The 72,089-nt window shown below is 29.1% G+C and overlaps 2 protein-coding genes across 5 annotated transcripts; both read right to left on the bottom strand.

The window, feature by feature from the left end:
• Positions 1–25,758: 25,758 nt before the first annotated feature.
• On the bottom strand, positions 25,759–58,168 carry LOC145961331 (aminopeptidase N-like). Of its 4 annotated transcripts, none has more exons than XM_083081414.1 (13): positions 58,006–58,168; positions 57,390–57,876; positions 51,853–52,302; positions 42,840–43,020; positions 40,859–40,997; positions 37,917–37,998; positions 37,083–37,435; positions 35,066–35,346; positions 34,076–34,266; positions 33,535–33,870; positions 33,379–33,448; positions 32,188–32,292; positions 25,759–25,858 (listed from the first exon to the last, which is right to left on the bottom strand). In XM_083081414.1, the coding sequence occupies exons 2-13, from the start codon at positions 57,854–57,856 to the stop codon at positions 25,820–25,822; spliced, it is 2,694 nt and encodes an 897-aa protein (XP_082937540.1). In that variant the 5' UTR covers positions 57,857–57,876; positions 58,006–58,168; the 3' UTR covers positions 25,759–25,819. The 4 variants fall into 4 exon arrangements, with proteins under 4 accessions (XP_082937540.1, XP_082937538.1, XP_082937541.1 ...); XM_083081412.1 differs by lacking the exon at positions 25,759–25,858 and adding an exon at positions 28,933–29,211; XM_083081413.1 differs by lacking the exon at positions 25,759–25,858 and adding an exon at positions 31,777–32,118.
• A 6,923-nt stretch (positions 58,169–65,091) lies between these two features.
• On the bottom strand, positions 65,092–71,262 carry LOC145961736 (aminopeptidase N-like). The gene is made up of 7 exons (XM_083082192.1): positions 71,025–71,262; positions 69,820–70,100; positions 68,152–68,342; positions 67,608–67,946; positions 67,452–67,521; positions 67,158–67,262; positions 65,092–65,241 (listed from the first exon to the last, which is right to left on the bottom strand). The coding sequence occupies exons 1-7, from the start codon at positions 71,260–71,262 to the stop codon at positions 65,110–65,112; spliced, it is 1,356 nt and encodes a 451-aa protein (XP_082938318.1). The 3' UTR covers positions 65,092–65,109.
• Positions 71,263–72,089: the final 827 nt, after the last annotated feature.

Raw genomic sequence — 72,089 nt, 5'->3', positions numbered from 1 at the left:
CTCTCTGACAGTCGTTGTTTATAACAATATCTTGACAACGCGCGCGAAAACGATCTTCTTCGAAAAAATTCAACAGGTGACGAATACATTCAGCGGGACGGGACGCGGGGACGCAACAATATAATAATGAATGTGATAATTTATTTATATTAATGACTTACATCATATCTTATTGATCCATCCACTTCCAAAACCTCCTTTTTTCTTTTGCTTCCTTCGCTCTTTTCTCATGGCACTTTAATCCTCGTTGCACTTACACTTATTCACGAAAAGTTCCTCGTTGCACTTGCAATTGTGTTTAGAGAAAGAATTTGATAATATATGAAACGTCTCACATCACTACTTCACTGCTCAAGAGCCACTGAGCGAATGATCATAAGTCAGAAACATTACAGCGGTACTGTTTATATCGCCAAGGTTGACTATGTAAAGAAAGAATTTGATAATAATGTGGAACGTCTCTCACGTCACTACTCAAGGTCAATGTGCGAATGATAATAAAGCCATATTAACATATTAACAATAGCGCGATACTGTTTATCAAAGTCGAGCACGGTGTTATTGATAATTCTCTCATTACCGAAATATTTTCTGTAATATAAAATATTTGCGTGAGGAATATTAAATTATATAAGTATTTTAATTTATTGATTAAGATTAATTGATTATTTATTAAACTATTCATCATGAAGTCTTTCGTTCTGCTAATTATTTGCATTTATAATTCGATTGTTTTACTTCGTGTTCTCTCACAATTCAAATTATATTTAGATTGTCAAGTAGAATGATAAAGTAACACGGATAGAATATACAATATTTGTGACTCTAAGCATTAAAATAATAATTATTGTCCGTAAAGATTGCAAACATCGATGTGATTATTTAATATGTTGGATATGTTGAAATTGTATATTGTTTAATTAACCAGGATTGAGAAAATTTAAAGCATTGGTCGAAATATATTTAATTCTAATATTGTTAAAGAAATATTATAATGAACATCGATGATCAAAAGATCATAATATATTTAATTCTCTTGTCCCCTTTCATGTATCCCTTGTTTCAATTTTTATTCGCAGTAATGAATGATTACGATTCGATAAATATTTATTGTTGCGATACAGTTTCATGTCATTTATTAAAAGTTAATTAATTTTTAATTATTAATATTTATAGCAAATTATGTTTTGATACTAATTGTAATCGTGTTTAGTACAAAAATTACAATATATAAAGCGTTTTTCATTATTACTTTATTACTCGAGAGTCATCGTGCGAATGATGACAAAGCCGTAACGTATAGTGTGCTACTGTTTATATTTTATATTGCCAAAGTCGAACACCGTGTTATCGACAATTCGTTGAAATATTTTATATATTACAAAATATGCACTAACGCGGAATATTAAATTATAAAAGTGTTTTAATTTATTAATTAAATTAATTATTTATTAAGTATTTATCACGGAGCCTTTATGCTAATTATTTACGTGTATAATTCAATTGTTTTATCGCACGTTCTTTCATAATCCAAATATATTTTGATTATCAAAGGAACACGCATGAAATACGTTTTATTTTAAGTATCATTAAAAAAATAATTATTGTCCGTAAAGCTCGCAACGAAATAATTATTTATTATCTTAGATTTCTATCACTTCGATTTTTGATTAAATTGTACACATCGCTAAATCACTATGCATTTTAAGCTCTATTGTTGCGACACAATTTTACGTATTATTTAGCATATATATAATTAAGTAATAATCATATCAAATTATTTCTTAATATCTTCTTCAAATCAATCGCGTTTAAAAAAGGAATTTGATGAAGCTTTTCGCATCACTATTTTGTTCAAATTCATTTCGCGAATGATAATATAACTAAAACATGTAAATATTAATGCGTTATATGTATGTTGCAAAGATCGGACGCGGTATTATTATTAATTTATTGCAAAAATATTTTATATATAGCATACATATACGCGCGAAATATTAAATTAATTTAGAGAAGTATTATAAATTATTGATTAATTTACTATACGATTGATGTATCACGAATCTTTATATTAATCTGGACTTTGCGATTTGACTGTCAGACTGAAAACAATAACGAAATAAGCATTTAGTCAAGTTAATATTTTTTTTATATAATATTTACATATATGTTATGATTATTATATAAATAAGACATCTAAATAATTTTCTTTTTTTCAGAAAAAGAAAGAGAGAAAGAGGAAAATGACTCGCAGTAATATTAATTACAATTTCGAGAACTTCCTCTGATTATTTGTTATAAATATAAACGCCAAGCACAAATTAAGCATGCAAACAAACAATATTTTTACAGATCCCTTTTATATAAAGCAAAGTGTCCAAAATAAATGATTTTCAGAAACTAATTATTACGCTCTATTTATATTTTTATTTGTCCGTTAAACAGATATTTAATATCATCAATTGCACAATTATCGAAAAAATTGTTCTTGAATATAACTTTTAAAAAGTGTAATGAATAAAAAATCTAATTCTTATATATAAAATATCTAAATAAATATATTATAAAAAATATTTTATAACGTATCTATTAAATGTTAATATTATTATAATTAAATATTAATACATTATAATGTATCTATTAAATGTTAATATATCCATAGTTTTCATGTATCTCGTATAAAAATATTTTATTTTATTTTATAATTTTAAATATTTGAAATTAAAATGTGGAATGTATGTTATATATATATTATATGTGCCTTATATATTATATATACGTTATATTGCATGATAATTTAGAATGAATCACTATCTAGACAATGAAAAAAAAACAAACAATGTTTATTGTATGTGAAAATAATATATAAATATAATAAATAATAAAATTACTTATCGCATATGTGTGTGTGTTCCGTACGTTGTCCAATGGTTTTCCAGATTTTTTTTTCTCCCTTGTATTGTATATTCTTCACTGTTTCTTGGTGACACTCATCCGCGTAAATACGATTAATTACAATTAGTAGAATACGATTAATTACCATAGTCTAATACGTGGGACATTTTGCATGCTATTCTCGATCGCGGAATAATCATATGAAATTCGCACTTTATTATATCATAAGAGCAACATTTATACGAGATTAAAATTAATAATGTAGCAGTAATAAGCAGAGCGAGTAGCACTAGTACTGTTTATGTATGTATATATAGTATATATGCATAAAATACAAATCTCGTAAGATCAAAAATTAAAGTAATGAAAAATCGTGATATAACTATTGTTTAATTAATAATTAATTTATACTTGCTTTTTAGAAAAATTTAATCAAAAGATACTTGTTAATTATAATAATTATAACGAATTATGTTGCAATATTGGTCACGATCGGGTTGGAAAAAGAATTTGATAATATACGAAGCGTTTCGCAAATTACTACTTTATTATTCGAGTGTTACCGTGCGAATGATGACAAAGCCGTGACATGTATAGCGCGCTTGCTATACGTCGCCAAGGCCAAACATGATATTATTGATAATTCTCTGCCGAAATATTTTACGTACTAAATATACACGCGGAATTTTGAATTATAGAGGTATATTTTATGTTAAATTAATTATTAAATGATTGGTGTATCACGGAACCTTTGTTATGCTAATGATTTGAATTTATTCGATTGTTTTACCGCGCTTTTCCGAAGTCAAATTTTATAATATTTAGTTTTGCATTTGAAAAGACTGACTTAGAGCGAATTAAATAAATAAATAAATGATGTTGAGAAAAAGAAAAAGAAGACACATAAATAAATAAATAAATAATAGCGTGAAAAGAGAGAACATACTAATATTTTTATATAATAAATTATTATTAATTAAATTATTTATATTTTTATTTATATTATTTATATTATCAGAGGGACATATATGTTACCCTCTGAGAACATTCGTGGACATTGGTTTTGTAGTTCATGTCCATGTTTTTAATGTCCACAGAGGGAGTATCGCTTCCAGGGATCACCTAAAAGCGGGCCATGACATCTCTCAGTCTTCTCTCTGGTCTAAATGTCTATATGAGGTCCATATCCTCTACTGCCTCTATAGATAACTAGTAGATATATAACATCCACATATCTATATCCACTAAGTAGCTACCAGAAATATCCACTCGATGTACACATATTATCCACATATCTACATTCACATACAAAAAATACGGAATACGGGCCACTAAATTTTAGCACAATTTTTTAACATCTTTCAATAACAATAAATCAGCAAAAAATCATCGTATTAAGATGAAACCAAACTCAAATTAAAGCTTGAACATTTCTTTTAAAAAGCAAAAACACAAATTTGAGTTACAAAAAATATTTTACAAAAAATATTTTAAAATGACGGACGTTGAAGATAGACTTTAAGAAATGAGAAACAAATTTCTTTTTAACTGGTACAAAAATTTTACAAAAATTTTTGTTTTCTGGTATAAAAATGTATGGGTTTTTAAACTCATTTATTTCATGATAAATTTATATTTTAATCAATTTTCTGCAATCTTTTTTAATAAAGTTATATCGTTTTGAGGAAAGATTTGAATCTGACTGTCTATCTCTATGAAGCATCTTGGATTAATCGAGTTACACTTTAATTTCTTTTTTGAAAAAGTTTTCTATGATAATTTGTTTCTGAATTGCCGATTTTACAAGGACAGTTTCATTTTGTAATATTTTCTTCAAAACGGTGTAACTTTATCAAAAAAGGTAAAAAATTTATTAAAATATGGATTTGTTAAGAAATAAATAAGCTTGAAAACATTTTTGCACCAGTGAGCCAATTTTCCTGAGCAATGCAGCAGTTTAAAAAAATAATTTGTTTTCTATTTCTCAAAGTCTATCTTCAGCATTTGTCATTTTGTAAAACATTTTTTGTAACTCAAATTTGTTTTTTTTTAATTTTTAAGAGGACTGTTTAATTTCAACTTTATTTCATATCAATACGGTGATTTTTTGCTGATTTGTTGCCATTAAAAGATGTTAAAATATTTTGTTAAAATTTAGTAGTCCGTTTTTTTGAGTGTGAGTGTATATCCACCAAGTAGCTACCAAAGATATTCAATGGATATTCATATATTTCCACGAGTTTCACGCATTGCCGCTAGGTAGCGAAAAGGAAAACGCCTAACCCGAAAATGGGATCCATCTAAGACAGTATATAAGGCCGCGAGAGATGTCATGGCCCGCTTTTAGGTGATCCCTGGAAGCGATACTCCCTCTGTGGATATTAAAAACGTGAACATGAACTACAAAGCCAATGTCCACGAATGTTCTCAGAGGGTAACATATATGTCTCTCTGATATTATAAATAATATAAATAAAAATATAAATAATTTAATTAATAATAATTTATTATATTATAAAAATATTAGTATGTTATTTATTATATTATAAAAATATTAGTATGTTCTCTCTTTCCACGCTATTATTTATTTATGTGTGTTCTTTTTCTTCTCAACATCATTTATTTATTTTTTATTTATTTATTTATTTATTTATTTAGCTCGCTCTAAGTCAGTCTTCTAAAATGCAAAACTAAATATTATAGAATTTGACTTTGAAAATAAAATAATCGAATAAATTCAAATAATTAGCATAAGGAAAGGTTCCGTGATAAGTTATTTAATAAATAATCAATTTTAATTAATTAATGAAAATACTTCTGTAATTTAATATTCCGCGTTAGCGTATATTTTATAATATATAAAATATTTCGGCAACGAATTATCGATAATACGGTGTTCGACTTTGGCAATACAAAAAATAAACAGTAGCGCGCTATGTTAAAGCTTTAATATTAGAATTAACTATATTTCGACCAATGTTTTAATTTTCTCAATCTTTGTTATTAAACAATATACAATTTAATCGAAAATCGATTAAATGATAGAAATCCAAAATATTAAATAATTACTTCGATCGTTGCGATTTTTACGGACAATAATTATTATTATAATATTTAGAGTCACAAATATATTTCATCCGTGTTACTTTGTCGTTCTACTTGACAATCTAAATGTAATTTGGGTTGTGAGAGAACACGAAGTAAATCAATCGAATTATAGATGCAAATAATTAGCATAATGAAAGGATAAATTGTTTAATAAATAATCAATTTTAATCAATAAATTAAAATACTTCATTAATTTAATATTCCGCGTTAATGTACATTTTATAATATATAAAATATTTCGGCAACGAATTATCGATAACACGGTGTTCGACTTTGGCAATACAAAATATAAACAATAGCGCGCTATGTTACGGCTTTGTCATCATTCGCACGGTGACTCTCGAGTAATAAGGTGGTGGTGAGAAACGCTTCGTATATTGTAATTCTTTTACTAAACACGATTAGTATCGAAACATAATTTGCTATAAATATTAATAAATATTAATTAATTAAAAATTAATTAACGACGTGAAACTGTAACACAATGATAAATCTTTATCGAATCGAAATAATTAATTACTGCAAATAAAAATTGGAACAGGGGATACATAAAAAAGGGGATAAGAGAATTAATTATTTTATAATCTTTCGCTCAATGATGCCTATAATATTTCTTTAACAATATTAGAATTAACTATATTTCGACGAAAGCTTTAAATTTTCTCAATTCTTATTAATTAAATAATGTACAATTTAATCGAGAATCAATTAAATTATTGGAATCCAAAATAATCACTTTGATCGTTGCGATTTTTACGGACAAAAAAAATAATAATTATTTTATTATATAGTCACAAATATATTTCATCCGTGTTACTTTATCGTTCTACTTGACAATCTAAATGTAATTTGGGTTGTGAGAGAACACGAAGTAAATCAATCGAATTATAGATGCAAATAATTAGCATAATGAAAGGATAAATTGTCTAATAAATAATCAATTTTAATCAATAAATTAAAATACTTCATTAATTTAATACTCCGCGTTAATATGTACATTTTATAATATATAAAATATTTTGGCAAAGAATTATTGATAACACGGTGTTCGACTTTGGCAATATAAAATATAAACAGTAGCGCGCTATGTTTTGGCTTTGTCATCATTCGCACGGTGACTCTCGAGTAATAAGGTAGTGGTGAGAAACGTTTCGTATTGTATTGTAATTTTTTTACTAAACACGATTACGATTAGTATCGAAACATAATTTGCTTTAAATATTAATATAAATTAATTAATTAAAAATTAATTCACGACATGAAACTGTATCGCAACTATAAATCTTTATCGAATCGCAATCATTTATTACCGTGATTAAAAATTGAAACAAAATAATTAATATAACACATTAGAGAAAATGTTAGACAATAACATATGAAATTATATAAATGAGATACAGATAGCATTGTAATATCTGTATCTCATTTATATAATTTCATATGTTATTGTCTAACATTTTCTCTAATGTGTTATATTAATTATTTTGTTTCAATTTTTAATCACGGTAATAAATGATTGCGATTCGATAAAGATTTATAGTTGCGATACAGTTTCATGTCGTGAATTAATTTTTAATTAATTAATTTATATTAATATTTAAAGCAAATTATGTTTCGATACTAATGTCGATTGTGAAACGATTTATATAATTTCATATGTTATTATCTAATATTTTCTAACGAGTACTATAGTGATACGCCGTTAAATTTCTTTTCTAGATACGATCGCGATTAATATCGGAAAATTATTTATTATAACAATATAATTAATTAACTTTTATAAATAACACATAATTAATATCTATATATATACCGCGACGAAAATTCTCGAATCGCATATTTCGTAATTTATTCATTTAATTAATTATAATAAGAATCATATATATAGTAACAGAAATCTAAAATAATAAATTATTATTTCGATATGAAATCGATTTTTACGAGCAGAAATTATTTCTTTAATATTTACAGATATTTATAGAGTCGAACATAATATGTCTGCGACGTTTTATTGTTTTATTTTTCAATCATTGAAATATAATTCGGATTATAAGGACGCACAGTAAAATAATTGAATCGTGGATCTAAACAATTAATATAATGTAAGGCTCCATGATACATCATACAATCTTTTAATAAATAATCATATAATTAAAAAATCTATATAATCTAAAGTACTTCTATATACTTTAATATATTCCATATGTATATGTATATATATATATACATATGTGTGTGTGTGTGTGTGTGTGTGTTAAAGTACGTAAAATATTTCGATGACGAACAAGACAATAACACCGACCTTGGCGGCGTAAACAATAGCGCGCTAATGTTTATATGCCATAGTCTTGAAAAATGTTTCGATAAAAAAATAATAATAACACGGTCTTTCGGACTAATTTTCTCGGCTCTATTATTATTCGCGCGACGACACTCAAAGAGTAAAGTAGTAGTACAAGGCGCTCCGTTAAATCCTTTTCTAGACGCGATCGCGATCAATATCGACAAATTATTTGCTGTATCAAAATACGTAAAATATAATATAATATAATATAATATAATATAATATAATATAAAATATATGTATTGTTTACGCCAAGGTCGGTATTATTGTCTGTTCGTCATCGAAATATTTTACGTACTTTAACATATTTATATTATATTATATTATAATATAAAATATAATATAATATAATACAATATATTTCGATATGACGAACGGACAATAACACGGTGTTCGGCCTTGACGATGTAAACAATAGCGCGCTAGTCATACGGTCTTGGTATCATTCACACGGCAACACTCGAGCAGTAAAGATCGTAGTGCGAAATACGTCGTATATTCTTAAATTAATTATTAATTAAACAATTATTGTATCATGACTTTCAATTTTATTAATTTTAAACTTTCGATTCTATAATTCGTATTAATATACATGTATTGCATATATATATCAATAATGAAAACAACATTTGTAATGAATTAGTATTTAATTTGATTTCATAAAAACGTCGAGCGAATCGTACTTCTCTATCCCTTATACAATATATTAAAGTGCGTCTCTCGTAATTATTCCGTGATCGGGAGTGCCGTGCAAAGTGTCTCGCAATCGTTTCTACATATGACTAAATATAATTAATTGTTTGTTCGCGAGTGAACATGAGTGCTGTGAAGGTGCAAGCAAAGGATGAAGAAAGGAGAAGGATATCTGGAAAAGTATCGGACAGCCAGAGAACAGTGAGAGAGCCTGAAGCAGCCAGAGAGATATGCGGTGAGTAATTTATAAAAATTATTTATTATTTATATTGTTGCGTCCCCGCGTCTCGTTCCTGCGGATGTATACGCTATCCGTTATTCTGTCGGGAAGTACGTCGATGGAAGAAGATCGTCTCTGCGCGCGTTGTTAAGAGGTTGTTTAACATCAACGATGGTCAGCTGAATCTGAGCCCAGCTGTCAAGCTGAGCGGTCGCGCGTTAAAATCTGTGTTTCGTTTTACGAATTATCGTTCTTGTATGTTTCTCGTGGTTCTATGTTTCGTGGTTCTTGTGTTTCAAAGAACCGTATTATTATTTTCGAGTGCGCGAGTGCGAGCGTGTGCCGATCAATTGTGTCGCGCGCGTTCGATACATATCGTTCCGCGGACGCAACAATATATATTAATTTGAAAACAGACATATTGCTTATTATTTTTTCATTTTCTCAATGGTATATATAATTCGCTCTAAAACTCACGTAATATAATGCATGTATAAAATATTCCAGGTTTTATTTTAACACATTTAAAGTATCTATAATAAAGCATTTATAATATTTTTGTTATTAATTAATATTTTTATATATAAATATTTTAATATTTTAGAAAATATTTTTAAAATAATATAATTATTTAAATATTTCATATGTGAAAATTAACATACTCTCTTTATATAATTATATTTTTCAAAAATTTATAATAAAGAAACATTTTTTTGCTAGTTTTACATTTAAAGTATTAATATCAGAGATAAATCTCTCTTAAAAGATAAAAAAATTGATTGCGCGTAATAATTAGTTTTACAAAATAAATTATTTTGAGTTTTATAAAGAATAGATCTATAAGAATATTAATTGATTATATTTGAAATTGATTTTTGACATATTGATTTAAAAATAGAAGTGTGTGACAAGAATTAAAATTAATAATAATTTGAATTGTATTTAGATTGTTAAAAAGTTGAATGATAAAACATCGAATAAAATACACTTAATCTTTAAGTATCGTTAAAGAAATAATTATTCTTATAAAAATCACAATAAAATAAATTATCGTTTTATTGCTAAGTGTTAACTGTTAAATGCAACAGAAAAATTAATTACTTGATACTTTTTTATTATCATATAAAACGATAATAATTATATTGCGTGTGCGCACGTTGTGTTGCGATTATTATAAAAATTACACGGATTGTAATTAAATATTACTATTACTGTCAATTTATTTATTTGTCATGTATATTCGTGAAATTTAAATCGCGATTTTTTTTCTCATTTAATCATTGGGTAACATCGAAACTTAGTTTATCTTTTCGCGATAATATTTCTTTTAGAAAACCTTACAAAATACATTAAAATTCCGGGTACTCTTTCTTAATTGAAAGACATAATCGAATTTATTAGTGATTCTTTTGATTGCGATAGATTATATCAGCTATATACGCCAATCTAAAAATTTCTAATAAATTTTACATCGTACGCATTTCTGATATTTTCGTGTAATATAATAAAATATTCTATGTATATATTCTATATAACAATTTATTATGTATATCAAGTTATTATGAAAATTATAACAAAACTATGTGTAAAAGTTATTTATAACACTCACAATAGAGAATAAATCTTGAATAAAAGTCTCGATGGAAAATATATCTTGCAATATCTTCATTTCTCGAAAAATTATCTTACTCTCTGAACTTTCCTTTTTCTTTCTTTCCATATATATAATATTATTGTAAGTCCAAGCGTGTGTGTTATAATGCTCTCATGCAACATCAAATTATCCGTATTATTGAAAATATTTGAATAAATTCGAATATATATTTATTTGATGTTGATAGCATCATTAATTTATAAATTATATTATAATTATACTACATACTTTGCTTCGCATATTGTCGAATATTTTTCTAAACACGATTACGATTAGTATCGAAATATGATTTGATATAATTATTAATAATTAAAAATTAATTAACTTATAATAAACGACATGAAACTGTATCGCAACGATAAATCTTTATCGCATCGCAATCATTAATTACTGCGAATAAAAATTGAAACAGGGGATACCATAAAAGGGGATAAAAGAATTAATTTTGTTATGATCTTTCGATTATTAATGCTTATTATAATAATTTCCTTAACGATATCTATTAGAATTAAATAAATTTCAACCAATGCTTTAAATTTTCTTAATCGGCAATAACTCATAGAAGATTTCAATGATGAATTATAACAATAACGTAGTATAAGTCGTCCTTGGCGATATAAACAGTACCGCGGTAATGTTTTTGATTTACGGTCATTCGCACAGTAACCTTGAGCAATAAAGTAGTGACGTTTCATATATTATCAAATTCTTTCTTTACATAGTCGACCCTGGCGATATAAACAGTACCGCGGTAATGTTTCTGACTTACGATCATTCACACAGCAACCTTGAGCAATAAAGTAGTGACGTTTCATATATTATCAAATTCTTTCTTTACATAGTCGACCCTGGCGATATAAACAGTACCGTGGTAATGTTCTTGACTTATGATCATTCGCTCAGTGGCTCTTGAGCAGTGAAGTAGTGATGTGAGACGTTTCATATATTATCAAATTCTTTCTCTAAACACAATTGCAAGTGCAACGAGGAACTTTTCGTGAATAAGTGTAAGTGCAACGAGGATTAAAGTGCCACGAGAAAAGAGCGAAGGAAGCAAAAGAAAAAAGGAGGTTTTGGAAGTGGATGGATCAATAAGATATGATGTAAGTCATTAATATAAATTAATTATCACATTCATTATTTATTATATTGTTGCGTCCCCGCGTCCCGTCCCGCTGAATGTATTCGTCACCCGTTGAATTCTTTCGAAGAAGATCGTTTTCGCGCGCGTTGTCAAGATATTGTTATAAACAACGATTGTCAGAGAGTCTAAGCCCAGCTGTTAAGTTGTGCGGACGCGCGTCTATTTGTGATCCGTTTTACGATTATTCTGAATTCTTGTATGTTACTCGCGATTTATTAAAATTCTTGTGCACCTTAAATCGCGTTATTATTTACGAGTGCACGAGCGTCAGCGTATGCCGATTGTGTCGCGCGCGTTTGATATATATCGCGTTCGATATATACCGCGTTCTGCGGACGCAACAATATATAAATTATTTATCAATAATATATATTCAAAATATACATATTTTTCGTTTCGTTTTATTTCTTTGATTGTGATTTAATAGTGATTTTAAATTGTAACATATATTAATACATATACTTATAAAAAATATTCCATTTTATTTTAAAATAATTAAAACATTTATAAAATTTTTTATTAATTAATATTTTCAGATACTTTTATGTTTTATAAAACATTTATAAAACATTTATGTTTTATGTTTTATAAAACATTTTAAATTAATATATTTATTTAAATATTTCACATATAAAAAAATAGAAATTTCTTTATTTATCATATTTTTAAAAGTTTATATCTAAGAAATATAAATTATTTTGTAATTACACAGTTCATAATATTAAAATATATCTATTTAAAAGTAAAAATGTAAAAATTAATTGCGCGCAATAATTAATTTTAAAATCAATTATTTTGAACATTGCTTTATGCAATATATTTTCTCTTATCCTTTATATTCTTATTTATCGTTTATATTTGCGAATTTAAATTTATGTACTATATTACAAAATAAATTTCAAATTATGTATTATATTATATATAAAATTATATATAATATAACCCTCCCATGGGGTACACCTTGTCGCGGTGGGAGGGCTTAGTACTTGGATGGTGCCTTGAGGTTTATCTTAAATTTTTCTATTTATGATAAATCTTAAGGTGCCTGAATAGGAAGCTAAGTACCCTTTCGCGTCGTCGGTGCCGTCAACGTGCCGCGGACGGCAAGTGCTTCGTTACCGCGTTTTCGCGTTGTAGTATTCTCGCGTCGTCGCGTTTTCGCGGAACTTTTGGACTTTTCATATAAAATCCCAATTTCATTTATTGTCACGAGTCTCTACGTCCGATGCCAACTAACTGGGATGTTTCGAGTTTGCACACGTTGCTATGCAACGTACACTCTTGCTTCGTGCTTCGTCAAGTGATTCGGCCCGAATTAGTTAGAACTCGATCGATTGCTCGGAATGGTCGTCAATGGGTCCCTTCTCTTTGCTCGTCTACAGCCACACGCACTGCGTGTGTTAACCCTGTCGAGGAGTCGAGTGGATTCCCCTAGGCACGATTTTCGCTCGGTAAAAGGGGTTGCCTCCCCATTTTCTAAATTGCTGAATGTAAGCATTTAAAAAATGTGGGTATCCTCTTCTTTTGCCGTCTACTAGCCTGGTGTAGCATATAGCAACCGCGGGAGGCATAATATGTCCGGGCGGAGCACCTGAAATCGTGCTTAGCGGGTCCAGGTTCGATACGAGATAGGATAATTATGCGCGAAAAAGAGTTGGTGAACTTCATTTTCCTCTATTTCCGTCAATCGTTTCGTCTTCTTTCCGGTTTGGGCTTAGTCCTTGCTCGTTGTATCGTTGCAATCCCGACCTGTTGGCTCGAAGCTGATTGTCGTAAGTGAAATAGGATTTTCGAGGACGAATTTCGTATCGGAAAATATTCATAAATAAATTACGGTTGCGAAATCACCTTGTTTTTCCCGCGTTCTTTTCGCATTCTTAGACGAGATTGTCGTTTTAATAAAAGAGTTACCGTTGTTCCTTCCGTTAAATAAACGTTAATAAAAGTTGCATGGCTCGTACCGCCGAGGAGTCGAAACGATTTTCATCATGGAGAATTGTTTCTCACCGGTTCTTGTTAAATCCATTCGCGACGTCTAGTTCGGTGCCCTGTTAAAAATTGGAAACTTTTATTGTAAGATTGGAACTAATCCCAGGTTTTCCTGGCAATTTCCGAAAGCAATGATTTCGGTAGTAATTCAACGACGATACGCTTCTTTAACGTCGAATTAATTTAAATAATATATATTTAGATGAGAGAAATGTATCTTTTCTTTTCTTCGTTAAAAAATGTTCTTCATTATTAGGATTGGTATTATTATTGTCTATATAATGCCAGAAAGATTTAATAGTAGATTAAATATGGATATAGCGTTGTGTATAAATTTTAATTTTTTAAATAATTTCATAATTTAATTAATTTTTATTAATTTTTATGATAACAATGATTACGAACGAATATATTTTATTAATTATTAATTAATTTGAAAATATTATTTAAAATACATGCACAAATTAACGTATCCAAAATATTTTTATAATTTTTGTTAATATAATATATTATATATAAGCGAAATTATACATGAATGTTACATAAAATGTGCGAATACTTAAAAATTTAGAGACGAATCGAATGGGTACCCCTATATCAGTAAGATATTGATTAAAAGAAAAAAAAATTATTAATTTAAACGTTACAAGAATAAGAATCTAGATAATTAATCTAGAATTAATTATATATTTAAAATTATTTCATTTATTTTATTTTGAACACTATTCGAATTGAAATTTTTTAAATCTTGCTGTTATCGGGTTCGATTCGTCTCGCGCGCGACGGTACCCCAAATTATGTGTTCGCACATTTAACACAAACTCCAATAATGCATGTATTTTATTATTTATAAATATAATCGTTCGTAATCACATTTCAATGACAACGGTTATATCCATTTAATTTTCAATAAAGAAATATATTTCTTAGTAATGGAAGAACATGTTTTCTGACGTGAATATCAATTTCGTGAATTGAAAATAATGACGAGGGATAATTGTCTTTGATTTAATACTGAAATCATTGCTATCGGGAATAGTCCGGAAGATCCAGGATTCGTTCCCTCCTACGATGGAATTCCCGACGTTCAACGGATCACTTAACTTTTCTTCGCAGATTGATCTTGCGAAATCTGATGTAGAAACAAGATGTTAATCGCTCTCCATTTTTAAGATCGCTCCTCTTTTTATCGGATTACCGGTATGTCACTCGCGTATCTGCAATTGAATATTTTGAATATTATCGATTTATTTATCGTCGCGTTTTATCGCGAATTTTAAATCGCGATTTATCTTATAAAAATTCACAGTAATTCGGTCGCTGAATTGCATGTTCACAAACATTACAGACCTCAAATGATTGTTGAAATATTTTCGATTTTCTATATTTACGTGATAATAATTATATCGCGCACGTGTCTATTGAGAGCTTCGATTATTATATTATAAAAATTATACGTATCGCGATCAAATATTCCGCATATTATCGACTTATTTATTCGTCGCGTTTTCTCGTGAATTTTAAATCGCGATTTATCTTATAATTTAATCGTTGACTTATACATTGAAGCTTTGTTTATCTTTCCACGTCTTTGAATATTGTTTTTAATAGTTCGTGCAAAATGCTGGTAGTGCAAATATTTTCTTCTATTATATAATTTAAAAGACGATCGATAACTATATTAATGAAAATCATTCGTTCCGTTATTTTCTATTAAACGTAGTCACAACGCGATTTCTAATTATATTTTAAAGCTTATAGAGCTCATTTCTTATTCAGCTAATCATGCGCGAAATAGGATATGTATTTTATTCTCAATCGTGAAATTCGTATAAAGTCGCGTATATATTAATCGCAAATACATCGGACAGTGAATTTTATATTTATAAACAATACGGATCACAAATGTTTGCTAAAATATCTTCGTCTGTCAACATTTGTGTGACAATAATTATATCGCACGCGTGTCTATTGATTCGATTATTATATTATAAAAGTTATGCGTATCTCGCAATTGTGTGAATATTCGATTATTGTCGATTTATTTATTCGTCGCGTTTTCTCGCGAATTTTAAATCGCAATTTATTTTGTAATTTAATCTTTGATTTACATCAAAGCTTGTTCTATCTTTACACGTTTTAAATATTTCTTTTCATGGTCTGCGCAAAATGCGTCAATAATGCAAATACTTTGTTCTACAATCAAAGAAATGGTCAATAATTTTATTAATGACTCTTTTGATCTTGATTATTTACGTTTATACGTTATTTATATAATACTAATTAAATTCTATTATTCTATGTCGATTATTAATAATAAATATCGCGTAATTAATCATCACTAATCAGTCTTGTCTGGTCTATGTAAAAATTTTTAGTAAATTTTATATTATACGTATATTTTGGACACTTTCGTGTAATAAATTTTATTTTGTATTAAGTTTAAAATTATAGTTTATATTAAATTTGTATTATATTTTGTAATACATATTTCTAATGCATTGTATTTTATATATTCTGCATTAAATTTTGTAATATATATATTTGTAATGTAATTATTTTTATATTACATAATTTAATAATTTGTAATGTGTTTTTTATGTAATTACAAATTAATTATAATTTACGTTGTATATATTATAATTATGTAATATATATTTTTTATATGTATTATATTCTCTGTTTAAAAACTCTATTAAAAAAATAAAAAAAATAAAAAAATTTTTCCTCCCCTGTATCTCCGCCTTAACGAAGGCATTTGCCAGGTGAGGAGGTTTCAGTACTCTTATGAACCTGAGAGCTATGCCGGCGGTAACATACGCCGATATTCATATAGTCTATTCTTATATTTAAAGTCATTTGAACAACGTATGGGCACACATACATACACATATAGGTAAGTAATTTATAAAAATTATTTTTATAAAAATTATTATTTATCATATTTATATATTATTTTCAAAATAATGATTGTTATACTCTAGTGCTACTGGCATTTCGTGCACATAGCACGGAACAAAACCAGAAATTGTGCACATTATATATTACCCTCTGAGAACATTCATGAACATTGGCTTTGTAGTTCATGTCCACGTTTTCAATGTCCATAGAGGGAGTATCGCTTTCAGGGATCACCTAAAAACAGGCCTTGACATCTCTCAGTCTTCTCTCTGTCATGGCTTATCGGTCAAAAAGCGCATTAGCTCGAAGACTGTTATAGCCGTATCTCTTCTTTTGTGAGAGGAGCCCTAGAGCTCCATATATGTATCATAGAAGATAGAATAAATATCCATGCAAAAATAAATATCAATACATAATAATAAATGTATCTATATTAATAATAAATGTATCTAAATAAATATCCACTGAATGTTGTACGAATATCTACAGGATATTGATTTACATATCCTGTAGATATCTATGAAACTTCGAATTGCGGACATTTGGATATCTATAGCATCACTAATGACTGTTTTTCATATATTCATGGATATCCTTAGTGCCCATGAAGGATATCTAGTGGATATCTAATACTAATTATTTTCCGTATGGGGTAGATTTATTAATCTCCGTGGAATGTTACCATCTTACAATTTAAGATTATTATAACCTTATTGGGATGTTGATGTGCTTTGAGGGTATATAATAAATATATATATATATATATATATATATATATATATATATATACACATATGTTCTATAAATATTAATAATATTATAGAGAATTGAAACAGCTGTTTCAACATTTTGGAAATTATTGATCACATACTCGCGTTAGTTTTACTCATTATTTCTTTCACTCATTTCTTTAACACTCTTATTCTATTCTATTTTAAAAAATATTTCGAGATAAAATTATATCGAAAAATATACAGAAACTTTTTTTATTCGGGACTTTCTATATTTAACATAACATGAAATATAGTTTTTAACATTCTAGTAAAATTCTTTACAGATCTAATCGTGTTATCAGAAAAATCTCTTTGATATCGATCTACACGTTAGCTCTCTCGTGTCAACCGATCCAGGGACCACTCGAGTGATCTACAATTGTCAATCAATGACACCTCGCTTCCACTATCAAATCCTGGCTTCGTCCGCGATCTGCAGGTGTGGACATTGGCTACGAATGGAATAGTTGACGCTCTCTACTACCCCACGCTCGCTTTTTTTCTCTCTTTCCCTCGCGAAGGGTGGACACAGTGGCTCGACCCTCGTCGTCGTCCCCACATATTTCAGGGATCAATGCGTCGGTGCAGCAAAACGCCTGCACTACTATCCCCCTTCTCCATATCCCACCATTCCTCTCTATCATCCCCTCCACGCCCGTACCACCAGCAGCAGCGACGGCGGTGACCGTGACAGCAACACCAGCAACAGTAGCAGCAGCTGCGACAACTGTAACACGGCAATACTATCACAATCACGATATCGCCATCAGTACGAGCTTACAAGGCACCCTCCTTCCCATGCTACATCGCGTAGGCTGGTGGTAGTCTGGCCGTATCGGTATAACCGGTCGTATATCGAGAGTATATTCCTCTCTTGTAGCGTAGGGCAAAGCTCGCCACCTTGCAATTTACTCTTATCACTCGGTACTCCGTCCTTTCCACTTCCAGCATTGTCCCTCGGTAGCTCCCACCCCTGACGCGGTAACGCTTCCTCTCGCTGTCACTCCTTCCTGCGTGCACGACCCTCGGAAATTCTGAAAGCGGTTCGCGCCTGTGCAACACGCAGGCGAAGGACCGAAAATCGAGGTGAAAGGAAACTCCGCGGATCCAGCCCTAAGAGTCTCTCCTAGAACTGATGCGTGTCGGCTATGCCCCCTTACGTGTGCGTCCTGCGAGCGCGAAAAATTGATAACTTCGTGCGCGTATGCACGCACATACACATATAAAAGACACACACACACACACACACACACACACACACACACACACACATATATATATATATATATAAAAATTAAAAATTCAGGGCCAATAATACGAGCTAATTACTAAGGTCTAAATAAAATAAATACATATAATAATAAATTCGTTTAATAAAAAACAAAAACGTTTCGACTTTACTTAGTCTTCTTCAGTAAGAAATATAACAAAATCAACGAAGTGCCGCATAGAGACAAAGAAATCATAAGTATAAAAAGAAACAATCGTTAGAGCGCTATAAATAAATAAAAAGAAGCCAATAAGAACCCCTGCAAAAGAGCATGTTCCGGCAGCACAACAAATGAGTGACCCGGAGTGACAATTGGCCTCCTATTCAATCACAACTTCTTCGTTGGGAAGCGAGAAGCTCCTGATTTGAAACTGGCCATAACAGCTGTGTCCGAGTCTATCATTTTCATGCTGTAATTGTATTATTCAAATTCGATAATTGTTACTGAATATTAATTGAGAATAATTAAGAAAAAGAAATTATGAATTAAATTAATAAATATTAATGAATTAATAATCAATAAAATACTACATATTATCCATGATAAATGAAAAACGAATGAAAACGGTCAAAAAAAGTTAAAACTGCTTACATAATTTGTCATAAACATGTCTCTACAAAGCTCAAGATATTCCCACAGGCTTCCCATCACTTCGAAGTCAAGAACACGACTGATAATAAATGTCATAAACACGGTAAACATCAATAATGTGTAGGTGACACAATAACGACAAAGCAACGACTATCCGTTGGACAACTCGTTTAAAACATCATAATATGCGCTATCGAGTAATTCGGTGTCTGTATTATAGTTAATACCATGTTTTTGTTCTTTAATATGTATCATTTCAGAGATAAGTCTCTTCCTGTAGTTAGACTCAATGTCCAATATTTTAACATTTTCCCAATCCATGGTATGTTTTGTATTGAGAATGTGTTCTGAGACCACCGAATGCCTCGCAGATTCTAACGCAATATTCTTTACGTGCTCCCTAAGTCTAGTTCTTAATTGTCTTTTTGTTTGGCCCACATATGAGGCTTCGCAGTCTTTGCAATTAATTCTATAAACAACATTAGATTCAGATGAATGTTCATTCCTGTCTTTTTGGACTTTAATAATTCTATCCAGTCTGTTGAGACAACGATACCCAACTATAAAATCCGACCTTTTAATGTTGGATGCAACTAAATCCGAAATGTTGTTAATGTAAGGAATGACAAAATAATTGTTATTATTCTCATTATCCGTGGTGTTAATTGTCTGAATTAATTTTTTGTTGTAAATCGTTTTTATTCTGCGATTAATTTCATTAAAAATTAGATGTACAGGATAACCGTTGCTCAACAGAATATATACACAAATCTCCACATTTTTCCTGTGAAATACGGGGTGAGAAAGCAGCATTGCTCTATCAACAAGGTTATAGATCGTTCCAATTTTATGGCAATTAGGATGGTTCGAAAAGAAAGATAATAATCTCCCTGAAAAAGTTTTTTTGTGGAACCACATATGTATATATATATATATATATATATATATATATATATATATGTATATATATATATATGTATATATATATATGTATATATATATATATATATATATATATACATGTGTGTGTGTATATATGTGTATATATATATATATATATATATATATATATATATATATATATATATGTATATATATATGTATATGTATATATATATATATATATATATATATATATATATATATATATGTATGTATATATATATATATATATACATACACGCGTGCATGGATTCGTAACGATCGCCAATATTTTTATCGCCTCAGGCGATTTTGCCTTTTCCCTCTGCGTGTCTTCGAAGTTGCGACCCTCTCGTCGCCAATTCCGGAAAGAAGGGTCATCCGCGGCGCACAAGTCGGCAATTCGGATCGTGTTCCTTCACCGGGGTAGTGACGGTTTGATCACGTGGCTGCTATCCCAAGTGACATACTTTTGCTCGTGAGAGAGGAGAAACTCTCATCGATGCTGGAAGAAAAACTGTGTGTGATTTATCTCCGAGGAGGCTAGTACGATTACTCTCGAGTGTGGGCGACGACCTGCGAGCGCAGTGGGAGTTTTGCTAGTGTAACATGTCAGTGTATCGTCATCGGGTGCAATGACCGTATTAATAGCAGGTGTGATCGAAGACTCGCTTTCGTGCGCGGCATTAGTTGGCGCGATCATGAACAAGGTCACTTAGATTGCTATAAATCCCAAGTATGCGAGTGGCTAAGCCTTTAAAGGCCCTTGCACAATGCTAGGCAACAGGCAATAAGAACAGAAATATTATCTATTCTCTGCTCATATTGGCGAATATTTTCTATTCCGCGTTTTTATTGGTAAATAGTTTTTATTTCCTATTCCTATTGCCTGTTGCCTGTGCAAGGGCCTTTACACGGCGCATGACGTGCTATTGATCATCGCACTGGCATCGCTCGCGTGGTTAAAGTCTTAATGTTTCCGTAGTGTTGTGTTGATTTTACTGTTATTAATCCGATATGCATGCATATAACATGGCGAGATAAACAATGTGATTATTAGTTTTCGAACGATTATAACTGATTCCTTTCTACAATGGAATTTATCTAAAATAATTCAAAAAAGGGAAAGAAAAAAACAAATAACAACACTTATACCCGTTATTCATTTTCAATGCAAACACATTTTTCACACCGTTGCAAAAATTCATGTTTTAATCCAATATTTTAGCTGCCGTTTATCCTTCAGATGGAACATTTTAATAAATTAAATGTCAGCTACCTTGACATTTTCATAAATTAGCAGTATAATATTTTTTTGCCTTTCCTGTTTCTATAAAATACGTAATTAAAATCAAAATTTATGGAATGCATAATTGTAAATTTTATATACGTGTCTCGTGTGCTACATATATATATATATATATATATATATATATATATATATATATATATATATATATATATATATATATTATGCCGAAAATAAAACTTTGAAATATATATTAGAATATATTAGAATATATTTCAATTAATGTTACGAAAGTATATCACCTGGCTTTTTGTAGCTCTTAAATTATGAAAAATACTCTTGCAGATTTAAATCTAAATATTTGCTTTTTTTATTATGTCTTTCACAGTGCAAGTAATTATAATTCTTCGGACAATATCAAGTTCGAAGTATCTATCAAATATACGAGTGGCTCAAGACGTGCCTCATGAAAGCAGTTCACTTCGACTGCTCAACTCATTGCCGTTTGATGGACGTCCTGCGCTCTTAATTTAATTTATTATATTATCTGTCACGATTGTGTGCAAAGTTTTCAGGTATAGCGCCTCATGAATCAGTTCACTATAAATTTCGGCTCTACAGAGTAAGCTTTCGTACCGCTGTGTGATGTGCCATTGACCATAGTGTAGACACGTAGCTAGTCGTAAGGCTTGACAGCTTGAGGCTCTTCGATGTAGTTACGTTAATTTTGCGAGCCGCCCCAGTTTTCCGCGTTTTGCTCTTCTAGGCAACGTCGTCAGGAAATTATATGCGGCGGTATGTCGACAAGTGATCTCCTCTTCTTCCACGCCTCTCTCTCTCTCTGTCTTTGTTCTCCAACCGAATGTTTCATGTGTTCCTCAATTCCATCCTGTTAGTCAATATAATATACCACAGAGTACGTTTACTTCAAAAGTGATTACAAATTACTAAGGATTAGCAGGATAAGAGATTAATTTTTTATAATTGCAATTTTCTGCTGCGTATTTAAGTAATATCTTTTGGAGTGTTTTTTTCATATATATATATATATATATATATATATATATATATATATCTTCTTTCTAACTATCTCAAAATACTTTACGAATAATCGTATTTTTATCTTCTACTCTTTAGCATTCCATTTCAACAGATAATTTTTCTGATAATCAATATATTTATTTACATCAATCATATACATGTCATATACACGTGTTTCTACTCATGTATAATATATAATAAATTACACCACTAGTGTAACGTATCATTTAATTTATCCTTCATCTTCTGTTGTTATATGACTTTATAAAAGCTATAGAAAATATTTATCATTCATAATGTACACCGCATTTTAACTATTATATTTAAATATATATTTTTTAAATATTGACACGTAACATATATACACAGATAGATGTGCGTGGGAGCGATCTAACGTATGAAAATAACGCGTCACGCAGATATATATAATTTCGACCGATATGTCATGACGGAAATTATCACTGTCACCCTGAGATCAAATCTACTCCTGTTACGTAATCTCCGCGTCATATACTTACGAGTTTCCAATTTCCGTTGTCGATCCTTACACGCTGTTTCTACTTCGCCTTTACATAATACGTATACCTGACGTTGTTGCGCAAGCCACTGTCGTAGACAAGAACTTCCTATCAGCAAACTACTGTCGCCAAATATCTTACGTTTTTGCTCACGATATCAACCTGTCATTCCTACAAAAACTCGACTCTAAGGACAGGATAGTGAACATCGCTGCCTGCATCGTGCGTTCCTCTCCCTTCCCCGTTCCACCTCACTCGAGGACGGTTTCTCCGCTACTCTTCTCCGTGTTCTCTTTGTCTTAGTTCTATGACTCATCGTCATCTTTGGACCGCAAATCGAACGAGAGCAAATTAAATATCCATAGTCGACCAGCAAGTTCGGAATCTTAATTGCAGTCAATTCTACAGCTGTTTGCTCACAAGTAGGACAATTAACACACGTTTTATCCACGCTACAAAGGTGTTTGTCGCGTGGGATGTTTCTTGCTGGAGATGTGAAATTGTATTAAAGAGAGAGAAAATAGTGCTGCCAGGATAATCCTGGAGTAGAGGTCTTTCACCGAGGTACGAGGTTTCTGCGGCGAACAAAGTACATCATGAATTTTATATTATGTATTAATAAGCATTATTTTAATTAGTATTAATTATTATTTTATTATTTACAACAGATATACTTATTGGATATATTTATTTAATAACGTAGCTAGATCAAAAATTTAATTTCTATAAACTTTATTGAGTTATAATTGCCAGTTTAGCATAATTAGAGGTGATATTAATCCAATTTGAAATTCGCAAAATTAAAGTAAGCTTAAAGAAAACAATTGGCTGTTAAATTATTAAAACATTCATGTTCGCTTCATTATTTTCACAAATGACATGGATGCTCTAAAACGTTCGAAAATTTGGAGAAAAGCCAAAAACAGCAACGTGATTATTTTGTTCACAAATACGATAGACGTGACGAGAACGTGATGTTCCTGCGGAATGAAATTCCGGAGTCCTCAGAGCGTTTTAGTTACGAAACAGAGGATGTTATTGCATAGGAAGAGCAATAATGATGAATGCCTCACGATTTGCATACGCGGCGTTTCACGTTACTCATTTCCGGTTGCGCATTGCAAAACTTTTGACGGTCGAGCTATTGGCCCACTCTATATTTAATCGCATTTAATCACATGTACATTTCGACTACATTAGTAGAATTTTGTTATAAAAATAGCCATCTTTTTTTCTTATATAGGGGAGACCGAAATTAGCATCAAAAATTGGATTTTTTAAAAACATATTTATATTAATCTAGGATATTTAATAAAAATATTTTATTCGAAAGAAAGCAAGAGAGAGAAAGAGAGAGAGAGAGAGAGAGAGAGAGAGAGAGAAAGAGAGAGAAAGAGAAATTTAAATATCTACTGTAAATAAAAATTTTATTAAATTATTATTCGATATGCAACTTAATGATAGTAGGGGAGACCGGGGACAAAAGTAACATTTTTTGTATTATAGGTCACTAATTAATTATCGTTAGAGATATAAAAAAAAAAGATTACGTGTTAAGAAACTCCATTTATTGCTCTATAATTATACCTATGTTTCAATCTCAAATGATTAATATTTAAAGAGTTATTATAGCTTTTCGTAAGTACGTTGATTGTTACTTTTGTCCTGGGGACCGGGGACGAAAATAACATAGTCTGAGGATGAAAGTAACAGTTCTTATTTTCGGGAAAATAAAATAAATATGACTTTTTCCAATTTAAGGCAACTTTTATTATAAATTTGTATTACATTATATTAAAATAAAAAATAAAATAAATATTTATTTTTATCATCTTTAAAAAACTTAAAAGAAATAATCTTCGTTAAGCAAAATAATTATAAGTAATATCATAAAATAATTATACTTAATATCACAGTTTTGTACTTTTTTAAGTCTAAGTAACAGTTTAATTCTAAATAATAGTGTAAAAATTGTATGATAATAATAGTGTGAAAATTGTATGATAACTACTTATACAAAAGAGATCGGTATCTATTTCGAATCACAATTATGGCATACGTAATAAGAATCGCCTTTGGTACAGTTATTATGGGACCAGCCCCCTTACACTCTAAGCATTGAAACATGTTGCTTTCGTCCACAGAGTGTCGTGTTACTTTTGCCCTCAAACACATTTTTTAGAATAAAAGCATTATAACTTAAATATGATGCAAGACTTAGCCAAATCAACTATAAAAACTTATGAATACATTTTAGAAAAATGCACCGGCAAATAATTACGTCAATATATAAATTTTAATTAAACATAGATACAAAAAAACTAAAACAAGAAATATTTAGGTGAAATATTTCTATAATGTAAATACACTAATTTCACTCCTGCATGTGCAACCGACATGATCGTTCTACAACAATTAGCTGAAAAGGAAGAGAATCGAGGCGTACGCGTTTGACTATACTATAGTACAAATTATTCAATATATTGTGTAGTTTAGTAGGAGGCTTGTTACTTCCATGACGCTGTTACTTTTGTCCCCGGTCTCCCCTATATAATAAAAATGATATAATAAATATGATGAAAAAATATAATATAAATATTATAAAATATAATAAAAATAATAAAAAAATATGATAATAAATATATTCGTGAATAATGCTTTCCAAAATTATCCAATATGAATGAAATTTCAATTATGATTTTATATAGTTTGCATTCTCTACATTTAAATTTCATTGTAAAAATAACTATTTTACAGAAGTTATTTAAATGCTATTCAAACGAATAATTAGTTCGAATATATCAGTATGATTCTGAGAATAGGGATATACGCTGAATCATCTACTCGTTTGTATGAGAATTACATAAAAACAACTTAATGGCGCATGTGAAATAAAATTTCATGTAAAAATGAAAAAGAGTTTAAACATAACATATAACAAAAATATAGATAAATAAAGAAAGAAAGAAATAATTGAAAATAAAATTTATCGAAAAAGAAAAAAAAAGAATAAGTAAAATATATAAGCTCAACAACGTGTGTGTATGTGTGTGTGTGAGAGAGAGAGTGAGAGAGAGGGAGGAGGAGAGAGAGAGAGAAAGAGAGAGAATTTAAATATTTTTCCAAAGAATATATTACGTATGATTACAATAAAATTTAGTAAAGTGCACATTATCATATAGCTTTAAGTTAGAAGTTTCAATAAAGCACAGGAAACATTAATGGTTTAAATTTGTTTAATATGCAATGTAGTTTCAATGTAAAAATAATATTGAAGGGTATATCGAATAATATTAAATTTGCGAAAAAAATAAATAAATATGCTCGCATATTTGATTTGTTTAATGTTACAAACGATGTGATTATATACCTGCAAGGAGAAATCTCGTATATTTGAATGGACAACCATACACACATATTTGGAAACAAATACGAGATAACCGTTTTAACGAGAAACCGTCTGGGCTGTCAAGGTTCACCTATCTCAAATGCATCAAATTAAACTTTTGTTTGTTTGGCCTCGTGGTGTCAGTGACTTCTAATATTTCGTGACACCGTTTACTACCTCATAGACAATGTTCATAAACGAGCAATGCCACGCTATCATAAAATAAAATCTTCCAATTCTTTTAGTGACAAAACTACGATTCTATGCTTACAAAGAAATAATTTAGATTAGTAAACAAAAGAATACAAAAATATTAAGCTGTATGTATACTATGTGCACTTTCAATGATTTTGAAAAATAATTAACTTAGAAAATTATTATTTTGATATTTCTAAATATTTATGTATCATTTTCTGAGAGATTCATTACATTAATATACTATTCATTTCTTTGCAAATAACTTTCTTTACATACTTTCTTTGCTAATAACTTTTTAATAAACAACAAGCGCTGGCTAGTATCTTTACAAGAATACTTAGGATAATGATTTTGATGATAAATAAAGGTAAATATTGGCATAAGATAAATCCTCGCAGAAATTATTGACCATGTTGTTAGAAGAATATAGTCTCCAGCAAAAAATTTGCTATCGCTCATTGTTTATTAAAAAGTTATTGATAAAAGATATGACCATGCACACAAAAACTAACATTTTATCTATCTTTTATAAAGCATAAAATCCAAAATAATTGATCGCAAAATTATTATGCACAATCAATTTTTTTATTTGTATTCTAAATAGATATTTAATATTTTAAATTGCATAATTTCTTACACGTATTACTCTACATGATTTCCCAGATCGTTTTAGTACAACAGTACGTGCTAATAATCTGTCACTTAAGTCACGTCATCACTTTTTATCTTTAATTTTGATCTAGGTTCAATACTGCCATATAAATGACACTACTATATGATATATCACATAGAACTAAACTTAAACCTAGAAAAACTAAACAAACACATAATATTTTTCGATGACAAATAATTTAAATATCATGAATTATTTATATTTTATGATGCTTCAAAAAACAGAAACTTATTAAATAAATTTATAATTAACGCCCTTTTTTAAACGAACATCCGTAATTTAAACTCAGATTGAAATCAGATAACATATAGCCACATACACTACTAGTGGTTCACGAATATATATATATATATCACTCTAATAGAAAGCTGTGACTTTTATGACATTAAGTGAATTAAATTTGATAATTTCTATCGTTATAATTAATATTGTCATAAATTATAGAAGAAAGTGCGCGGTTCATGATTATATAATTTATTTTTTACTTAAAAATATCGCTTATATAGTAGGCGCAAATTAATTTGTGTGCATTAGTGCGTGCGTGTGTAAATATTTGCACGAATGCGCGCGAGTGTATATATGTTACGTTTCTTTAAATATGTAAGAAGTATAGAGAAATAGACAGTAGATGTGTATAAGAAAATTGTGCCATGTGATTTATTATAAAAATCAAAGATTATATGAAATTTACAAAGATTATGAGTTTCAAACAATTAATAATATATATTTAAAATATTAATAATACATATTAAATTTATAACAACAATTTATATATATATATATATATATATATATATATATATATATATATATATATGTATATATAAAGTTGTTATTATATATATAAATATTAAAGAATTGTAATATGTTTTATAAATTTTTAATTTTAGATGTTATTTAAATATTAATATGCATTATTATATTTACATATAATATTATACCTATCTATAATATACCTATAATAAAAATTTGATTTAAGTTAATATAATTAATAAATATTAACAAATAAAGTTACAAATATAGAACAAATCAAATACAATTTAAAAAATGAATCAGAATACAATTTAAATTAGATAATACATTTTTAGTACATTTTTAGTACATTAATAATATAATGTTAAATATATTGCAGATACTTTCTCATTTAATATAATTAGAATTATTCATATAATGTAACATAATTTAATTATAATTATTTATATATTATAATTATGAATATAATTTACACTTAATTTAATTATAATATAACATAATTTAATTATAATTATTTATATATTATTATTATGAATATAACTTATACTTTGCTTTACTTCATGTTAATAAGGAAATAAAAACATCAGTGAATTGCAGGCTAAAATGAATCCTTGTAAATGCACGTGCATTTAATTATATATTATTAATGTACATAAGCATAAATAATAAATCGATAACTATAAACATTATAAAAAGCTATTTGTAAGATAGATATATAGATGTTTTCGCGTCATAATTGTTACTTTCAACGGATATTATTGATATTTTACAAAATTCTGAAAGTAATCCTGTTGACATTTGATTTCGAGAAAGCGTGTTAGTATCTTGCTTTGAATATTTGAAATATATTGGTGCATACATGTGTAGCTTTCTACTAATTCGCTTATCTAAAACAGATTATGTCGGTGTTAAATATTAGTGTGAATAGCCAATAATCAATTATCAATAAATATTATATTAAGTATTATCTCGTGTATGTGTATATATAAATATAATTATATTAATATACAGGGCGAGTCTGATAAAACGTCCACGGTGTTTTTCTCGAAAACGGTAAGAGATAGGTAGAAGACATCCATTATGAAAATTGTAGGATAAGTAGGGGCACATACTTTGATGACCTTGAATAACCTTGAATATCCGTTTTTCACATCAAGAATTAAAAAGAAATTTTTTTTTAAATGGAAAGGGGTACTTTGTAGTCACTCTATCGATAGTACTCAATGACTTAATAACTTAATAACTTTTGTATCAGAGTTTTTTTCGAAAATTCAACCGTTGTCAAGGTATCGACAAAATAAGTCAGAATGAAAATTTGGAAAAATCCAAACATGTTAAGTCGGGTGATCGACCTCACTTTGGAATAAATACGAGGCAAGAGCTCAACAGAATGTTTCCAAACAAATGGATAGGTAGAGGTGGTCCTGTACTATTTCCTGCGAGATCACTCGACTTAACATGTTTGGACTTTTACCTCTGGGGAAGAGTGAAGGAGTTAGCCTATTTTCAACGTTCTACCACTCGAAAAAATATGATAGAAAGAATTAAAATAATTTTTCGCGAAATAACCACACAGGAGTTAGAAGAAGTACAAGCAAGCTTTTCGCGAAGACTACAGGCATGTCTGGCCCAACGTGGTGCACATTTTGAACACTTACTACAATAAGTGTACTACAGTAAGTACAGTTAGGAATAATAAAAAAATTTATTCCAAATTTTTATTATGACTTATTTTGTGGATACTTTGATAAAGTTTGAATTTTCGAAAAAAACTCTGATACAAAAGTTATTAAGCTCATTGAGTACTATCGATAGAGTGACTATAAAGTACCCATTTCCATTAAAAAAAATTTTGGAAATCTCTCGAGATGAGCTGCAAGAATATGCAATAAAAAGTAGGCGGTTTCATTAAAAAAATTGAAGGTAACCTTCACGTGATCTTCAAGTAATTATTCAAGGTCAAATTAATAACACCATCTTATGTCCCCCTTGAAACCATACAACTTTTCTCTGAAACATTTTTGCTAAAAATGCTTCGTTGAAGAATTATCGAGGTGCGCATTTTAAAATGTATATATACGTATACAGGGTGTCCCATTTTAAAAAACGCACCTCGATAATTCTTGAACGAAACACTTTGAGCAAAAATGTTTCAGTCATATATACAGGGTGTATCTGAAATGATACACTAAACTTCAGGAGCGTATTCTAGAGATCAAAATAAGATTTTTTTTTCTTATGAACATAAGTCCGCAAATGAACCCCCTCCGAACTAAAATTCGAAGATGTGTGAAATTGACAAAACACCCGCAACGCAACTTTTGTAGATAACAGTAAAATCATTTAAAAACTGGAAAAGTCTTTGAACCTGCCAGCTTGGAAAATTAATGTTTTCATGATACGTTTTTATTTTTTCATTTTAGTGGCTTACTTCATAATTGACTGGGCTATACCAAATTTCAACCTTCTGCCATTTTTTTTTCTGAAATACAGCCGATTTTCTATTTTTTCCCCAAACTTTAAGGGTCTCTAGCTCGGAGGGCGGGTTCATTTGCGGACCTATGTTCATAGGAAAGAAAGTCTTATTTTGACCTCTAAAATACGCTCGTAAAGTTTAGTACATCATTTCAGATACATCCTGTATATAATACATACACAATAATCTTAAATATAATAGGAATAAATAATAATTATACATTATGAAAATTACAACTTTTTTTCTCAGAGTCAAAATTTTAGTTATTCCGAAAAACAACAGGTTTATAAGTTTGTAAACATTTTTAATCAATTAATGCCGATTTTTATATAGATTTCGCATCTTCATAAAAAATTCAGCAATCGAATAAAATGACATAAATTTTAAAAAATTAGTGAATCTCTAAATGTGAAATATAAATATAAATTTTTCGAACTCTTAAGAGAGAGCCAAATGCGGATAATAGTGCCTCAGTTCCAGAAATAATTAATTTTTTTTTTAAATAAATCGTTATACACGGAATACATTTCTTTCCGCGACACTAAATAACTGAGTAAATCTCAATTCAAAATTTCTATTAAAATAAATCATTCCTTATCCCTATAGAAAAGCATAGGCGAAAAAATATCGTGAGAAAATTACAGAAACAAAAATCATTCTTTTATTGTACTATGTGTTCTATCATATTATGTGCATAGTATTGCACTATATTTTACTTAACAATTCTTTTGTCTGCAAGGAATGTTTACAAATAATTTTGTAAGTAATGACAAATAAAAATCTATAGAATTTAGAATTAGTGATTTTAAAATAAAATTAGAAACCTATACAAGTTACGGCTATCACAGAGAAAATATAATAATTGATATATCTAGCAGACTATTGCATTAATTCGTGTTAACCTATCCATCATTATTAAATTTTTGATAAATAAATGACTCGTATAATATTAAGGTATGCGAATCACATTACATAATACTCTCCCAATCATATTGAAAAATATTTAAATTTATTTAACTAAGAGCTAAACATCTAGATTAACTAAGATTTAAATCTAAAGCTTCTAAATTCTCTTTTTAAAATTTATATAAATCGATTTTTATTAAAATCACTAAAGTTTCCAAATAAAGAAATTCTCTTCCTTTTTTGCTTTCACTTGCTCACTCATTCTTTCCCACTCTGTCATTCACTAAAAATTATGTATTTTGGAAATAGTATATTTTCGGAAATTAGAAATAAAAAATGCTTATTTCATAAAAGAAAATAAATGACATTAATTTTTGCTTGTTACTTTGGGATACTGTGACATTAATATATTCTGTATGAAAACAAAAAAATCAATGATTAATAAATGAAATATTAGTATAATGATATTCATAAAATTTACCTTTTCTTTTGTATTTCTTTCTTTCACAAAAAACCATAACTTCTTACATTCATTTAATTCAACTTGCGTTACTTTAAAATATTTATCTATTAGGAAGTCGTTTATCTAAAACAGATTATTTTGATGATATTAAACAGCAATATTTGATGTCGCATCATGGTTAATTATTTTACATATACAGGGTGAGCCATTTTAATTAACGCACGCAATTATTTCGGAAACAAAGCATTTTAGAGAAAAATGTTTCAGAAAAAAGTTTTATGGTTTCGAGGGGGCCATGAGATGGTATCATTGGTTTGACACTGAAGAGTCATTTGAAGGTCACGTGAAGGTCACTTCAATTTTTTTAAATGGAACACCCTATATATTTTTGCACACTCTTGTAGCTTATCTCGAGAGCTTTCCAAAACACTATAATTAAGTACCTTTTCGTTAAGTACTTTTTGAGTTATGAGGCTTGAAATAATTTCTTAATTTTACATAAACCGTAAAATATCTTGTAAAATATTCATTTTTCGATTATCTTACCTTAATACTTTTACGTACAAAATAATGAGAGGAATCAATTGGTCTAAAGAAAACACATAGTTGTTTTGAAGAAAAAATATGTAACTTGCAATTAACAATTCCATATTTTTTCTTAAAAACAACTATGTGTTTTCTTTACACCAATTGATTCCTCTCATTATTTTGTACGTAAAAGTATTAAGGTAAGATAATCGAAAAATGTATATTTTACAAGTTATTTTACGGTTTATGTAAAATTAAGAAATTATTTCAAGCCTCATAACTCAAAAAGTACTTAACGAAAAGGTACTTAATTATAGTGTTTTGGAAAGCTCTCGAGATAAGCTACAAGAATATGCAATGACAAATAGTAGGTTCCATTTAAGAAATTGAAGGTGACCTTCATGTGACCTTCAAATAACTCTTCAAGGTCAAACCAATGATACCATCTTATGGCCCCCTCGAAACCATAAAACTTTTGTCTGAAACATTTTTCTCTAAAATGCTTTGTTTCCGAAATAATTGCGTGCGTTAATTAAAATGGCTCACCCTGTATATATAGGTATATATATATATATATATATATATATATATATATATACACATACATATATATATACATATATATATACATTTTACATATATATATATATATATACATACATAAGCACATGCAATTTTTACCTTTTTGAGTTGTTCCGTAGAATACACATGATTAATAATTACAGTAAATGTTGCATACTCGCTGACTTGTCTATAACAGTAAAATAATAAATTTATTGATACACACATAAATTGTTGAATGATAGATATATATTTACGGAGAGAAAACTGTATTACATAGGTTTTATATTCTCAAGATTGTGTAATATGAAACTGAGTACTGCAGGATTCCTTGTATGCTTGGCGATAGTAAAAAGAAAATAATTAATATAATCTTGATCGGAAAAATCTTTTAAAAACTTAATCGATGTTGTACTATCATTTTTTATTAGACTTAAATAGTCTTTGATAAATTGTGAATCCTCAGGGCAAGACAGATATTTTAAAAATTTAGTTTTAAATTTTTCTTTTCCCAGACGATATACTCCCCACCAAGAATCTTCATTGATAAGAGAATAGTGTAAAACTTTTAAACTTTGACAGTATGTCCATTCTTTCCACCATGGCAAAAGCCTACGAGATTCAGCAAAAAACATATTCTGCTATAAAAGTTTTGCACATATTAATCTTACATTTTGGTCAAATGATTTAACAAATTATAATTTCATAACATAATCTAATAAAGTTAAATTTTGATCAAATAATATAATAAACATTGTACATGTATCTACAAAACAATTAAATTAAAAAATAACCGAGAATATACAGGAAAAATTACGTGTTCTTTTCGGGATCATCGAGATGTCGATTTAAATTACGTTGGGCTTTTTCTATGCATATATGACCACCAAGATTACATGCCCATTTCGCAGCCTCCATTCTTAAACTCTTTGTAAGATCGTGTTCATTAGAAACTTCATCGTATTTAAGTTTATCAAGCAAATTGTTTAGTAAGTTTAGCATTTTCCCCTAAATATATAAATATATATATTTATATGTATTTATATTGTTACTTGATATAAATTTTATATTTTTCGATTCTTGCATTATATTTTGTCATACCGAAAGATATCTTGCGCAAATGTATTTTACATGGTTTTATATATTAAGAACGTTTTGTCTTGGTAAACAACTCTAAATTTCTTTTTATAAAGATATCTATTATATAGCTATACTTATATTGTATACGTATATACACAAATTTGAATTTTTCTTACGTGCACATTAACACATGCTTAACACATGCACGCATGTCCATATCAAAATATATATACAAAAATGCATATTTTGTAGACATATAGACACACATGTAGACATTATACGTATAATATAATTTAATAACTTTTTAATTTGTTTGTGTGTGTATTAAACACACAGATAACTAATGTACATATATGTTTCCTACTAATTTTTTTATCCAAAAATTAATGATATTTAAATCGTCATTATGAATATCATGCTGTGATTAAAAATGGTAACAATTTTCATATTTTTCTCTATTTTCCTCCAACTTTTTATAATTAGTACATACTCTATTCGAATATCAATTTACAAACAGATACTTATCATTCACCCAAAATATATTTAAAAATCGTAATCAAATTTTTTTAGCTACATGCATTTTATTGTATGTATCTTTTCGGAAAGCACTTAATAATTATTGTTATAAATGCACACAATGTTAATATGTGTAATAAGTAATATGTTTAAAGCGTTTTAATATATTTAATACATCACTGTTGACATTGTTTATAATATTTGTTATTACCTTGATGTTAAAATATATTGTTTCCCGAAATAGAAAGATATTGGACAGATATTCCAAAGCTTTGAACATAGGATACCATGCCACGTAGTCTGTTTCTCGTGATAGATATTTCGTAATATTCCAGAATACAGTGGAATTAAGTTGGTTTGTTATCATTAAGTGGAAAGCGTCATCGATAATTTGGGCACGATTCAGAACATGTATTTTCATATAATTTTCAGAATTTAGATAACTTGTAATTCTTCGCCAGTTCTCGATATCGTAATTGATTCGATAATATCCTATCGATAACAAATGAATATGTAATGATTATTATTCTTTCAGATAGATTTATCAATATAAGTATCTGTTTTTATACATTAACCCATATAAAAAATGTATCAAAAATTTTAAATAAATAGGAAAACCAGATTGTAAAATATTACATATATGAAATTACTTTGCACTAAAATTGAGTATATATAATAATTGTACAAGAGATTTTATATAAATTTAAATCAATTTTTTAATTATATAAATAATGATCAATTTGCATTATATTACATAACATTATTTGTTATTATCTATATATTCATATAAAAACATAATCTGAAACTAAAATAAAAAAGTCTTTCTATAATCATTAATTACATGTTGTGTTAAACGATAGGTTATAAATAGTTTAAAATTATGTAGCTTAAAATTTACACGCACATGCACATACAAAATGCTACTTAATAATGCTATATAATACAAAATGTATATATGGCCAAAATAATAAAATTGATAATAAAATTGATCTGCAATAGTTTGTTTTACATGGTAAATAAGTTGACTAAATTATCAAATAATAAATTTATTAATTAGATAAAAAAATTCTTATTTTTATATATACATGCATCTATATAAATTATATCTTACTTTATAGAATTACATTATGCATTTAAGAAAACTAATTTAAGCAAAATAAAAGAAAAGTTTTTGCTGTAGTTAAACTTCAATTAAAATATCCATGCGTAATAATATACAATATCAAAACAAACACAATTTTATTGAAGACTTAAATGCATTGTAGACTCAAAAATTTAATGAAATTCTGAAATTACTTATTTAAATTTAACACAGAAGATATATTATTAAATTTACTATACATTGTAAGAATAAATAACTTTGTTATTTAATATTATACAAAAAGAAGTATTTATCTTCCTTGCAAATGATAATGTACTCTCTAAAAGTGATCAATGAAAATATCACTAATTTAAGCAGTAAAATGAGATTTCATTGACAAGAAAATCAATGAGTATTTCATTGATCCCCCCCCGCCCCACGCCCCTCTTCAGTGGAAACGTTTATTTTTTGTTACTTCATTTTATATCTCACTGATTATGGTCAGTGGAAGTAAATTTCACTGTAAAAATAGTAATCGCTAGTTCGTTCGTTTATCGCTACGATATGCTATCCCTTTCCTATTTAAGTTTTAGTCATGAGAATTAAAGTTTGCAAAGGGCGACAGATAAAATTAGAAATATTACTTCGATTTAATTTCTGATACAATCTGAACAGAGGAACTTCAGATATTAAATCGATTTTATAAGTCGGACACAAATAAATGTCCGGCGAATAAACGAAAATGATCCATTCATTATCTATTATATTTAAGACAACAAGTTCAACATGCATGTAATATAAATAAAATAAAATTTTTAATATAATAAATATAAATAAAATATTACTGATACTGATTCAGACAGTCAATATTACTAATTCTTTCAGTGAAATGTTAGTGATTTACAGTGCTGTATTTATAACTGCTATAATATCAGTGACTATTTTCTGTTTTTTAGTAATAGTACACTGATTCACTTTTAGAGAGTAACAGAATAATTATCATTATATTCTACAGTCAATCATTTTAAATATATAACAAGTGAAAATGTTTAGATAATTTTTAGTAGCTTATATATAATTAAAATAATATAAAATTTTCCTTATATTATAAACATTATAAAGTGTGATAAATTTGTTACATATTTACCAGTTTGTTTTATGTTAAATAATATCCAGCCATCCTCTTTAAAAGTCAAACGTAATCCAAATTGTAGAAAATAGTTCAATGAAATTTTACTTGTACCAATAAAATGCTGCATAGTATACGTTATAGGTACGTCATAATTCGCCAACTTATTTAAATTATTTAAATTGTGCGTTGATACCTGTACCCATTCTACAGAAGAACTATATTCTCGTGTTATTTTCAATACAGGATAATATTTTTGTGATAATATTACTCTCCAAGATTTAATTATCAGCCATATAAGATACAAATTGTTTGCAGATTCTTGTGTGGAAGGATTCTCCATAATTTTAGCAAAATAGTCAATAGGCTTGCTAAAGTTACAAAATTTGTGCAAAATTTATTGTCAAAGTGTCAAAAAGTATTATAAGCAACATATAAGTATTATAAAAACATATAAAATTAACACAATATTAACACAATATATAAAATTGCTACGTTAATTATACTTTTTATTTAGTTGAATTAGTTATATAAATAATTATGTAATTAATCATATGACTTATAGTTTCCATAAATATTCGATATGCTACAGTTTAATTATATTTTAACTAGGAATAGCCTAACTTAATTATTTTTAAAAGATAAGTGTATGTGTGAATTGAAAGTTTATCTTGAATATTTAATGACATTGAAGATAGAAAAAATTGTGTATGGTTAATAATAAAGTATGAAAGATACGATGTAAGTTGAAATAAAAATAACTATAAAAGACTTTTATGATATATAATCAACTATTCATCATATTTAGTTTTCTGTAGTACAATAATTATAGTAGTACAGTATATTACTTACTCATCCCTTACATATTTGCGGATACTCTCCCAAAATATTTGCTCAGTAACCATTTGTTGTAACAAACGCAATACACCAGATCCTAATATTCTCAATATATTGAGAAAGAAAGATTAACATGTAAATATTAAATATATTTAAGATTATTTTATTATAATGTTTATTTTTAAACATATCTAATTTGGTAAATAAAATAAACTCTATATATATGTACACTACGTGTATATATATGTAATAAATGATTATTAATTATATGTATATATACAGGGTGTTTACAATTCGCAATTGAAATTTTAATAACATATTCCTGAGCAAAGACAGAGACGAAAATTCTGAGAAAAAATCAATAACAGATGACAGGTCGGTACACATGTAAATATAATTACGAATCCAAGGGCGCGAATTCTACACGATATCATTGGCAAGCTTTGATCGTTTATAATTCAAAAACTATTGTAGCCTCAACATTTTTGCATTAGAATTTTTGTCTCAGTTTTTACTCAGGAATATGTTATTAAAATTTCAATTGCGAGTTGTGGGACACCCTGTATATATGTGTGTGTATGTACAGGGTGTCCCATTTTAAAGGTTCCACCCTCATAACTTTTTTAATTTTGAATGTAGAAAAAAATGTTTCAGACAAAAGTTATATGGCTTGAAGAGGGCCATCAGATGGTGGCAATAATTTGACATTGGAGAGTCATTTGAAGGTCACGTGAAGGTCACCGTCAATTTTTTAAACGGAACTCTCTAGTTTTTATTACATATTCTTGTAGCTTATCTTGAGGGCTTTCCAAAACACTATAATAAAATATTTTTCCCTCAAGTACTTTTTGAGTTATGAGGCTTGAAGTAATTTCTTAATCTTACATAAACCATAAAATATCTAGTAAAATATTCATTTTTTGATTATCTTATCTTAATACTTTTATGTACAAAATAATGAAAGGAATCAATTGGTGTAAAGAAAACACATTTTAAGAAAAAATATGGAATTGTTAATTGCAAATTACATATTTTTTCTTCGAAACAACTATGTGTTTTCTTTACACCAATTGATTCCTCTCATTATTTTGTACATAAAACTATTAAGGTAAGGTAATCGAAAAATGAATATTTTACAAGATATTTTACGGTTTATGTAAAATTAAGAAATTATTTCAAGCCTCATAACTCAAAAAGTACTTAACGAAAATGTACTTAATTATAGTGTTTTGGAAAGTTCTCGAGATAAGCTACAAGAATATGCAATGACAAATAGTAGGTTCCATTTAAGAAATTGAAGGTGACCTTCATGTGACCTTCAAATAACTGTTCAAGGTCAATCCAATGATACCATCTTATGGCCCCCTCGAAACCATAAAGCTTTTGTCTGAAACATTTTTCTCTAAAATGCTTTGTTTCCGAAATAATTGCGTGCGTTAATTAAAATGGCTCACCCTGTATATATATATATATATATATACATATACATATATACATACATATATATACATACATATATATACACATATGTAGTTAAATATATCTGCTATATAATTATATACAAGGTGTCCCACTCTAACATTCATACTGTAATAACTCGAAAACATGGCTTTTGGAAAAAATATTTCCAATCAAAGTTGTAGGGTTTGAAGCGGGAAAGAGGATTATATTAGAGAATATTAGTTGGATCTTGGATGTAGATGTCAAAGTCATGTGTAAGTCAATTTAGTTTTTTAAATGAGGCGCTATCTTAATTTATCTATATAAAATGATTCCTCACATTATTCCATGTAAAGGTTATAAGAGTAAGAGCCAAAAATTTAGTGGTTTACGAGATATTTTATACTTTATATGTTGACAATTTTATCTAAATTATAAAATATCTCATGAAATATTCATTTTTCAATTATCTTACCTCAATATCTTTATGCACAGAATAATGTGAGAAATTTGCAACATACAGCTACAGCTATATTTTTTTTTTAAAAACAATTATGTGTTTCCTTCATTAATTTTAATTAATTCCTCATATTATTCTCCCCATTGATTGATTTAAATATTGATGTAAGATAATCGAAAAATAAATATTTTACGAGATATTTATGTAAAATTTTGACAATTTAAAGTATAAAATATCTTATAAACTACTCAATTTTTAGATATATTATCCTTATAGCTCTTTATGTGGAATATTATAAAGAATAGTTTCATGTAGACAAATTAAGATAGTCTTATTAGAAAGAACTAAGTTGACCTTAACATGATGTTGACACCTACATTCAAATGGTCCAATATACAGGGTGTCTGGAAATTTTTTGCAGTCCCGAAGTGTGAAGGTATATTGGCTCGAATTAAGAAGGAAGGTCCTATACATACTATTTTGCGATATTCACAATAATTAACGAAAAATTAATTAAAGAAGATCGGCCAATGCACGTGGCTAGAAGTATGCGGCGGCGAAGGCGGTCTCATTGTAACATAATGGTGGCGCGCAGCGAAGCGGGGAGGGGAGGAACAATGAGTGTGTAGACTTAAGAAATGATTTCAAGCCTCATAACTCGGAAAGTACTTAATAAAAACTAACTCAATTATAATGTTTTGGAAAGCTCTCGAGATGAGCTACAAGAATATGAATAATAAAAAATAGGGGGTTCCATTTAAAAAAATTAAGTTGACTTTCAAATGGCCACTAAATTCGACCTCTAGGTCAAAGTCAAAGTCACCATCAGATGTCCCCCTCGAAACCATATAACTTTTGTTTGAAACATTTTTTCGTATCTTTTAGACTTTACGAGATATTTCGTTGGCAAAGTTAAAATAGAACACCCTGTATATGTATATATATGATGAAATTATTATATATAAAATTAAATTTTTTGTCTGTTATTTTGCTTAACTTTTTCAGCATTCATATTCAAAAATTTACGCACAACCAATTTTTAATTATATTATCATACCTTTAATGTAAAGGGGATTTTCGACAGCACTGTTGAATGATGTATTATAAAGTGATGTATTATATTCAGTATCAAGATGATGGGATTCTTGTTCAAATTGTACCACAAACAAATCTATTACTCGGTTATTTGGGAGAACCTATAGAAAATAATTTTAATGTATTTACTTTGTTAATATTAGATATAACACATAGTAGCAATATGTACTAAGGCTGTTACTTTCTACGTATATGTAAAAAAAAATTTGTTACTTATTCTCTCTCTCCCTCTTTTTCTGTCTCTCCCCACTCCCTCTCTCCCACCCCATCACTCCCCTCCCTCCCTCCCTCTCTCTCTCTTTCTCCCCCCTCTCTCTCTTTGAATATGGAATAAATAATTCAAAAATAATATTAATAATAATAACAAAAATGGTTACACGATATCATTTTTAAATTAAATTTTTCTAGAATTATTTATATCATATAGCAAATATCTCATATAGCAAAATTATCTTATTACATAATTTCCATATGCATACATATGCTTAACTTTATAATAACTTTATATACAGGGTGTTCGGAAATTCAATCGACAAATTTTCGGAGATTATCGGGGGCACCATAAGAATCATTTTTTGCAAATGAACCTGAGGTCGGAAACGTGTCATTACATCGCTACGGCATACGGAATGTTCGAAAGAGTCGGGACCTCGAAATATCACAAAAAATAGAAGTTTTACAAAAAATTGTTTCAAACAAAAGTTGTAGGGTGTAAAAAGGTCTATTTACTGGCGCCATGTGTTTGACCTTGGATGGCGTTGCCAAGGTCACGACAAGGCCACCTTGAATTTTTGAAATGGAACCCTCCACTTTTTATTGCATATTCTTGTAGCCCTTCTCGAGACCTTGGCGACGCCATCCAAGGTCAAACACATGGCGCCAGTAAATAGACCTTTTTACACCCTACAACTTTTGTTTGAAACAATTTTTTGTAAAACTTCTATTTTTTGTGATATTTCGAGGTCCCGACTCTTTCGAACACTCCGTATGCCGTAGCGATGTAATGACACGTTTCCGATCCCAGGTTCATTTGCAAAAAATGATTCTTATGGTGCCCCCGACAATCTCTGAAAATTTGGCGATTGAATTTCCAAACACCCTGTATAATTTATGCAATCTGAATGATAATTTCTGTTTTATTTTATATCAGTGCTGGGATTTACTTGCAACTTTCGGCCAAATTTCTTAGCTTACGCCTACTGTTCCCCTCTTATCGCTCGTGCCGCTCGTAACTAAGGACCGCTCAGAAACGTGCGCGTCACAAATGTAATACGTATGTGTTCTCTATTGTTTATTAATAATAAAAATAATTATTCTATTATTAATTGCGTATATTTTCTGTAACAATTTAAAATATTTGTGTTTTGAAACGTAATTACAATAAAGAGAACTTAGATAGATAGATTGCCACATTACATTTGTGACGCGAACGTTCCTGAGGACTCCTTAGTTACGAGCGGCGCGAGCAGTAAGAGGGGAACAGTAGGCGTAAGCTAAGAAATCTGGCCGAAAATTCCAAGTAAATCCCAGCACTGTTTTATATAATAAAGATGTCGAACAAATGTAATATAATAGTGACTTTGACAAATAAAAGAAACACAAAAATATAAAAATATTTTATCTACGTTTGTTACTTGATAAATATAATATTTTTTTAAAAATTATCATTTTTCTTTGTAAATATAGAATCTTCGCATAATATTCTAATTCACAGAAAAAATTTATACGCTCTGATAAAGCTAAAATTAAAAAGAGCTTTTACATTATATATGTATATAAATATATCTTTATGTTTAACTCAAACCTTGCTCACTTGCAAACAATATAATAGATATGTATATATATCTCTGCAAACAATATAATAGATATGTATGTATATCTATCATATTATTTGTTATTACAAGTTAGCAAGTTTTGCGTTAAAGAATGATTAAATCAATTACCTTATCGGTGATATATAATTCAAGAAATGCGACAATAGCCTCATTTAATGAAGAGGATAACGACCAAAGTGGATTTTCATAATAAAGACATTCCTGTACTACTTTGTCGGCTATGAAGTGAGCAACTTTAATTTTACTCGCAACAGAATCGACATTCTCAATGTAGGTAACATCTGCTTCTCTGAAAATTAAAAAAAATGTTTGATAGAAAGCTTATTACTGTTAATAATTTTAGATTATTACTGTTAAAATGTTTTGTGCTTGCGAATTTAATATAATTAAATAATTCTATAAATTAAGATATTAATTATATATTAATGTTTTATAATGTCTGCCCGTATGAATGACTCACCACGAAATAATACGATATTTACTTTATATATATATATATATATACAGGGTGTTGAAAAAAAAGGGTCACATATTTTGATAGCAGGTAGTATTGATCAAAACAAGAAGAAAAGGTCTAATTAACATGGGTCCTAAGACTAATATCTTCAAAGATACAAGCTATTTTGTTATCTGAGCTCTTTGTCATTTTCTTATTAGTCGTGTCATCTTTAGAATGTAATGAACAAAGGAGTAGGGGAGAGTGGGGTACAATGGGGATATCTTTTTTCTAGGTGCCCTAAAAAATAAAAAATAAACAAAGAGAGATAAAGAAACAATTTTTATTTTAATATGAAATGTAATCATTTATCTTCCATAAAAAAACTGAAGTAAAGAAACTGAATGTATGATAACAAAATAAAAACTCTTTTTTTACAAAAAACAAAAAATTTTAATGCTGACTCAGCATTAGAGGAGGTGCTCTATGTGATTGCCATTCACTCTCACGCATCTTTCAGCCCTACGACTTAGAGAATCACGCACTCTCTCAAATACACCTGAAGATGACATGACTAATAAGAAAATGACAAAGAGCTCAAATAACAAATCTTGTATCTTTGAAGATATTAGTCTTAGGACCCATGTTAATTAGACCTTTTCTTCTTGTTTTGATCAATACTACTTGCTATCAAAATATGTGACCGTTTTTTTTCAACACCCTGTATATGTTTTTTAAATTTGATCGGTAAGGAATATGAAAACTTTAATATAATACGTTATTTAATTTTGTTTTTAATTTATAATTTTTAATTTTGTGATTATAAAATATATATATATATATATACCATGGCGCTTTCGGTGAAAATGTTTTAAACAAAAATTGTATGGTTTTAAGGGGGCCATAAGACGGTGTCATTGGTTTGACCTTGAAAAGTCATTTGAAAGTCACGTGAAGGTCACCTTCAATTTTTTAAATAGAACTTCCTATTTTTTATTGCATATTCTTATAGCTTATCTCGAGAGCTTTCCAAAACACTATAATAAAGTATTTTTTTATTGAGTACTTTTCGAGTTATGAGGCTTGAAATAATTTCTTAATCTTACATAAACCATAAAATATCTAGTAAAATATTCGTTTTTCGATTATATTACCTTAAATAATGAGAGGAATCAATCGGTGTAAAAAAAAAACATAGTTGTTTTTAAGAAAAAATATATAATTTGCAATTAACAATTCCATATTTTTTCTTACAAACAACTGTATATTTTCTTTACACCAATTGATTACTCGCATTATTTTGTAAATAAAGTATTAATGTAAGATAATCGAAAAATGAATATTTTACAAGATATATTACGGTTTATGTAAAATTAATAAATGATTTCAAGCCTTATAAATCAAAAAATACTTGAGGGAAAAATATTTTATTAGTGTTTTGGAAAGCCCTCGAGATAAGCTACAAGAATATGCAATAAAAAAATAGAGAGTTCCATTTAAGAAATTGACGGTGACCTTCACGTGACCTTCAAATGACTCTCCAAGGTCAAATCATTGCTACCATCTAATGGCCCCCTTCAAGCCATATAACTTTTATCTGAAACATTTTTTTCTACAATCAAAATTAAAAAAGTTATGAGGGTGGAACTTTTAAAATAGGATACCCTATATATACACATATATATATACTTTTATATATACATACATACACATATATACTTACACACACATACACACGCGCGCGCGCGCGCGCATATATATGAGGCATTCTTTCTGTACGGAAGACCCCCTGCTGTCCAAAATTAGTTTCACTTAAAAGAGGTCTATAACAGCTCAAATTAAAGGTCTTGAGCTCTACTTTCCAAATATGAGTGGCAAAATTGATTTTACACTATGGCGGCTCCAATATGACGGTCGAAACCACGTGACTTAGATTTTTTTGCGAAAATGTGACTATAAAATCGCTTGAATAGGTCCGATTGAGGTCTATAAGGGCTCAAATGAAAGATCTTGTACTCTACTTTCTATACATATGTGGCGAAGTTGACTTCACGCTATGGAAGATTCAATATGGTGGCCGAAACCACGTGACGTTGACTTATTTTCAGATAATGGATGTAATACTTTCAAATTACATATGATCAAGCTATAAAAAGTATCTGAATTGAAAGTCCCAAAATATTGGTCCGAAATTATAGTTCCCAAAATATTTGTCCCAAATTACAGGTCCCAAAATATTTGTCCCAAATTATTGCAGGGCCTGTAAGGTAAGGACAAAATGTTCGAATGAGATATATAACTCCCAAAATATTATGGCAAAATGTAGGTCTGAATAAAAATAAATAAAAATAAAAATTTAAAAAACAAGCTTTTATTTATTGAACTAAAAAATAGAAAATAATTTTCTTTACCGAGCCACCTATGTGTGACTATACATAGAAGCTTGGGGCGCTCAGGTTTTAAATGATTAAGAAACTGGATTTTTTTTGCTTGGAACATTTTGCTCCAAACATTAAAGCTTGTAAAAATGTCTCTTAGTTTATCGTATTCTGCTCGTCAAACCCTTTCATTTGATTCCCATGTCAATGGGGTTGTAAAGAATATGATAGTCCGCCATTTTGTAACGGCCGCCATCTTGGATTTACTAGTATATTGAATGTACTATATTGTATTGTCATCTGAACCAAAGCTGTGTGCAAAATTTCAGCATGATCGGATATCGGGAAGTGTTCGAAAAATCGATCGCCATATTTGTCCCTCACAGACAGACAGACAGACAGAAATCGAAGTTAAATAAAAGCTTGTAAAATTCTTTATGACAAATACTGGACCCACAATGGTCGGCCCAAAGCAGCAGTAGTAAACTGTAGACCCAAATTAAGGTTATGAAATGTTTAATAATAAATATTAGAGTATTCTCATAAATTGGTACAAAATTAATACATCTTTTCTATATCTTTTCTATTCGATAGTATACAGGGTGATCCAGAACAAACGTTTGTCTTTAAAAAAATAAATTGTCGAGTCTATTCTAAGACGATTTTCCCTTTACCAAAATTGTCTACGAGGCTTAATTTTTAAATTATTAAATAAAATAGTTTGCGAATTACGGAACGAGTACAAGAGGTAGACAGGGACGGCGCAACTCACCGTCCGATACAGGCGATCATGTGGGTCGCTCGACGCGATCAGCTGATTGCTGCACACGATGAGTGTAACAATCAGTGTGTGTGTGTGTGTGTGTGGTGTATTTATGCACGCGTATCCACACATGCACCGTACTCTCTCTCTCACTCTCTCTCCCTCTTTCTCTCTCACTCTCTCACTCACTCATTCACTCACTCACTTATTCTTACCTTAATAATGAGATTCTTCATACTGCTGATAAATAGCAGTGCCCAGTGTGTTGCACGATAATAATCGTCGTCGACGAGACGTCGTTTCTTCAACACGCAGTCTGACACATCGTCAAATAAGCGAAGTTTTTTCTTTCAGTATGAAGAATCTCATTATTAAAGTAAGAATAAGTGAGTGAGTGAGTAAGTGAGAGAGTGAGAGAGAAAGAGGGAGAGAGAGAGAGAGAGAAAGAGAGAGAGTACGGTGCATGTGTGGATACGCGTGCATAAATACACCACACACACACACACACTGATCGTTACACTCATCGTGTGTAGCAATCAGCTGATCGCGTCGAGCGCCCCACATGATCGCCTGTATCGGACGGTGAGTTGCGTCGTCCCTGTCTACCTCTTGTACTCGTTCCGTAATTTGCAAACTATTTTATTTAATAATTTAAAAACTACGCCTCGTAGACAATTTTGGTAAAGGGAAAATCGTCTTAGAATAGACTCGACAATTTATTTTTTTAAAGACAAACGTTTGTTCTGGATCACCCTGTATATAACGCCCGCTTAATAGCGTATGCCAGTTCACTAGTAAATTGCGCCGGATAGGGTAAATAGGAACCTCTCGAGCAAGACTCATAATGTATATGAAAAGCATTATAATTATTATAGTTTTTCTTGTTAACATATATTTCGCAGCAAATTTATCACCACTCTTTTTCAAGGCTATCCAACCAGTCTTTTTCAAGACTATCCATTCTTTTTCAAGACTGTCAACCAGTCTTTTTGAAGACTATCCAACCAGTCTTTTTCAAGGCTATTCAACCAGTCTTTTTCAAGACTATCGACCAATCTTTTTAACTGTCTACAGTTAAAATTCAAGAAATATTATCAATAATTAATATTTTGATCATGTCCACTAACAGTATTCGTCATTCTGATAGATGCAGCAATCCCTACGGCCTTTCCGGTCATAAAGGAAATAATTTGAGACCATTATCCAAGAGCTTACGTGATTCATTTCCCAATCTCTCTACTTATGCTAAAATTTGCAGTGATTGTAGAAAACGAAATGGTCGTAAAAATAGCATATGTTCACTTCCTTTGAACTCGGCATGCAGTGATTTATCACAATCTGTTGATCATGATATGGATGTAGATAACTCAATGGCCAATAGTTCAACAACCTCTCCTTCACCAAGAGAAGTTGAACTGGAAGATATGCTGAATGGTTTGAAAGAAAAATTCTCGATGCTAGAAATTACTGACCCTTTAAGATTGCGCATCCTTACAATCGCACCAGAAACATGGAGTGTCAATAAATTAGCCAGGAGTTCAATTGCAGCTGGAAATTTGCAAAAAAATCTAAAGAGTTAAAAGCCTCTGAAGGCGTATTAGCAGATACAACAGCAAAGAAAGGTAGAGCATTGAAGAACGTTTCAGTGCAAAAAATTATCGATTTCTATGAAGATAATAGCAGAATCATGCCTGGCGTGAAAGATGTTGTGTCTGTAAAAAATGATAATGGTCGCTCTTTAATTCAGAAACGTCTGCTTCTTTTAAACTTGAAAGGACTTCACACGACTTTTACAGAAACTCCTCCAGAATTTCCTGTGAGTTTCAGTAAGTTTGCTCAATTGCGACCGAAACATTGTATTCTCGCAGGTGCCAGTGGGACTCATTCTGTATGCGTTTGCACTATCCATGAAAATTGTAAGCTTCTCTTAGATTCCATCAATATCGCGAAACTTACCGCCAGTTCAAACTATCCAATAGTTGATTACAAGGATTGTTTGCAAAAAACATGCAAATAACATGCAAAAAATCTTATGACAAGTGCTTTTTAGGTGAATGTGATAAATGCTCTAACGTAAAAAATTTTACCAAGTATTTGCAAGATTTATTAGATGAAAGTAACATTTTTGAAGTTCAATTTAGTGCATGGACAGCAACTGATAGGTCAACTTTAGTGACTCAAATTCTTTCCTCGACAGATTTTGTAGAAGAACTATGTAATAAATTGGTTGTTTTAAGACCCCATTCATTTATTACAAAAAAACAAACACAGTTTTTCGAAACTATTAAAAAGAATTTGAAACAAGGGGAAGTGTTGATTGTTCTGGATTTCTCTGAAAACTATGTTGTTCAAGACGCATCACAAGCATTCCATTTCAACAACGACCAGTGCACAATATTCCCAGTAGTTTATTACTATATGCAAAATTCAGAGGTAACGCACAAAAGTCTGATATTTTTGTCTGATAGTACGAAACACGATACGGCTGCGGTATATACTATTCAAAAGATATTAGTACCGTATCTCAGAAACAACCATAAAGCTAAAAAACTCATTTATTTCAGTGATGGTGCAAAGCAACATTTTAAAAACAAGTATCAGATGATTAATTTGATACGTCATGAAGAAGATTTTGGCATTAAAGCTGAATGGCACGTACACGCTGCAGCACATGGTAAAGGTGCTTCGGACGGCGTTGGGGCACTATTTAAAAGAGAAGCTGCGCGACATAGTCTCTTGTGTAAACCAACGGAAGCAATTTTAACATCACAAAAACTGTTTGAGTGGTCTAAAACAAAGTTTAAGAATGTTATAACAACCTTTTATTATAGTGAGCAGGATCATAAAAAGACGAGCCGCTTTCTCAATAAAAGGTTTAGCAGTGCTTTATCTGTTCCTCAGATTATGAAAAACCATGCTTTTTTAGTGCAAAATAAAAAGTTATTAATCAAAAGGTTTTCAAGTGATGAAAATGCTTTAGAACTGCAGTATTCATGAGCTCTTCAAAATTACAAACAGATGTAAACTTATACCACATATTTTGCAACCAAGTATTTGGGCCCAATATTTGAAAAATATAACTTTAATCCAAACTTCTCAAGAGAAATGTTTAAAACAAAAACGATAGAAGGTTGCCACATTGAAGAAAACTTTTGTGCTAAAGAATCCAATTTTATGTAACCTGGAAGTATTATTGCCATATTTTTGAAAACAATAAACAAAAAATGGTTTCGGCCACCATATTGAATCTTCCATAGCGTGAAGTCAACTTCGCCACATATGTATAGAAAGTAGAGTACAAGATCTTTCATTTGAGCCCTTATAGACCTCAATCGGACCTATTCAAGCGATTTTACAGTCACATTTTCGCAAAAAAATCTAAGTCACGTGGTTTCGGCCGCCATATTGGAGCCACCATAGTGTAAAATCAATTTTGCCACTCATATTTGGAAAGTAGAGCTCAAGACCTTTAATTTGAGCTGCTATAGACCTCTTTTAAGTGAAACTAATTTTGGACAGCAGGGGGTCTTCCGTTCAGAAAGAATGCCTCATATATGTATATATACATACATACATACATACATACATACATACATATATATATATATATATATATATATATATATACATATACATATACATATACATATACATATACATATACATACATATATATATATATATATATATATATATATATATATATATATACAGGGTGTCCTAGACCACCCGTACACCCCTTTTCTTTCAAAAACTAAGCATTTTAGAGAAAAACGTTTACGACAAAAATTGTATGGTTTTGAGGGGAACATAAGATGGTGTCATTGGTTTGACCTTGGATGGCATCGTTAAGGTGAGGTCAAGGACACCTTTAATTTCTTAAATGGAACCACCTATTTTTTATTGCATATTCTTATAGCTTATGTCGAGAGCTTTCCAAAACACTATAATAAAGTATTTTTTCATCAAGTACTTTTCGAGTTATAAGGCTTGAAATAATTTCTTAATTTTACATAAACCATAAAATATCTAGTAAAATATTCATTTTTCGATTATCTTACCTTAATACTTTTATGTACAAAATAATGAGAGGAATCAATTGGTGTAAAGAAAACACAAAATTGTTTCGAAAAAAAAAATGTAATTTGCAATTAACAATTACATTTTTTTTTTCGAAACAATTATGTGTTTTCTTTACACCAATCGATTCCTCTCATTATTTTGTACATAAAAGTATTAAGGTAAGATAATCGAAAAATGAATATTTTACTAAATATTTTATGGTTTATGTAAAATTAAGAAATTATTTCAAGTCTTATAACTCGAGAAATACTTGATGAAAAAATACTTTATTATAATGTTTTGGAAAGCTCTCGACATAAGCTATAAGAATATGCAATAAAAAATAGGTGGTTCCATTTAAGAAATTAAAGGTGTCCTTGACCTCACCTTAACGATGCCATCCAAGGTCAAACCAATGACACCATCTTATGTTGCCCTCAAAACCATACAATTTTTGTCGAAAACGTTTTTCTCTAAAATGCTTAGTTTTTGAAAGAAAAGGGGTGTACGGGTGGTCTAGGACACCCTGTATATATACAGGGTGGGCCATTTTAATCTATGCACCCAAATTTCTTTGTACCTAAGACAGATACGGAAAAATGATTCAGACAAAAGATTTATGGTTTCAAGGGGGCCATAAGATGGTATCATTGGTTTGACCTTGAAGAGTTATTTGAAGGTCACATGAAGGTCACCTTTAATTTCTTAAATGGAACCTACTATTTGTCATTGCATATTCTTGTAGCTTATCTCGAGAGCTTGCCAAAACACTATAATTAAGTACTTTTTTGTTAAGTACTTTTTGAGTTATGAGGCTTGAAATAATTTCTTAATTTTACATAAACCGTAAAATATCTTGTAAAATATTCATTTTTCGATTATCTTACCTTAATACTTTTATGTACAAAATAATGAGAGGAATCAATTGGTGTAAAGAAAACACATAGTTGTTTTTAAGAAAAAATATGGAATTGTTAATTGCAAATTACATATTTTTTCTTAAAAACAACTATGTGTTTTCTTTACACCAATTGATTCCTCTCATTATTTTGTACATAAAAGTATTAAGGAATGATAATCGAAAAATGAATTTTTTACAAGATATTTTACGGTTTATGTAAAATTAAGAAATTATTTCAAGCCTCATAACTCAAAAAGTACTTAACAAAAAAGTACTTAATTATAGTGTTTTGGAAAGCCCTCGAGATAAGCTACAAGAATGTGCAATGACAAATAGTAGGTTTCATTTAAGAAATTAAAGGTGACCTTCATGTGACCTTCAAATAACTCTTCAAGGTCAAACCAATGATACCATCTTATGGCCCCCTCGAAACCATAAAACTTTTGTCTGAATCATTTTTCCGTATCTGTCTTAGGTACAAAGAAATTTGGGTGCATAGATTAAAATGGCCCACCCTGTATATATATATATATATATATATATACACATATATATATATATACATATATATTTTTAATTACCTATAAATAACAAGGCCCAGATTTATGATGCTCTCGTTTTCCGGAAAATCCGCAATTGCAATATGATTTATTTGCCAAGGTTTATTCAGGCGTTTCCATTTACCAAATAAGTATAGAGTTATATTTTGAACAATTTCGTGTGCAAATGCGCAGTGTATTCTACACCACATATCAACTTTGACCTTACTTTCACTTGGACCAGGCATGAGAGATAAATTAGCCCGTTCAACAAATACAAAATAATTAGGCCTTAGAAACGTAGTATGAAAATGTGTTATCATCGTCATATTTTTATCATTCGTTTCCATTTTTTGTATCGGTATATTTGATAAAACACTATAATTTTGATAATGTTCTATAATAATATTATAGGCGGGCAACGTATTGAAAGCAAAAAGCAAACGTGGAATCATGTGTTCAACCCCAATATTATCAACATATGTTACCAACCTATCACATTTAAAAATATGAATTAACGATAATAAATTTACGACAATTACATAGAATTATTAAAAATTGAATAAAAAGAAGATATATGGATGCAATTTATATATAAGAATAATATATATAGAAAATTATAGCATAGAGTTCTTCTTACTCTTTTGATCTATATCTTGTATAACATTACGTAATCTAATATTGATTTTGATAGTATTTTGACATTAATATAACGTAATGGTCATGAAATGTTTACTTTAGGACATACAGGTACAAAATAAATAATTAATATTTAATCGTTAATATTTTAGTATCAAAATTATAAATTTCAATAAAATTAAAATAAAAAAATATTTCGTTCAATAAAATTAAAATAATTTTCAATATTACACAGTATTAGAACAATAACTTCTTTTAATTGATTTTAATTACTACATTGTGATTATTGACATAGATATATTACCTAAGATGCATTCCATACATAATTTTATACATGTTAAAGAAACTGCATATTTTAGTAATAATTTGTTAAATGAATCATATATATGTTTTTAGTTGGGCGATTCTTCCAAAAACGATCATGCTTCGATTTGAGTCAAATTTTGTAAATAAGTTCCTTTTAGGTACAAAAGAAGTATACGAAAAGGATTTTTGGCGACTCGAAAATTGAGGCCCTTTTTCGTAAAATGAATATTACCTTTAGACAACTTGTTCGAAACGGTAAATATCTAGAAAAACGGCAACCTCACCATTGACCTTGGCTTTGACATATGTGATCAAGATCATGACCCTGAGTAACCTTCAATAAGTTTTAATTGATGGTGCAAACCTATGTAAAACCTTACTTAATAATAATCTTAATAAATACTCTTAATAAATAATCTTAATAAATAATCTTAATAATTACTTAATAATAACCTATATGAAACCGTACAATAATAGACCTCGTTTCGCGCTGACTCAGCGGTGATGTGGTGTGGACCTCGCTTCGCGTGGAAAGTTGCAAACCTACGTAGAACCGGTAAACCTGCATAAAAGGGGACCCTGCTCGTATGACTTTGACCTTGACATATGTTGTCAAGAGCATCCTCCTGGGTAACATTCCTAAAGTTTTAGCCGTCGGTCATTGTTTATTATAAAGTTATAGACAAAAAAAGTTTTATTAATTTCACAAATTTATGTGTACACACACACACACACACGCGCGCGCGGTGGATGCAAGGAAGGGCCTTCGGCTCCCCCTCCCGCAACCACCCCGCCGGTAGGGGCCGCATTGCGAAGAGTTCAATCCCAATGGATATATGCTGTAAGTTGTAAAGCGAGGTCCACCTTGCCTACTAGCGGGGTGGTTGCGGGAGGGGTGGCCGAAGGTGATGTGGTGTAGACCTCGCTTCGCGTGGAAAGTTACAAACCTATGTAGAACCTTACAAATTACCCTCAATAATAGACCTCGCTTCGCGCTGACTCAGGGATGGTGTGGGGTGGACTTTGCTTGGCATAGAAAGTTACAAACCTATGTTAATCGTATAACAATAAACCTCACAATGTACTAACTGCAGTGATTGTGTAGACTGAGGCTCATTTCGCTTCGCGATATTTTAAAATTAGTTGAGAAACACGCATTTATACACATCACTCATTACTGGCCAACTGACTCCGAATATTATAATCCAAAATAACTCAAGTAATGTAAACAATATAATACAATATATATGTAGTAACCAAAATAATCAAGAATATGACCATGACAATATATAGCAAAGTCATTTCGAACAAGCTGTCTAAAGGTAATATTCGCTTTTACGAAAAAGGGCTTAAAAAATGCCTTAATTTTCGAGTCGCCAAAAATCCTTCTCGTATACTTCTTTTGTACCTAAAAGAAACCTATTTACAAAATTTGACTCAAATCGGAGCATGATCGTTTTCAGAAGAACAGCCCTTATATATATATATATATATATATATATATATATATATATATATATATATGTATACCTATATATACAGGGTGAGCCATTTTAATTAACGCACGCAATTATTTCGGAAACAAAGCATTTTAGAGAAAAATGTTTCAGACAAAAGTTTTATGGTTTCGAGGGGGCCATAAGATGGTATCATTGGTTTGACCTTGAAGAGTTATTTGAAGGTCACATGAAGGTCACCTTCAATTTCTTAAATGGAACCTACTATTTGTCATTGCATATTCTTGTAGCTTATCTCGAGAGCTTTCCAAAACACTATAATTAAGTACCTTTTCGTTAAGTACTTTTTGAGTTATGAGGCTTGAAATAATTTCTTAATTTTACATAAACCGTAAAATATTTTGTAAAATATTCATTTTTCGATTATCTTACCTTAATACTTTTACGTACAAAATAATGAGAGGAATCAACTGGTGTAAAGAAAACACATAGTTGTATTGAAGAAAAAATATATAATTTGCAATTAACAATTCCATATTTTTTCTTAAAAACAACTATGTGTTTTCTTTACACCAATTGATTCCTCTCATTATTTTGTACATAAAAGTATTAAGATAAGATAATCGAAAAATGAATATTTTACAAGATATTTTTTACGGTTTATGTAAAATTAAGAAATTATTTCAAGCCTCATAACTCAAAAAGTACTTAACGAAAAGGTACTTAATTATAGTGGTTTGGAAAGCTCTCGAGATAAGCTACAAGAATATGCAATGACAAATAGTAGGTTCCATTTAAGAAATTGAAGGTGACCTTCATGTAACCTTCAAATAACTCTTCAAGGTCAAACCAATGATACCATCTTATGGCCCCCTCGAAACCATAAAACTTTTGTCTGAAACATTTTTCTCTAAAATGCTTTGTTTCCGAAATAATTGCGTGCGTTAATTAAAATGGCTCTGTATATAAGGGCTGTTCTTCCGAAACAGCCCGAACGTCCAGGGTGGCCCCGGTTCCGACCAGACTTTGGGATCTTATAGGAAATTTAATTCTGAACAAAAAATTTCATATAAACATGGGTCAAAAAATGCTTCCTTAAAAAGTTATCGTTCAAAAATCTCTCAAATCGTGATTATTTTACACATTTTTCCAAATATCATGGAAGATATGAGTCTTTTAACAAAAAGTACCGAAACAAAAGTTGTAGAAAATTAAATTATCTTTCAAATGAGATAAAAATGATTGTTATACGTTCCACAGGCGCGTGTTCGGTTATTTTATAAGAGAGGTGTTCTCGAAACTTCTGGAAATCTTGAGAACGCGATGTCGAGTCGTGAGGAGGTGATTTTTATTGTTTTGTATTAGAATTTGACTGTCGTTCGAGTTCTTAAATTTCTGACTGTTTGCATGGTAGAAAGAATACATACAATAGTCAAATTCTCATACCCGTGTTACGGATTTTATCGTAATTGATTTAACGCACAAGTTAATGCAGAAGATTCGCTTTGACTGTGCTTAATGATATTTTGAACAGTATTGTTTAAATCAATTATTATAGGAGAATGAAAGAAAGAGTAGAAGGCGAAAAGAAAATGAAATAAAAAGAAGCTTAATAAATTATTTGAAAAAAAGATGAAAAAATTAAAAAATAAAAATCTTTTTTTAATAAAAATAAAATAATTTTTGAGCGATAACTTCTTAAGGAAGCATTTTTCGACTCATGTTTATATGAAATATTTTTACAGAATTAAATTTCCTACAAGATCCTGAAGTCTGGCCGGAACGTCCGGGGCCACTCTGTATATACAGGGTGATTCTGAACAAACGTTTGTCTTTAAAATATCAAATTCTTGAATGAATTCTAAAACGATTTTTCCTCTTGCAAAATTTTGCCCGGAACTTAGTTTTTAAACTATAAAGGAAAATAGTTAACTACTTACGGAACGAGTACAAGAGGTAGGCAGGGACGACGCGATATAGGCGATTACGTGGGGCACTCGCCGCGATCAGCTGATTGTTATTCGCGATGACTGTAACAATCAGTGTGTGTTTGAGAATGTGTACGCGCGCGCGCACACACACGCACACGCGCACACACACACACACACACACACACACACACACACACACACACACACACATACACACACACACTGATTGTTACAGTCATCGCGTATACCAATTGGCTGATCGCGGCGAGTACCCAACGTAATTGCCTATATCGCGCCGTTCCTTCCTACCTCTTGTACTCGTTCCATAAGTAGTTAACTATTTTCCTTTATAGTTTAAAAACTAAGCTCCAGGCAAAATTTTGCAAGAGGAAACATCATTAGAATTCATTTAAGAATTTGATATTTTAAAGACAAACGTTTGTTCAGAATCACCCTGTATATATATATATATATATATATATATATATATATATATATATATATATTTATATTTAATTGTATATATAAAGTGTTTATGAAAATTGAGTGATTGTTCTAATCAAATTTTGTTAGTGACTTCTATAAAATATATGAACAAAAAAATTCATATAAACTTCATACAAATAATTTATACATGTGTCTGGAAATGTTTTCGTTCCGAATTATTATAAATTTAAAAAAATTTTTTAGATCTGTGTCATCAGCTATATATATTATAGATTAATTTCATGTTAGAAATGCTTCTTTAATAGGCTTCATTAAATATTAATAATGATTTCCTAAAGTTTGTTATTAGTAAACAGTGTAAAAATGAAATATTTGCCAAAATTTTAAATTTCAAATAAGCAAGTTCTATGAAAACAATCATAAATCTTTCAGAATTGTATTATTTAGATTTTAAAAACAATTTAAGACACTACAGGAATATTTGAATTCGTCCAACTGTTGACGATAAAATATTGTATAAGACGTGCATTATTGCTGATTTAATTAAATTGATTTTTATTTGCAGTTTATATTCATTTTAAAAATAATGATAATGATAATAATAATAAATTGCAAAATACATTTGTTACTAAAATCTTAAGAAGCATATAATTAGGAATGGAAACTTTTCAGATAGGCACATATATATATAAGTCTTTTCTTAGAAAGCACTTTTTAATAAATAGAATGCTGTACCAGGATTGTGTCTTCCTGTAATTACTACATATTTAATATTTTAACAGTTTAACAGTTAACTTACCATTGTTGTTCATCTTTTTTATAAAATCTTTTCAGGCCTGCATCATTATTCATATTATAGGTTAATTTTATGATGTAATATCCCGGCAATACATTATCCAGAAATTTATATTCGGTAATGTTCATCTCATTATCATAAGAATGTTTGACCAGTTTATAAACGATCATTTCTCCATCCGAAGTAAATTTTAATGGATCATTAATCATTATTATATCGTTAACACGTCTTACGTCGAAATGCAATAGTATTCTTGGAATTGATTGTGTTATCTCAATTCTCATATTACAGTTGCCGACAAAAGTATCCTCTTTAATATATGATGTAAGAATGATGTTATATTGTTTCGGTTTTATATACATTGATTGCATTTTTATGTTATCTTCGGATAGTTTAGTTATCTGGTAATCCATTGAAAAGACCGATACGATGATTGTTAAACAGCTACATAATAATAGTTTGACAAACATGATACTACTTTCTTAAATATCTGTAAAAACATTTTTTGTTAGAAAGAACAAACGGACAAATTAAATACAACGCCGTCTCTAGTCAAAGTTTGATAAGAAAAAAGAAATAAAGACAAACATATAGATGTACTTAATTTTTAACGACTTACTCTGTATATTGAGATGTATCACAAAATGTATGCAAATATATGTCTCCTTATAAGAATTAGCTGCAATAAATCAATGATTTATCCATTCAGTAATATGAAAACTATCATCAGTAATATGAAAAATATATATGCACAGTTATGACTTCTTAATATCTCGAGAAACTTCCAAAGACTGACAACACTTGGGGTACGCGATATTGTAATAAACACGTATGTCATAAACACACAACTTCTGAGGTCGTTAACAGACGTTTTGATCGAGAAACGGTATGTAATAGCAAAGCACGGTGCCGTTTTTCCCACTCCAAATACGTGCTAGCGGCCGAGTGCCGTAAGAAAGCAGGCCCGTCTATTTCGCGCCAATCTAAAGCAAAAGAGGCCACCGTCTCGTGTAGAATACAAAAATATCTATAAATATATATATTTGAATTTTTTTATACCGTTTAAAAGTAGTATATTCCTTCATCAAAAATTTGGGAAATTTTATAATTTACAATATACAATCAAATAAAATTTTATAAACTATATTATTACGAGATTTTATCGGTAAATTGTCTTTGAACAAGTTAATGAAAAAAACGTAACTTATTCACTCTAGAGTATAATATTACAGTATCGTATATAAGAGAATATAAATCTAATAAATCGAATAAATAAATATTATTTATTAGATTTTTGTTCACCAGTTCTTTCAAATTTATTTGGATTTATGAATAAAAACAACAGGAAATTTCTCAAATCGATCAAATTAATAATCATGTCTTTCTTATAACGAAGAAGAATTTTAAATTTAAATTGAGAAAGGTTTTTTATTCATAATGTAGAATAGAAATATTATAGAGATAGCATGCTCCAGGAATTGTGCTACATAATTTATTATTAAATTAAACATTAACAGTACATTAGTAAAACACATTTATAAAGAATAATTTTTATACCATTTAAAATATTAAAAATATATATTAATATTACGCAATAATTTGCATTTACATACAAACATATTTAAATATTAATTATATGTATAGCATTTTATAATATTAATTATACATAAAGTGTTTTATTATATAAAACATTAATAATTTTATATTATATTAAAACTATAATTTGTACTATATTATTATCCACTACATTACATCATAAATATGTTACACATTAATATAAATATATGAGTTATGAGTATTAGCAAGTAATAATTATTGCATTATTAAGTACATATATTTTGATATACATATATTATTAACAAAATATCTCTACATATATTTCACGATATAATGCAATCATCAAAACACACAATTCCATTTTTTACAACTATAATTACACCGTTACAATATGCGAAGAGAATATTGGATTATAGCTCGAACATATTTTTATCTACGATTATATAGATTTTTGCGGTTCTGCTTTGATGAAAATGTAACAACGATAATTATTTGACTGTATTATAATGTCATGCTGTTCAAACGAATAATTAGTTTTCGAATATATCCGTATGATTCTGATTATAGAATATACGTTGAATTATCTATTCGTTTGTGTGAGAATTATATAAAAACAACTTAATGGCGCATGCAAAATAATATTTTATGTAAAAATGGAAAAGAGTTTAAACATAACATATGACAAAAATATAGACAAATAGGGAAAGGAAGAAATAATTGAAAATAAAACTTTTCGAAAAAGAAAAAAAATAATAAGTAAAATATATAAGCTTAACAACGTATGTGTGTGTGTGTGTGTGGGTGTGTGTGTGTGTGTGTGTGTGTGTGTGTGTGTGTGTGTGTGTGTGTGTGTGTGTGAGAGAGAGAGAGACAGAGACAGAGAGAGAGAGAGAGAGAAAGAGATAATTCAATATTTTTCCTAATAACAATATGTATGATTACAATTAAATTTAATGAAGTGCAATTTATCATATAGCTTTAGGTTAGAAGTTTCACTAAAGCACAGAGAAATTATATTAATGGTTTAATCTTAATACACAATGTGATTGCAATGTAAAAATAATATTAAAGTGTATATCGAATAATGTACGAAAAAAACAAATAAATAAACTTGCATATTCGGTTTGTTTAAAGGTATAATTTCATAGTGTCCCTTGTCGCAGCGATGAGTGGTCACGTGACCGAATTTTCCTCCACTTTGTTTGCTGTTTTTGTCGCTAGCGATACCGCTAAAAAGTTAAATTCAATCCAACTTTTAGCGACATTTTTTCGTGCAATAATTTGTGAAAATGAGTTTGAATATGGAACTGCAAGATGTAAGTACTATAAATTAATAAATAAATACAGATTTTTTTATATTTATTAATTATTAATGATTTAGTTTAGTTATTAATTTATTAATTGTTATTTATTAATTTATTAATTATTATTTATTTTCATAATTAATATGTATATATATATATACGTGTGCGTGCGTGTGTGTGTGCGTGCGTGCGTGCGTGCGTGCGTGCGTGCGTGCGTGCGTGCGTGCGTGCGTGCGTGCGTGCGTGCGTGCGTGCGTGCGTGCGTGCGTGCGTGCGTGCGTGCGTGCGTGCGTGCGTGCGTGCGTGCGTGCGTGCGTGCGTGCGTGCGTGCGTGCGTGCGTGTGTGTGTGTGTGTGTGTGTGTGTGTGTGTGTGTGTGTGTGTAAATATATAACTTTTATTAGTAATCATATATATTCTTAATAAATATATTTATTTTATTATTTCTTTTAATCATGTACTTTTGATTATGAATTATTTTATTTATTTTTGTTTTATTATATAACTTTAAGGTTAATGTGATGATATACAGAAGAGTAAAGATTGTCGAAATTGCGATAATTTCATGGAATTTTCAGATAGCTATTGTATATACTTGTGGAATATGAAACAATTATTAATGAAGAGAACATTCCGTCTCATGGTTGTGCGGAAGCTTTTCCCCGGTTGTTTATTGATAATAATTTTTACTTCTATCCAGTAACAGATGCAATATATATATATTTAATATTTGTTTCATTATTAAAAAGAATATAGTATTCTACTAAAATTTATATTATTATATGTAGATAATAATCACATTATTCGACGAAGCCTTGTTGACAACGTAAAAATTGTCTTGCCGGTTCATGAAAACAATCCAGGTAAATAGAAATTTGGATTGAAATCCTAAAAGTAATAAATCCTGCAGTAATAAATCTGTATTTTTTAATAAAATTGATTTTAGGAACTATTAAAATATTCGGCATTAAATAAAGAAATCTCAAAGATGGAAAATGAAAATAGATCACTCAATAAAAAAAAAAATCGGAGAGCCAACGTAAAGTCGATTGAATTACGACGACGAAGAATTAACGTCTATTAAGCTGGCACAGCCACTTTAGCACAATCGAATAAAACTTACATATAAATTTAGTGCTCTTTTGTTGCTAATTTGTTTCTCTATTCCCGATTTTGTTGCTCCAGCCGATTCGGAGAAAATAGTGGCTGTGCTAACTATAGATTAAAGTTAGCACAGCCACAAAAATAAATTTTTAAAAACAAAAAAAACCGATATATTTCTTTAGTTCTAATTTGTTGCTAATTAGTTGCTCTATTCCCGATTTTTTTGCACCACTTTTAAGCTCCGAAAACCGCCCCTAAAGTTACCCCATATTAAAAAAGTATTATGAAATTGAGAATTAATCAGATATCTCGATCGATAACGTTTCAATGATTTTGTTGCTCGTCATTTTTAATGAATCCGATTTTATTGCTCCATGTTTGACTTAGAAAAATCGACTCGGACGAGTGGCTGTGCTTGCTTGCCTACAAGAGTAAAGTATATTAATGCGATTAACTGCTGCTATTATTTCGGTCTTAAAATGTTCCCCTAATTTGTTGCTCTCTAAATATGTAATATCGAATTTGTTGCTTAACGTTTGACTTAGAAAAATCGACTCGGACAAGTGGCTGTGCTAGCTTGCCTACAAGAGTAAAGTATATTAATGCGATTAACTGCTGCTATTATTTCTAAGTCAAATGTTGAGCAACAAATTCGATATTACATATTTTGAGAGCAACAAATTAGGGGAACATTTTAAGACCGAAATATTAGCAGCAGTTAATCGCAATAATATACTTTACTCTTGTAGACAAGCTGGCACAGCCACTCGTCCAAGTCGATTTTTTTAAGTCAAACGTTAAGCAACAAATTCGATATTACATATTTAGAGAGCAACAAATTAGGGGAACATTTTAAGACCGAAATAATAGCAGCAGTTAATCGCATTAATATACTTTACTCTTGTAGGCAAGCTAGCACAGCCACTCGTCCGAGTCGATTTTTCTAAGTCAAACATTGAGCAATAAAATCGGATTCATTAAAAATGACAAGCAACAAAATCATTGAAACGTTATCGATCGAGATATCTGATTAATTCTCAATTTCATAATACTTTTTTAATATGGGGTAACTTTAGGGGCGGTTTTCGGAGCTTAAAAGTGGTGCAAAAAAATCGGGAATAGAGCAATTAATTAGCAACAAATTAGAACTAAAGAAATATATCGGTTTTTTTTGTTTTTAAAAATTTTTTTTGTGGCTATGCGAACTTTAATTTATAGTTAGCACAGCCACTATTTTCTCCGAATCGGCTGGAGCAACAAAATCGGGAATGGAGCAACAAATTAGCAACAAAAGAGCACTAAATTTATATGTAAGTTTTATTCGATTGTGCTAAAGTGACTGTGCCAACTTAACAGACGTCATACACACACATGTGGAAACAAATACGAGATAACCGTTTTAACGAGGAACCGTCTGGGCTGTCAAGGTTCACCTATCTCAAATGCACCAAACTTTTGTTTACTTGGCCTCGTGGTGTCAGTGATTTCTAATATTTCGTGACACCATACGTTTACGACCTCATAGACAATGACATGTTCATGAACGAGCAATGCCACACTGTCAAAAAATAAAATCTTCCAATTCTTTTAGTGACAAAACTACGATTCTATGCTTACAAAGAAATAATTTAGATTAGTAAACAAAAGAATACAAAAATATTGAGCTGTATGTATACTATGTGCACTTTCAATGATTTTGAAAAATAATTAACTTAGAAAATTATTATTTTGATATTTCTAAATATTTATGTATCATTTTCTGAGAGATTCATTACATTAATATACTATTCATTGCTTTGCAAATAACTTTCTTCACATACTTTCTTTGCTAATAACTTTCTAATAAACAACAAGCGCCGGCTAGTATCTTTACAAGAATACTTAGGATAATGATTTTGATGAAAATAAATAAAAGCATAAATATTGGCATAAGGTAAACCCTCGCAAAAATCATTGACCATGTTGTTAGAAGAATATAGTCTCGAGCAAAAAATTTGCTATCGCTCATTGTTTATCAAAAAGTTATTGATAAAAGGTATGACCATGAATACAAAAACTAACATTTTATCTATCGTTTATAAAGCATAAAATCCAAAATAATTGATCATAAAATTATCATGCACAATCAATTTTTTTATTTGTACTCTAAATAAATATTTAATATTTTAAATTGCATAATTTCTTACACGTATTACTCTACATGATTTCCCAGATCGTTTTAGTACAACAGTACGTGCTAATAATCTGTCACTTATGTCGTCATGTCATCACTTTTGATCTTTAATTTTGATCTAGGTTCAATACTGCCATATAAATGACAATACTATATGATATATGACATAGAACTAAACTTAAACCGAGGAGAACTAAACACATAATATTCTTTGACAAATAATTCAAATATCGTAAATTATTCATATTTTATGATGCTTCAGAAAACAGAAACTTATTAAATAAATTTATAATTAACACCGTTGTTTAAACAAACATCCGTAATTTGAACTCAGATTGAAATCGGATACTATATAACCACATACATTACTAGCGGTTCACGAATTGTATGTACAAATCGTATATCACTCTAACAGAAAGCTGCGATTTTTATATGACATCAAGTGAATTAAATTTGATAATTTCTATCGTTATAATTAATATTGTCATAAATTATAGAAGAAAGTAGTTCATGACTATAGAATTTATTTTTTACTTAAAAATATCGCTATTTGCTTATATAGTAGGCGCAAATTATTTTGTGTGCATTAGTGCGTGTGTAAATATTTGCACGAATGCGCGCGAGTGTATATATGTTACATTTCTTTAAATATGTAAGAAGTATAGAGAAATAGACATGTAGATGTATAAGAAAATTGTGCCATGTGATTTATTATAAAAATTAATGATTATATGAAATTTACAAAGATTATGAGTTTTAAACAATTAATAATATATATTTAAAATATTAATAATACATATTAAATTTATAACAACAATTTATATATATATATATATATATATATGTATACATAAAGTTGTTATTATATATATAAATATTAAAGAATTGTAATATGCTTTAAATTTTTAATTTTAGATGTTATTTAAATATTAATATGCATTATTATATATAATATTATGTATTATTTATATATAATATTATACCTATCTATATTATACCTATAATAAAAATTTGATTCAAGATAATATAATTAATAAATATTAACAAATAAAGTTATAAATATAGTACAAATAAAATATAATTTAAAAAATAAATCAGAATACAATTTAAATTAGATAATACATTTTTAGTACATTAATAATATAATGTTAAATATATTGCAGATACTTTCTCATTTAATATAATTAGAATTATTAATATAATATAACATAATTTAATTATAATTATAATTATGAATTTTATATATTATATATTATAATTATGAATTTTATATTTTATATATTATAATTATGAATATAATTTACAATTAATTTAATTATAATATAACATAATTTAAATATAATTATTTATATATTATTATTATGAATATAATTTACACTTTGCTTTACTTCATGTTAATAAGGAAATAAAAACATCAGTGAATTGCAGGCTAAAATGAATCCTTGTAAATGTACGTGCATTTAATTATATATTATTAATGCACATAAGCATAAATGATAAATCGATAACTATAAACATTATAAAAAGCTATTTGTAAGAAAGATATATAGATGTGTTCGCGTCATAATTGTTACTTTCAACGGATATTATTGATATTTTACAAAATTCTGAAAGTAATCCTGTTGACATTTGATTTCGAGAAAGCGTGTTCGTATCTTGCTTTGAATATTTGAAATATATTGGTGCATACATGTGTAGCTTTCCGCTAATTCGCTTATCTAAAACAGATTATGTCGGTGTTAAATATTAGTGTGAATAGCCAATAATCAATTATCAATAAATATTATATTAAATATTATCTCGTGTATGTGTATATATAAATATAATTATATTAATATATATATATAGGGTATCCCATTTTAAAAAACGCACCTCGATAATTCTTCAACGAAGCCTTTTCAGCAAAAATGTTTCAGTCATATATACAGGGTGTATCTGAAATGATGCACTAAACTTCAGGAGCGTATTCTAGAGGACAAAATAAGACTTTTTTTTCTTATGAACATGCGTCCGCAAATGAACCCTTCTCCGAGCTAAAATTCGAAGATGTGTGAAATTGACCAAACACCCGCCACGCAATGTTTGTAGATAACAGTAAAATCATTTAAAAACTGAAAATGTCTTCGAACCTGCCAGCTTGGCAAATTAATGTTTTCATGATACGTTTTTATTTTTTCATTTTAGTGGCTTACTTTACTTCATAATTGACTGAGCTATACCAAATTTCAATCTTTTGCCATCTTTCTTTTCTGATATACAGCCAATTTTCAATTTTTTCCCTAAACTTTAGGGGCCTCTAGCTCGGAGGGGGGATTCATTTGCGGACCTATGTTCATAAGAAAAAAAAATCTTATTTTGACCTCTAGAATACGCTCCTAAAGTTTAGTGCGTCATTTCAGATACATCCTGTATATAATACATACACAATAATCTTAAATATAATAGGAATAAATAATAATTATACATTATGAAAATTACAACTTTTTTTCTCAGAGTCAAAATTTTAGTTATCCCGAAAAAAAACTGGTTTATAAGTTTGTAAACATTTTTAATAAATTAATGCCGATTTTTATATAGATTTCGCATCTTCATAAAAAATTCAGCAATCGAATAAAATGACATGAATTTTAAAAAATTAGTAAAGCTCTAAATGTAAAATATAAATATAAATTTTTCGAACTCTTAAGAGAGAGCCAAATGCGAATAATAGTGCTTCAGTTTCAGAGATAATTAATGTTTTTTTAAATAAATCGTTATATACGGAATACATTTCTTTCCGCGACACGAAATAACTGAGTAAATCTCAATTCAAGATTTCTATTAAGATAAATTATTCCCGATCCTTATAGAAAAGCATAGGCGAAAAAATATCGTGAGAAAATTACAGAAACAAAAATCATTCTTTTATTGTACTATGTGTTCTATCATATTATGTGCATAGTATTGCACTATATTTTACTTAACAATTCTTTTGTCTGCAAAGAATGTTTACAAATAATTTTGTAAGTAATGACAAATAAGAATCTATAGAATTTAGAATTAGTGATTTTAAAATAAAATTAGAAATCTATACAAGTTACGGCTATCACAGAGAAAATATAATAATTGATATATCTAGCAGACTATTGCATTAATTCGTGTTAACCTATCCATCATTATTAAATTTTTGATAAATAAGTGACTCGTATAATATTAAGGTATGCGAATCACATTACGTAATATTCTCCCAATCATATTGAAAAATATTTAAATTTATTTAACTAAGAGCTAAACATCTAGATTTTTTAACTAAGATTTAAATCTAAAGTTTATAAATTCTCTTTTTAAAATTTATATAAATCGATTTTCATTAAAATCACTAAAGTTTCTAAATAAAGAAATTCTCTTCCTTTTTTGCTTTCACTTGCTCACTCATTCTTTCCCACTCTGTCATTCATTAAAAATTATGTATTTTAGAAATAGTATATTTTTGGAAATTAAAAATAAAAAATGCTTATTTTATAAAAGAAAATAAATGACATTAATTTTTGCTTGTTACTTTGTGATACTGTGACATTAATATATTCTGTATGAAAACAAAAATATCAATGATTAATAAATGAAATATTAGTATAATGATATTCATAAAATTTACCTTTACTTTCGTATTTCTTTCTTTCACCAAAAACCATAACTTCTTACATTCATTTAATTCAACTTGCGTTACATTAAAAAATTTATCTGTTAGGAAGTCGTTTATCTAAAACAGATTATTTTGATGATATTAAACAGCAATATTTGATGTCGCATCATGGTTAATTATTTTACACACACACACACACACACACACACACACACACACACACACACACACACACACACACACATATATATATATATATATATATATATATATATATATACATACTTAAGCACATGCAATTTTTACCTTTTTGAGTTGTTCCGTAGAATACACATGATTAATAATTACAGTAAATGTTGCATACTCGCTGACTTGTCTATAACAGTAAAATAATAAATTTATTGATACACACATAAATTGTTGAATGATAGATATATATTTACGGAGAGAAAACTGTATTACTTAGGTTTTATATTCTCAAGATTGTGTAATATGAAACTGAGTACTGCAGGATTCCTTGCATGCTTCGCGATAGTAAAAAGGAAATAATTAACATAATCTTGATCGGAAAAATCTTTTAAAAACATAATCGATGTTGTACTATCATTTTTTATTAGATTTAAATAGTCATTGATAAATTGTGAATCCTCAGGGCAAGACAGATATTTTAAAAATTTAGTTTTAAATTTTTCTTTTCCCAGACGATATACTCCCCACCAAAGAGAATCTTCATTGATAAGAGAATAGTACAATACTCTTAAACCTTGACAATATGTCCATTCTTTCCACCATGGCAAAAGCCTACGAGATTCAGCAAAAAACATATTCTGCTATAAAAGTTTTGCACATATTAATCTTACATTTTGGTCAAATGATTTAACAAATTATAATTTCATAACATAATCTAATAAAGTTAAATTTTGATCAAATAATATAATAAACATTGTACACGTATCTACAAAACAATTAAATTAAAAAATAACCGAGAATATACAGGAAAAATTACGTGTTCTTTTCGGGATCAGCGAGATGTCGATTTAAATTACGTTGGGCTTTTTCTATGCATATATGACCACCAAGATTACATGCCCATTTCGCAGCCTCCATTCTTAAACTCTTTGTAAGATCGTGTTCATTAGAAACTTCATCGTATTCAAGTTCGTCAAGCAAATCGACTAATAAGTTTAGCATTTTCGCCTAAATATATAAATTTATATATATTTATATGTATTTATATTGTTATTTGATATAAATTTTATATTTTTCGATTCTTGCATTATATTTTGTTATATAGAAAGATATCTTGCGCAATTGTATTTTACATATTAAGAAGGTTTATATATTAAGAACATTCTGTCTTTGTAAACAGCTCTGAATTCTTTTTATAAAGATATCTATTATATAGCTGTACTTATAGAGAGTGTCCCGAAACTACCGCTTGATATTTTAAAGGCAGATTCTCTGGCCAATTGAAAAACGATTTTTCCTCAGCGAAAATGTCGAGGGAAATCATTATTTTTTGCATATTCCCAATTTTTGTCATCATGTATCTTTCTAACTAAGCCTTAAATAAAAATTCTATTAAAGTAAACTCTATCTAAAATTAACTAAAGAATGTGATTTTATTAATATTTTATTCTCATAAGACTTAGTTTGCGAAATACCCTTTATTTTCAATCGTTTATAACTCGAAAACTATTAGTGCCTCGACATTTTCGCTGAGGAGAAATCGTTTTTAAATTGGCCAGAGAATCTGCCTTTAAAATATCAAGCGTTAGTTTCGGGACACCCTGTATATGTATACGTTGTATGCGCCGTTCGTGGCTCATGTGATAAATTATCGATTTTTTTCTTTATAAGCATTTATATTCCTAGAATAAGTTATTGAGCGTATGATGATAAAGATGTACGTTTAAGACGCTCCTGTATTACGCAATAATTACCTACATGACCGCAAGGAGCGCCAGAATTGTACAAGTTAAGATGGCGAAATAGATAACGAGAGTAGCATTGTTCTTTAGTCTCGCTCTCTCAGTTTTCTATTAAGAACAAATTATTGATAATATAGACAAGGTGGATTGACTACTGTTTTTCCCGACCTTACATACATATTTATACACAAATTTGAATTTTTCTTGCGTGCACATTCACACATGCTTAACACATGTTCATATCACAAAATAAACATACAGAAGTGCGTACATGCATATATTGTAGACATGTAGACATAAATTTAGACATTATATCTATAATATAATTTAATAACTTATTAACTGTTTGAGTATTAAACACACAGATAATTAATATATATGTTTCCTACTAACTTTTTATCTCAAAATTAATGATATTTAAATCGTCATTATAAATATCATGCTGTGATTAAAAATGATAACAATTTTCAAATTTTTCTCCCTTTTCCTCTCCAATTTCTTATAATATTAGTACATACACTATTCGAATATTAATTTACAAATATACTTATTTTTCATCCAAAATATGTATATTTAAAGTAACTAATCAAATTTTTTCTAGCTACATGTATTTTATTGTATGTATCTTTTTGGAAAGCACTTAATAATTATTGTTATAAATGCACACAATATTAATATGTGCAACATGTTTTTAGTATGTTTAAGACATCACTACTGACATTGTTTATAATAGGTGTTATTACCTTGATATTAGAATATACTGGTTCCTGAAATAGAAAGATATTGGACAGATATTCCAAAGCTTTGAACATAAGATACCATGCCACGTAGTTTGTTTCTCGTGATAGATATTTCGTAATATTCCAGAATACAATGGAATTAAGTTCGTTTGTTATCATTAAGTGGAAAGCGTCGTCGATAATTTGGGCACGATTCAAAACATATATTTTCCAATAATTTTTAGAATGTAGATAACTTGCAATTCTTCGCCAGTTCTCGATATCGTAATTGACTCGATAATATCCTGTAAAATAAATAAATTGTATACAGGGTGTCCCATTTAACTTGAGACATCGAAGTAACTCGAAACCATGGCGGTTTCGGTGAGAATGTTTTAAACAAAAGTTGTATGGTTTTAAGGGGGCCATAAGATGGTGTCATTTTACCTTGAAAAGTCGTTTGAAGGTCACGTGAAGGTCACCTCCAACTTTTTAAATGGGATACCCTATATACTTTTACATATTCTTATAGCTTGCTTCGAAAGCTTTCCAAAACATTATAATAATCTTCAATGAAGAAATACTTTATTATAGTGTTTTGGGAAGCTCTCGGGGCAAGCTATAAGAATATGCAAAAGCATATAGGGTGTCCTATTTACAAAGTTGGAGGTGACCTTCACGTGATCTTCAAACGACTTTTCAAGGTAAAACCAATGACACCCTTACGGCCCCCTTAAAACCATACAACTTTTGTTGAAAACATTTTCACCGAAACCACCATGGTTTCGAGTTACTTCGATGCCTCAAGTTAAATGGGACACTCTGTATATATATATATATATATATATATATATATATATATATATATATATATATATATATAATTCTTTCAAAGGGTTTATCAGTACAAGTATCTGTTTATACTTTTGTAATTATACTTTTGTACATTAACAGAGATCAAAAATGTATCATAAAGTGAACATAAATGGAAATACAAATTATATATTATATTAGGTATAAAATCATTTTGCATGAAAATTGAATATTTCTAATAATTGTACGTATGTATGTATGTACATATAATGTATGTATGTATATATAATGTATAATAAATGTAATGTATATAATACATAATATAATGAATAATATTTTTAATAATGTATATCTTTCTGTCCAATGTGTATGTATGATAAACACTATAAAATATAATAAATTTATTGCAAACCTACCAGTTTGTTTTAGATTAAATACTATAAAGTTACCCAACTCCGTAGTATTCGACGTAGGTATGTAATCATCTACCATCTTATTTAAATTGTATATCGTTGCTAACCATCTGGTAGGATAATTATAATCTCGTACTATTTTCACTACAGGACAATATTTTCGTTTTGTTGGAGATTTAATTAGCTCTATTATAAGAAGTAAATAGTCTGTAGACATTTGAATGGACGGAAGGTTCTTCATAACTTCACCAAAATAGTCAAAAGTTGGTTTGCTAAAGTTTATAAAATTTGTGCAAAATTTATTGATGTGTCAACGAAAGGTATTATAAGCAAATATATAGCATATATATATATTTACCACAATATAAAATTGTTACGTTAATTATATTTTATATATAATTTAATTAAATATATAATTAATTACATAATTATTCATATGATTTATAGTTTTTATATAAATATTTGATGCTACAGTTTAAATTATAATTTAAAAAGAATGGCCAAACTTGATTACTTTTGAAAGATAAGTGTATATGTAAATTGAAAATATATATTGAATAATTAATGACATTGAAGGTAAAAAGAATTGTAAATGGTAATAATAAAGATAATAAAGTATGAAAGAAACGATGTAGGTTTAAATAAAAATAAAATAAATTTAATTTAAATAAAAATAGTAATTATAGTAGTATGGTTATAGTGTATTACTTACTTGTCCTTTATATACAGGGTGACCCATTTTAACTTAGGCAGCCAAATAACTCGAAAAATAAGCAAGATAGAGAAAAATGTTTTAGACAAAAGTTGTATGGTTTCGAGGGGGCCATAAGATGGTATCATTGATTTGACCTTGAAGAGTCATTTGAAGGTCACGTGAAGGTCACTTCAATTTTTTTAAATGGAATACCCTATATATTTTTGTACATTCTTGTAGCTTATTTCGAGAGCTTTCCAAAACACTATAATTAAGTACCTTTCCGTTAAGTACTTTTTGAGTTATGATGCTTGAAATAATTTCTTAATTTTACATAAACCGTAAAATATCTTGTAAAATATTCATTTTTCGAT

This window comes from Camponotus vicinus, unplaced genomic scaffold (genome assembly GCF_025532165.1).
Source record: "Camponotus vicinus isolate PSW18456_S1 unplaced genomic scaffold, iyCamVici1.0 SCAF_11, whole genome shotgun sequence".
Classification (NCBI taxonomy): Eukaryota; Metazoa; Arthropoda; class Insecta; order Hymenoptera; family Formicidae; genus Camponotus; species Camponotus vicinus.
Note: the sequence above shows the minus strand (reverse complement) of the source record. Positions and strands in the feature narration are given on the sequence as shown.

Bases quoted from the DNA above. Each gene is read 5' to 3' on its own strand.
- LOC145961736 (XM_083082192.1), bottom strand. From the start codon at position 71,262: ATGAAGAACCTTCCGTCCATTCAAATGTCTACAGACTATTTACTTCTT. The intron at 68,343-69,819 runs GTAATAACACCT...TTATATATTTAG, and splicing joins CAGTATATTCTAATATCAAG to GCGAAAATGCTAAACTTATT. The intron at 67,263-67,451 runs GTAAAAATTGCA...AATCTGTTTTAG, and splicing joins CTACGGAACAACTCAAAAAG to ATAAACGACTTCCTAACAGA.
- LOC145961331 (XM_083081412.1), bottom strand. From the start codon at position 57,856: ATGTTTGTCAAACTATTATTATGTAGCTGTTTAACAATCATCGTATCG. The intron at 52,303-57,389 runs GTAAGTTAACTG...TAAATGTGATAG, and splicing joins AAAAAAGATGAACAACAATG to GTTGGTAACATATGTTGATA. The intron at 33,449-33,534 runs GTAATACAGTTT...TTACTGTTATAG, and splicing joins CTTGAGAATATAAAACCTAT to ACAAGTCAGCGAGTATGCAA.